This window comes from Pterocles gutturalis, unplaced genomic scaffold (assembly GCF_000699245.1).
Source record: "Pterocles gutturalis isolate BGI_N339 unplaced genomic scaffold, ASM69924v1 scaffold5767, whole genome shotgun sequence".
In the NCBI taxonomy this organism is placed as follows: domain Eukaryota; kingdom Metazoa; phylum Chordata; class Aves; order Pterocliformes; family Pteroclidae; genus Pterocles; species Pterocles gutturalis.
Window position 1 is genome coordinate 44,633 of NW_010107788.1, and position 72,089 is coordinate 116,721.

The 72,089-nt window shown below is 39.5% G+C and overlaps 3 protein-coding genes across 3 annotated transcripts; all 3 read right to left on the reverse strand.

The window, feature by feature from the left end:
- Positions 1–8,588: 8,588 nt before the first annotated feature.
- Positions 8,589–11,820, reverse strand: LOC104472513 (alpha-1-antitrypsin-like). The gene is made up of 4 exons (XM_010088223.1): positions 11,144–11,820; positions 10,384–10,654; positions 9,536–9,683; positions 8,589–8,801 (listed from the first exon to the last, which is right to left on the reverse strand). The coding sequence occupies exons 1-4, from the start codon at positions 11,814–11,816 to the stop codon at positions 8,595–8,597; spliced, it is 1,299 nt and encodes a 432-aa protein (XP_010086525.1). The 5' UTR covers positions 11,817–11,820; the 3' UTR covers positions 8,589–8,594.
- Positions 11,821–27,276: 15,456 nt separating this feature from the next.
- LOC104472514 (serine protease inhibitor 2.1-like) lies at positions 27,277–30,894 on the reverse strand. The gene is made up of 4 exons (XM_010088224.1): positions 30,249–30,894; positions 29,083–29,353; positions 28,298–28,445; positions 27,277–27,471 (listed from the first exon to the last, which is right to left on the reverse strand). The coding sequence occupies exons 1-4, from the start codon at positions 30,892–30,894 to the stop codon at positions 27,277–27,279; spliced, it is 1,260 nt and encodes a 419-aa protein (XP_010086526.1).
- A 13,002-nt stretch (positions 30,895–43,896) lies between these two features.
- On the reverse strand, positions 43,897–52,322 carry LOC104472516 (alpha-1-antiproteinase F-like). The gene is given in 5 exon segments (XM_010088225.1): positions 43,897–44,085; positions 45,262–45,409; positions 48,009–48,279; positions 51,819–52,250; positions 52,253–52,322. Coding segments are annotated over 5 exon segments (1,110 nt in total).
- Positions 52,323–72,089: the final 19,767 nt, after the last annotated feature.

The following is a 72,089-nucleotide window of genomic DNA, read 5'->3' on the forward strand; positions in this document are numbered from 1 at the left end:
GGAAGACTCAGACCAAGTGCTTGCAGACCAGACACAGCCACCCTACTCCGGAAGATCTACAATATCTACATTAAATATCACATATGTGGTACAGACATGAACCACTCTGCATCAGCTGGCCCAAGGCTGTTTTCATGTCCTGTCCACAAAGACAATATACGCATTGCCAAAATTCACCATTGCTGACCCCAGCACCAAACTCGAGCGGAAAGGATGTCATCATTGTAGGGGGCTCTGGAGCAGTAGTCAGTGTTAGGTTGAAGAATCTACCTAGAGTATGTCCTGAAGACACATGATTGCAGTCACATTTTCCCATGAATTTCTATGCTTACAACAGGACTAAAACGTTTGCATGCCCCTGGCCTTCAAGTCAGCAGGGAAGAAGGATGCGTGGAAGATAAGCCACACTAAGCCTGGTGGTGGTTCACGTAAGAGTCTTTCCTGAGTTTCTCTTTCCAAAAACATCTGTTTGGCTCTGTTATCCCATTTGACAGATCCTGCATGCTCATTTATACTGTAGATGGAGATTAATGAGACCTCTAAGTCAGGAGCTTGTTAATCTAATGAGTCTTTAATATAATAATTTGCATAATTTGAGAGGTAGACATATCCATTTCAAACAATGACTACGGAAGTTACAGATGATGTATCGTATTGTCAAATTATCCAGAAGGATCATAGATCTATGATTCTTATTGAATCTAGATCGAACCAGGATTCACACGTCAGTTGAGCAGAATACAGGAAGAGTTCATTTCCTGACTGCCATTGAAATCATGACTTCAGGATAACAAATGTTGTATTTCATAGTTTTAAAATGTAGCCAAAATTTTCTAATAATAGTTACCTATGTAAAAAGCACTCCCAAAAGGAGAAGTGCAGTGAGAAACACAACTCAGTTAGAAAGAGATGTGCAATATGATTTTTACTGTTTTCATATTGCAAAGCCTTGAAGATAATATTTCATTTCTAAAACCTTAGTGAAGAAAGGATATGATCCCATTTTATTTCATTCATTATACCCTCAAAAGTCTTTTGTCCATGCATAGTATTTATTCATTCAGAGAAAAACTGTAAAAGGTATATATTTTGTAGAGTTTTCTGTGTCATATGGAAAGCAAACTTCTTATACCAGAATGGCTGGAAAATGGTTTTCTAAATTCATGTTTTTGAACCAAAACAAAAATGTCTTAATAATCTATACTTCTTGCTTACATTTGGCAGATGCTTGAAAGAAATGTCAAGGTGCTTGATATTTGCTGGCCAAGTCATGTTTTTACCCAGGAGGCCTGCTGTGACTTATTGCAATTTTAAGACTCCAACTTTGAAAACTCTAGTTACACTAGCGGAAAGTTTGTTCGTGGAAAAATCTTGTTGATTCTAAGTAGCTGTTACTTAACCCCTCCTCTAAAAAAAAACTTTTTTTTTTTTGAGAAGTAATGATTGGTTTAAAAGAGACTTCTTGAAAAACAGCAGCCTAAAATATTATGTTAGACATGCAAACACAGGTTCTGGATGCACTAAAATGGATGCACTGGCTTGCTTCATTTTTTTTTCTTTAGCACACTTCCTAAAGAAACAGTTTTGCTCTTAGCTCTAATATAAACACAGTTGGTGTGCAAGATTGCTCTGATCTGATGTGTTTATACTTTCATGGGAGAGAACTGTGTTGATTTTTGTAATTGGTATTGAATAAAACTCTAGCCTCATGTTTTAGCTTGGCTAGGGATGTAAAAATTGGTGAGTTCCTGTGAACAGCTACGCGGTAGCAGTTCAATGAGCCATGCCTAACAAAGTAATAAGGTTTAATTAGCCTAACCTAATCTGACAGCTTGCTGCTGGCACACTATCTGTCAGTACAGCTGGCTAGTGATGCGTGTATGCATATATGCATATAAAATAAAGATCACTCCTTGCAAGTTTTCTTTGCTTTTCAAGTATTGTGTAGTGGAATTCTTGCAATTTCGAGTTGTCTTCTCATACAAACTTTGCTTCCCCCTGTCCAACTTAAAATTATGTCTCAGTTAATAAGATTAACACGTTCATTTTTAGTTTTGATAGAGGCTGTTTTCAAGGTACACATTGGCAATGCCTATACGAAACTCATGTTCTAGTTGTTTGGGTGTGTCAAAAATTTGGATCACCCAGGAAACCACAATCTGTACGGCCAAGTCCTCAAGCCTGTAATATCTCCAACATGTATCATTGTGTCAGAATGCAAAAAGCCCTGAGTACAGTGCAGAGCTTGGCTTCTCAAGGCAGCATTAAGCCTGCACAGAGATAGTCACAGGTTTGTTTACAGCGTCTCTGGAAAGAGACCTAGTGGAGAGCAGAGAACTGGATTTGGAAGAAAGAGTCTGAAGGAGAAGAGAAAGAGTTGTGCTATGCTCCTCTAACAAAACATATGCATCCACTCAATAATAAAATCTTGTTCAAAATCTGTCCAGCCATGTTGTCCAATGGTTTCTTGTAGCAACCTTATCATCAATCAATATGGCAGAGAAATATCAAAACTTGGGTATCATAATCAGACATTAAAACATTATGTTTCTGAAACTGTCCCTCTGTATAACAAACATATTTTACTTTTAAAGAAAATATAGTCCACAAGTGTGCCAGTGTGTTTTCCCCGCAGGTTTTTGCCTCAATCTGTACTATTCACTGAGGTGACCAGTTGGTATGTGGGAGTGAAACCTGGTCACACAGTGGAATTGTTTGCTCACTGTCATTTACAAGACGGTGAGGAATGGAATTGACATCTGAGTAAGAAAGCACCATCTCTCCATAGATTGCCATCAGTGTTTGTTACAGAGGTTAATTTTATGCTAATTCAGATCTATGACTGAACTCAAAGAAAGGCGTGCAAACAATGAGGGAAAAAAAAGGTTTTAATTAATGTCTTTGAACTAGTTTCTAAAGAAAGACTGGAACACCCATTAAATCCACAGAGTGCCAAAAATAATTCCTCGTTGTTACCCACAGAAATGAGATACAAGGCTTAGGTCTCAGTGGTTAGTTCAGTGTTGCCAGACTCCGTGAATACTGAAGTGTTTAGAGGCTGTTTTCCCCTTGAACTTCTCTTGACCTTTCATCATCTTCCCCCACCCAAATTCCACCTCTATCCAAAGCACACATGTCACATCCAACTAGAACATTTTGGAAAGAAAGCTCGATTTCTTGGGGGATCATGGGAAGAACATTGTGGAGATCAATGTCAGTAAAGAAGAGATGAGATAAACATGGTCTTTACTGTTAAGAAATTGAAAGATGGGACATATCAGACCCCTCTTACTACCTCTGAATTAATTTGTTCTTTTAATTTTGATGTGCTGAATTAAATGAAGACTTATATTGTGATGCCTTCCTTTGCACAGCAACACAACTACAGAAAGGATTTTTTTTAAAGAAGCAATCAAACTGCAATTAAAAGTGCATGTGTTTATCCCAACTGTGTTTTTGTCCTCCTCTTTTTCTTTATTTCTTGTTAGTGCAGAAAGTGCATTATTTCTTTAAGGAGCCTCCCCATGTTCTATTATCCAAAAACTGTCCAAAAAGTGAGTCATCTCAGATTGGAATAGGTCTGACTTTTGTTTATGATTCATAGGAATTTATTGAGCTGGATGCAAATGGTCTAAAATAAACAGGGGGTTTAACTCCACTGTACCAGATCTACAAAATCAAAAATAGAGAGGTAACTATCACCTCATCAAGCTTGGCAGGGAGCAGTCTTTGAGTGGATACTAAGGTGTCAATTGCTGGCAGATAGAACAGATATAAATGTGTCTCAGAAGAGAAACTCCATTTGCTGCAGTGCTCTGAAACTGCTACACAGCTTGGTGCAGGGAGAGCCCCACGTACTTCCAGAATAAGGAAGAAATAGCAAGAAGTGATTGTGTCACATCAGCTTCCAGCTCCTGCACATGAGCTTGCCTTGGAGAAAGAAGTTCAAGAAACCTGCCCCAAAGACTCAAAGACATGCAAAAACTAGAGTCAAAAGCTTAAACCCAAAACCTTATATACGCCATGCAGTACATAAATAAAAGACAATGCAAATGAAAGTGTCACGTAAAAATGACACAGGAGGGGAAAGTTAACAGAAGGGCAGAATATTTCTTCTGAACATTTTCAAGTTTTAAAACTTTAATGACTTTATGTGGCCAACATGTGAGGGGAAAACCGCAGCCAAACTTTGTGCTCCAAGGAATGGAGAAGCAACAGTGCAGTTGCACTTGCACGGGTCTGAGCCTGTGCACTGTGACTAGACAAAATCTAACTGATGGAGGTGAAGAGTTCAGTGTTAAATCTTCTCCCCTGCAATAATTTCCTTTGATTCTCTTTCTGTTGGCATCACTTTCTGGCTTATTTATGCCAAAAGCTTTAACATCTGCTAATTATGTTCCAGTCAAGCCTCTTAGAAAGACTGAAAGTCTGCACTGCATGGTGGCCTGCCCAGACAGATGAGCTGATTAGCCCCATACTGCCAGGCTGCTCTCACTTCCCTGCTTCCCTGTCTCATGGCAGCTGCAAGAGGGACCTCAGCGTGTGTCTCTGCCTCTCACAGCACAACACAGATGTACTGGTCTCCTTGGTAATTCCCCTCTTCCTCCCACCTGCTTCCCATAGACTTCTGCTTTCTTTCAGGGAAGAGCAGTGCTCTTCAAGACATGACGTGTTTGCACAGAACCTCCAAGAACATTTCTATTTTCTCACCATTTCACAACAGCAGCTGTTTTCTCAGCCCTTACTTTTCTGAGAGCTGTGATTTCCTTTATCACCAGTGTCAAACCCACCCTTTTACACAGGTAAAGAAACTGTACCATAAGTAACACAAGTAACACAGACTCTAATACTCACATTCACACCATTTGCAAGATGCCTCCTTAGCCAAGCTGCCCTCTTCTTCTCTTTGTTCTATTGCTTGTACTCCACACAGCATAAGGCAACTGGATAAGAAGGTAAAAACAATTCTGGAGGCTGTAGATCAGATTCTGAGGAAACCTTGCTAAATTTTTTTTTTTGGGCAGTAAGTCCTAAGAGTGACATGCAGAAAGAACAGTATCATACAGGACAAGAATGTAATAGGTTTTTCAGCATCAAGACAATGCTAACAAGATGTGACTATTTAGTTGTTATGTATCAGAAAACAAATTAAAAGGTGATTGCTTTGCAAAGGACTTATATTACGGTATGATTCTACAATATCTCCTGTTTGATGAGGATATGATGGCAACAGAACTACATGCCTCAGCTTTGTCACAATTTTTCTCATTAAGCATCCTGTGCCTTCTACCATTGTCAAAATATGGGTTCTTATTTGTGCTTATGTTTAACAGAGCATTAGTAGGTCTTTCCAGCAGAATATGCAATTTGCATTTCAGCCTATGATCTTTAAGACTGTTGCTCATGTTATATGCCTTTAGATTCTTCCTAGCAGATGCTGCACAGCACTCGGAACATTAACAGACCTATGCATTGGTGCTAATAACCACTAGCTGTTTGAAATATGTTATTTTCTTTGATTCACTTCATGCATATTTTTTCCCTCTCTGCCCCCATACCCTTGTACACTTTGCTTCTTTATGTTTGTTCCTTCTTTTATGATCTGTAGCACTACTCAAAATTGCTGCTAGTTTTCTTCCAATGTCTTTTGAACTCCATGTGGTTTGTAGGTAAGAGTTAAATCTGTCTCCACTGTGGATTAGTTCTTGTTTCTTAGACTTTGTTTCATTTCTGTAAGTGACTCCTTCCTAGTTATGACAACAAATACACTGTTTACTGCTGTTCCCACAATGCTTGTTTTCCTTTTCTCCTTATTTCATAGAGCTCCTCAGTGTGTGCTGTTCCAAAGCTTCTGCTGTGCTGGCAATTCTTCTATGGCTGTTAACCTGAAGAAGCCTTTACAGAAGACTATTTTCAGCCATACCATCACAGATTTCTCTTAGGGTCCCCATAGGCAGTGGTGAGGCTGCAGATCCTGCATGTGCGTGGTTGCACGCATTCCCACATCAGAGTTGTGTGAGGCTTCGGTGCAGGCTGGGTTAGAAGATGTCCTTTGCACTTTGTCACTTAGGTGGTTCATCAGGCCAGCTTCATCCTCCAGCAACGTCGCTGCATTGAAGTGGCATACCACAGTACTTGCACACAGCAGCAGAAACTCTTGACTAGCTAGGAGAAAAGTCCTTCCTCTGTTGCACTGAGCCTTCTTGGTCACAAAATTCACAGTCAGCAAGCAAACCAAGAAACAAACAAACAAACAAACAACAACAAAAAAAAAGGCAGCAAAAACCAAGCAGACTGAAAGAAGAAACATTGCCTGAACAAGTCATGCCTGCACTGGATTTGTGACATCCCTAAGGCTGACAATTTTGGAGGTGTGTGTGCAATCCTTCTGTACTCATTATTTATTTACCACACAAATTTGCTCTCTGATGCACATTTCTAGTGAGGGGCATACCCTGATCTTTGTCAAAACAGAAAGAAAATCAAGGTAAGACACATGGATATATGCAGTCATTACTCCCATTTGAAGATGATTCCCTGTCAGTTACAGTTTCTTGATACTTTTTGGTTATCCAGTTCTTAATTCAGCTTGGTTTTTCCCCACCTACTTTCAAATAAGTTAAGCAACAGGCTTACTTCTCAAAGTGAGATCTGATTGGCAAAATATGATTTAGATTTTTTTTCTTTTTTGTACTAACAAACAGAGACTATTGATCTGTGGTCCGTGAGGAACAACAAATATAAAGTCTCTTGGTATTCGCCTACCAAGTTATTTGTCATTGCAAAGCTGGACTTTGGCATAGTGTCCTGAATTAGCCCTGAGATTTGCCAAGAACTTTTAAATTATCTTCTATATAATCAGTTTATCTGTATTACACCAAGACCAGGTCCTTATATGTTTAGTGGCATGAAACCAGCTCTTTGTTACTAAATATTGAGCAGACTAAATACAGTTATGAGTGCGAAAGTTTTGTCATTGGTTTACATGATTTTGAGGAGGGTTTTGAAAGTGAATTTCAAGCACTACATGGCTGTCAGACATAGAAAGGTTCCTATATTCCTTATCAGTATACTTACAGCTACAATTTACTAATATTGATAGCATTAATTTAATCTCAAATAAAATAATGATCGCCATATCAATCAAGCTGATTATACTTTAGAAATATTCACCATAATTTTTAAGTTATATTTTTTACAAACATATTGAGAGACTAAAGTCAAAAAAGTTGCCATTGATATTTTACATTTTTTTCTACCAGTTTCAGATATTCTGTAGCAAAAGGTTTAACCAATCTGTAATTTAAATTATTTTCCTGGCTTTCTATATTTTAATAGGACATGCTAAGGATGTTGATTTTAAAAAATTAAAGAAAAATAATAAAATAACTTAAATATTTACTGGTTTGTTTTTCTTTCCTTTCATAACCATACAGTTGTCTAGTGCAGCTTTTGTGTTAAAATCCTCTCAACTGAGTCAGTATAAAGCAACCCAATAGCAATAAGTTGGACTCATGAAATCTTAAGTGAAAAGGTACAAATGTCAATTCACAGTATGTTTTTGTTCTATAACAGTAATTCACTGTTAACATTTAGAAAGGTGACTTCTCAAAATCACCTGCATTTTGTATGTGTATCTATGATAGCCTAAAGCAAGTTACAACCCCTAGGAAAGCTCTGCTCTTCCTACTGAGGAAATAAAAACTCTCTGGAGTTATCATTTTTTATTCCACCTCTCTTCTGCAACAGTCTGACAAGTCTAGCTGGAAAGTGTGATAGCGAAGGTGGTGTCAGTAGGAGAAAAGAGAAATAGCAGTGACAACAAATCCATAAAAAGGAAACTGGTGTTGTGTCACGAACTGCTCCAACATACTTTTATCTCAGGGCATTGGCAATAATAGCTATATTAGCAAGACAAAACAGAAAGTCTTTTTGCTGGTATGGCTTCCTTCTTTAGTAGAATAAACATTATTTGTAAAGCAAAAAAATCACCTTGTCTTCACTAGGAGGGCTTCCGCTGAAGAGGAGACAGAAGGAGGCAAGCTAAAACAGCTGCACTCATCAAACCTTTACATTGGTGTATCCTCCAGTATCCCAGTCACTGGTCCTGCAGCTTCACACCATACTTGATTAAAAACCGAGGAAATTAATGAAAATTCACTCCAATGTTAAGGGAATCTGCATTTAAGACTAGTTGTCAAAGGTCAGTGGGTTAAACAGGCGTTATACCTCATGCCTGCTTTTCCTTGTTGCCCTTCTGCTCTCCCGTACGCACCAATAGCTACATCATCTGGAGACTTTGAAACATCTCAAATACCCCATGGGAGCATGTCAGGAAGGGCTTTTTATAAGATTGATGAAAAGTGACTTGCATTTCATTAAGTCTACAAGCTATACCTTGTTGTAGACTGGGGGAAATACCACTGACTTTTGGACAAGAAAAAATAATCTTTGTGTTTTAAGGGATTAATAACGTATATAAGGATAATGGTTGAAAGATGAGCACTACTACATAGTGGTATGCACACATAAATGTTTTGAGGGATCACAGGAATTTAGCTGGCAACATGAGTAAGTGCGTGTCCTCTGGTCCATCAGTCATTTTTCAGCGGGTTTACAATTTTCCCTATGAAGAGGACAGTGCGGGTGTATTCATCCAGAATCAACAAGAGAAAGGGCCTGTTGAATCTGACTCGAGGAGGATGAGGAAAATCACCAGATCTCCAGGTAACCTCCTTCACTGTGGCCCCTGCTGCTTCAGTGCCGTTCTCATGAACATCCAGTGTGGCTCTGTGGATCACCTGCAAGGACACAAAGCAAAACAACCTCCAGCTCACAACTCTGCAAGAAGAGAGCAGCCTGCCATTCTCCTCACTCTTGACAAAGAGAGCCTGCATGGGTTGGGACCCAGCACCACCAGCCTCAGGAAGGTCATCACCAGGCACTCCCCTTCCCATCGCAGTGCGATCAGCCATCACACGACTCCTGCTAGCCTCCTGCACTGCGTGTGCAGGGAGTAACCCTCCAACAGTAGACAGCCAAAGAACGCTCAAGATGACTGATGGCAAGAAACTCTGGAGGCAAAGAAACCTGGTAATTTAGCCTGGACCTGGTTTTGCCTTTGGCAACTTCATGTATTATTGTGAATTCACCCTATCATCTATCTGAAAAAAATAACTTTTGAGAGCACCAGAAGGGCAGGAATAACAGCCTTTTGCCCTCTGTAGGCAGAATTAGAGGAAATTTTACCAAAGATAATGTGCTACCTTTAGATAATTTTGTTTAGTAGCCAAAAGAACATTTAATTATATGTATGTCTTTTTCCTCGTCCTTGAACCATGTATGTATAACCCCTCGTAAGCATGTTTGGCTCCAGGTTTAGGAAAGATAGGGCTTGCTTTGCCTCCAGACTGGCAGCCATTGATTATTGAATGGTGCTTCAGAGAGATTGGGATAAGCTTCTCATGTGATATTATTGTCAGGTTCCTGGGAACAGACAAACCCTGTGGTCACTGTGTTTCAAGTTCTGACTTACTTTTGAAACCATCAGTCCAGGCTCCTCAGTAATCCCTGACAGATCAGCTTGTTCAGTGAATAGATCAATCATACCCATTTGTTTGACTATCCTTTTCACATCATAGGTACCAGAAATAGAAAATTTTGGAATGTGCAGATGTATTTTTCTGTAACAAACAACACAAATAGGGAAGAATTGTCACCTAGGTAACACTCTTCAATGGCTTCAGTATGGTGTCACTTCACATTTATTTTTCTAAATGTTAAAAGTCTTCTCTTAGAGTTCAAATGGCACTTCTGACCAGGTTAGCTATCTAACATGGAGGGTTGGAGCAGAATGAGCCCATGTTATCCTTTGGCTCCACTGCAGGGGAGAGCTGCTACTGCTGGGGAGCAGATTTTTTCCAAAAGATCATAGTTAGTTGTCCTATTGTTGTTTGAATATATGACAGGGCCTGGGCCACCACTGAAGTAGCTGCAGTATGAATGGTGAATGAATAAAATTTCTGCTTTTACATTCAATGCCCTCAATACCCTAACAATCGGTACCTCAGAAACGGCTACTCCATTGTAGTTTCACAATGCCCATATGAAGCAAGGGTCTGTTAACTTCATCATGGTGCTAAGCAACTTGTGGTTGAGCCAGAAACTTAACCCAAGATAGGTCCCAAGTTCAATGCCCTATTTGTTCACTACCCACAGTTCTTTTTCATTTGGCAACTAAGAAAAGGGAAGTCCTGCACAGAGAAGGACCATTAAGTGAACAGAGTTCAGTAAAATAACCTGGCCTTCAATGTTTTGTCTTGGTGAGATAAACACTACTAAATCTATAACGTGATTACCTTTCACCTTAGCAAAAAAACTTACCTGTCTTGGAGGAACTTTTCCCATTTAGACACAGTCTTTTTCAAGAGAGCATCTTCCACCTGCTTCATCTTCCCTTCATCAGGCAAAACAAATAACGCTGCAGCATTTCCATTGTAAGGTATCTGAACCAACCAACAGGACAGCTCTTCATCAAAGTAATTTCTGTAGTAACCCTTCCGATACATCATGTCAACTTTTACAGATGTTTTCTGATCCACAAAAAAATCTTCCTGTTTTGTATATAAAGTACTGAAGGGTTTCTCCCAATGACCTTATGACAAAAAGAAAAAACAATTCAGTGGAATACAAACACAAATGGTCATGGTGAATAAAACAGGATCTAGTCCCTAGGATAGCCTTCCTTTGATTAGAACAAGTATCTTTTTCTGTACCCTCGGGTGTTACAGCATTGCAACTCTTTTTTTTTTTTTTTTTCAGGTGTTTGAAGACAATTAAAGACATATAATACTGAAAACATCGTATTTTAGTAGAGCATGAGCCTATCATCACATTAAAGAATTCACCAAATTCAACAAAGATATTTCTTAAAAAAATTCCATCTTTCACTCAACCAGGTGAGGACACAAACATTTAAACTGACAACAAATATACACGTTTCTATAGGAATACTTTCCAGACATTGAACATGGTTCCTTCATTTAAAATATTCAAACTACAGTTTCTTTCTCTTAGGTTTTAATCCCTGTAATAAGCAGCAAGCATATAAGTTACAACCTTCTCACACTTTGATATTTCTTACCTTTAAAGAAGACATAGTTAACAAGAACCACTGCAGTGAGAGGATCAAGGTTTTCCACTAGTTTAACAATTTTCCTGTTTGTCTTTTCCTCAATGTAATTGTTGATCTGATTCTCCGCACCAGAGGAGTTGTTAAAGTCAGTAGAAAAGACTTCAGATTCATAAAAGCTTTTGACATCATCCAAGAACTTCTGTAGTGGTTTTAGTGTCTCTTCTATAAAAAGGGCATTGCCCAGGCTCAGCTGGAGCTCACTGTCTGAATGGTTCAGCATGTGAAGGAGTTGGCAAAAACCTTCATGTATTTCCTGCTCCTGGGTCTTTTTCAGGTTAAAGGCAAGCCCTTCCAGAATCTGTGCCAGTGTCGCTGACTTGGCACCGAGTGCCAGCATTGCAAAGGAAGCAGAGATGCTTATTGGTGAAAAGAAAATATTTTGATCGGTTGCTTCAGATGCGACCAGCTTGTAAAATGAAAATGCAAAATCAGCATTGCTGGGAACTAGTTTGACAAAGGTTTTGTTTTTAACTGGATAAACTTCTTCCCCATGAGACCTACGTCTTGGGTAATATGTCCCTTTAGGATCATCCTGCTTATTGCGGTAACGAGGATGCTGATGACACTGGGCAACAGTATACAAACCAGCCAGCAACAAGCACAAGGAGAAGGTGGGCTTCATTTTCCTTTTAACTGTTTCTGGAAAAGAGATAGACATACAAAACATGGCATGAAAATTAATTTCTTCATTCTGTGTGCTCCAGCCAAGTAAAATGAGACTCTCAGAATGCACCTTTCATTCAACACCTTCACATTCCGGATGCATGCCAGTGATCATCAGAAAGAATATGCCTCCTGATACACTATTTGTATAACCAGGTACTCTCTCAAAAGAGGCAATTTTGTTCATGTTAACTTTTAAAAAATAGGGTAGGACTGAATTTTTTTAAATTTTCAAATAACTGGAAGCTTATGACCTTTTCCCCAGACTAGTAGAAGTTGTTTTTGTACTCAGTACTGCAGGATAGCTACTGCAGCCCTCTTAGTTTTCCTCAATTCATCAACTAATTAGAGAATTAAATCTGTTTTAAATACAAATATGATATAAACACAGATCATACTGTCTAGGACCAAAATTACAAAATACTTTTATAGTTTCTGCAAAGATAAAATCTTGGATCACTGTGGAAGCAAAGTCTATAGGCGTCTCTATTGCTTCCAAAACAAATTTTTCATTTTGTGAAGTATCTTCCTCACTAGCGGCCAGTTCTTGCTGATTTTTGGCACGTTTTGATTTTTTGCATAACAGGTATATCCTTTTTTTTTTTTTTTTCTGCTTTTGTTTATTTGTAAAAAGGTAGCCTTCCCAGGCAACAATATAATCACCCAAAATGAAATACCCAAATGATCCACAGGAAAACTAAAAGGGTACTTACAGTGCTGCAGAAAGGATCTTGCTGCATCCCTCTGGTCCTGTCTGTTCCTTTTTCTCTCCAGTGCCATTGAACAGGATTAAGCAGAGAACCCCTGTTAATCATTAATTAGTTCCAATAAAAATTGCCAGCGAGGATGTACAGCAAGCAGTAATGACGCGAGATATTCTGAACAGCTTGTCCAACCCAGGCACAAGTTAACTATGTTGGGTGGTGGGCCTGAGGATATGAGGGAGCCGAGCAGGGATTGTGTCTCCTGCTGCTTCCATGCTTGCGGATTGACATGAGGAGCCTGCTGCTGTGGGTGCCTGGCAGAAGAGCCGTACCCTTTGTGGCTGGAGCCAAACGCTGTGACTCCCCATGAAGTCACAACCTCCCTGGCAGCCCGTTCTCTTAATTTGACCCTGGGGGACTGACAAATGGAATGGGGATGCTGACAGATTCATAACATCTCTGTCAGGATTTCAAAAGAGGGCAAAGATTTAGAAAGCCTTTATGCCTTGTTGTATGCCTCAGTCACAACCTTTGACACCACATTTAATGGTTTTGGGGCTTTTCTTAAGGGCAGCAGACTGTGTGTGATTGGTAAATGGTCTCTAGGTTTCTTTAGAGAATAACATGTGACATTACCACTCCGGTGATACACTTCCGGTCAGTACAGCTGCTCACCCATTGCTGTTGGCTGTCACCTGTGACTGGGTATTTGGGGAGTTGGTGATGAGTTTTCCCTTGGCTTTTTAGAGAATACACATCAAAAACACCACTGCTAAGAAACAACGCTTGTATTGAACAGTTCCAGAGGCTGATTGCAAAGAGACATGTGGTCAGTGAATATCTTGTTTCCTCAGGTTAGTCTTCTATATCATACGGAACTGAAATAGACCCTGGCAGCACACAAAACAGGCTGCCAATTCACCTTCCAGCCAGTGCTAAGGAAAACATGCTGGCATCACTGAATGATACTCAGGGTTGAGCTTCATATATGAATGGATCACTCAAGGACAAACTAAAGCAGGAAATTATTTTTTTTAACAGATCTAGTTACCCCTGTGAGACTCCTCTGTGTCATGTAGGATGGTTTTGTCACTCCACTTAGCAGTTATACTGTCATTCCCATAATGCAGATGTGAAAAATGCAATCTGCATCCCATTGATTCCACATTGCCAAACACTCCTGAGAGGTTGATGGCAACCACCAGATTTTGAAGTGAGGGTAATAGCCATAATTAATAAATCACTGAACTATTGCCCAGTAACTACAAGGGGATTATGAACTGCCAAAAAGTAGCCAGCAATGCGTGCGGTCACTGGCATATTAGAGCTTATGAAATAGCAAATACGATTTACAAGACAGAAAACAGGAACTTGAGTATTTCCAGTTCAGCAAGCTTTGTAAACTCATATCGATAATCCTAAAGCTTCATTAGTAGAGATCAGCTTGTTTATTAGCAGTGAAGCAGAAGGGAGATAAATGGAGGAATGGCCTGAAGGATGGCTCCTTTTTGACTGGGAATAAATGCAACAGATACCAGTACAGATGTTCTTAGCTCATACTGGCACTGCGATAATGTACAGATTTTCAACCTATGGTCCAAGTTCAGGTCCTCTAAGGTAACTCTGAAAGACAATCAAGAAACACAAGCCACCATGTGCCCCCTTGCACCTATTCCTCCCACCATTACATTTATTCTTGGAGCATCGAAAAAAATGTTCCCTTTGCATGTTGCTGAGTTTCACTGGCATCCACTCAAGCAGGATCTAGAAACTCTGTTAAGCAGTTGACGATGCTTACCTATACCTAAACCTCCATCAAGGGGAAAGACATTGGGGAGGCACCACATCTAACAGGGAGGATGCAAAGCCTGCTGGAAATGCTCCCCTGCCATAACTGAAGCTGCAGGGAAGAAATGGTTGCAGCTCTGAGGATGAAGCAACCATCTTACAAATTGGAGGAAGGGAAGGTGAGTATGAGAGCTGGTGGGTAATTGCCTGGCGAAGGCAATGAGGAGGAAAGAGAAGGCAGATGCTAGCAGAGGACAGAAACAAACGAATCATTAGAATATATCCAGTCCCAGAAGTGAGACAAAAGACCAGGACTTCTGAGTTTCTCTACAGTTGTGTCATTAAATTGCTGGCAAAACACGTCATGCCTATTCCCGTTATTACATCCATTTTTATTACATCAAAACTGGACCATATTAATTCTGGTATTTCCCAAAGACTGAACCTTTGGCCTTACAATCACAGTACTCTACTAATGTCCTTCTTTGGGATATAACAGACAACTTTATACCTTAAGTCTCAGTCTGTTACCAGAACCTCACACTTGCAATGAATGCAGTAGTAAATCTTACCTTTAAAGAAAGACAGATATCCATAACTTCTGCTGAGAATCAAAGTTCTTCCTACTTTGCTCATTACTCCTTGTTATTTTCTCCACTTTCTAACCAAAGGTATGTTTATCAGCCCCAGAGATTCTGGAAGCTGTGTCTGTTTCAAGCTTCCTTCTGATGATGTCTAAAAACACATAAAACAGCAATGAATGTTTATGTTGCCTGCAATAGCAAAAGCACATTGATTGTGGTCTATAGCTTGGACAGTATAATGGGACTATGATTTACAGCTTGATTACATCAGGAGATAGCAATTCTGTGATGCCATGTTGCCCAGAAAGTAGCTAATCCATCCAGAAGACTTATTTTTCCAGGTTCTACTATGCCAAAATCTAGATATACACAAGATAATGCACATAATTCTTTCCTTACCCTCCAAGACAGCCAACGCTTATTATTTTCTGTTTTCTGGGGTTTCTTGCTTTTATAGATTTAAATTTTATTTCTTGTTATATATTTTTCTACTTTGCCAAGAAACTAGAGGGAGAGGGGAAAAAATATTCCCAACTAATTAAAAATTTCAGTGTGCTGCAAAAACAGAGCACACTTTCTCAGCAATGCTAAACTTTGGGTTGCTAATACTGACAATTCATGTACAGCTCCCTAGAATGTCATTAATTGGTCCCGTTGACAGTAGGTTTTCCTAAAGGACCAACCTAGAAGTTGCTTCTTATTTTCCATTAACTCCATTTCAATTAGCATGTCTCTATCAGGGAACCCAGATGTGCTCATTCCTTCATGCAGGTTTTACTTCAACTGTCTTCAAGAAATTAATTCTTCATGTGCAAATCTTCATAACTGAATTTTAAATATAAAAGCTGAGGAAACGTGAAGACAAGATGTATTGTAGTGCAGAAGGATTTAGCCATGTGGATGTGGCCTGCTCACATTTGCTTTGTTACTTACTGACAGGAGAATGTTGCTTGGCAGATGTTTTCATCAAACACAAACTTCAAAAGGAATACAGTGTAAATGATGAAGATACTATTTTTTTTGGACTGTACTGGTGAAGGATTTCATACCATCTTCTCATAAATGAGCATTGGTATAGACCTGTTCCAGGAGGGAGAACTGCTGTACTATATAGTGAAAAGCCATGGCCAGGTTTACACACACGTCCCTCTCTGCACGCTCCCAAGTATCTGGGAACCCCAACCTACGCGAGGTGTCAAAATGCCCCAGGTGAGTTGTTCAACACATCTGAATGGAGCACACTGGTGAGGAGCTGCATTTAGGATTTTGAAGAAAACTCTGGAAGGGACACTGTACCCTCTTCCCCTCAGATTCAAACCAAGGCCCTTGTCCCATGGTTGTCTTGTATGGCTACATAGAACAGCGCAGGGCACACCATTTTCTTTTTAAACTCAGCAGCACTAATCTTTTACTTACTAACCTAGAGACTGCAGCACTTGATCACTTGATCTGGATACAAGACCCTCAAGTCTTACAAACTGTTCAACCTGAAAGAATCAGTCCCAAATCCCCCACTTGGCAGGGGGATAACTCATCTTCAGGCTGCAAGCGGCGGATGAGGAAGTGGAGGGAAAGACAATTCCCAGCCTTCCTTCTGAGCATCTTCTGCTTAAAAAAAAATATATATATATATAAAAACTACTTATGTGGGATAGCATTGTAGATAATTGTCTGTGGATAACTGTGTGCGTGTGAAAAACATAATATCTATGTATATAAATACACACACACCTTTAGGTATTCATAGTACTGGAGAAAGATCAACCAGCATGATGTGTTAACCTAATAATGCAGGCACAAGCCTGGGAGATAGGAAGCAGTTTCCTTCCAAGAACTATTCAAACAGAAGAGGAAACAAAGGCCCTAGGAATCGTTTTTGAATGTGATACTTGATTGCACAAGATGTGCAAGTGTTATTAATTCTATTCATATGAGTAGTGTATGAGTAGTTCCTCTGAAGATAATCATTATCTTTGCTAAATCAGAACCTGTGGCAATAATTAATGTGTTATGATTTGAATTGAAAAAAAACCTGAAGAAATGTTATCTCAAATTCATTGTGATATTTTGATAACAGAACAATAACTTCAAAACACTTTTCCAAGAGCTTTGAAGATTTGCCTGTTTACTAGATTTTATATTCAGAAATTCCCACAATGTTTTAACTCAAGTTTTACTAAAAACAAGTAAAAAATGAGATTTTTTTTCCATCCTTATACAAAGTGATGTAAAAATATTTTAAGTTTGTTTACAAGATTTTGTTGAAAAACCTGAAATTCAACACCAAGTGTAAACGAAAGGGAAAAAACCACAATATATTAAAAGTGAGGCAATGAAATAAGTTGATTAGAGAGTAAATACCCAGGCTGAGAGAAATGAACTCTGTCATCAGAACAGAATATGTCATTGGCTATCACTTAATTTATGATTTTATTTTTAGTTAAATGTAGACTTCTTCCAGCAAGCTGTGGTAACGTAGAAACTGTCTTCACCTGATCTTGAAGTATTATGTATCCAACTCCTCTGTAGGCAAACTATCCTATTATCATTGACTTCAGTAATGTCCAGCTATTAAACTGGTCTGAAAAAATTAAAAATCTGAGTCTATCCATCTGTTCTGGTCTAATGCAGATTAAAAGCACAATGTCAATGCATGGTAATGATTCACATCACACATTAAATTTCATAGTACAAACATTCATGAACTTTTTTCCCCCCAAACTGCACTCCTAGAGAAAAACAAACAAACAAACAAACAAAAACCCAACAAACTTAAAACTGACTCAGAGGAAACACAGTGGCACTCACTATGCTCTGACAGAAACAAGAATGATTAACAAACTGTTCTGTAAGCAGTAGACTTAATAAAGCCTAGTTTCCTAAGGATTTCCAGCTTTCCTTGCCACAGTAGCCACAGCTTTAGTCCACAGACTCCAGGACAACCCACACCAGGCAGGAGAGCAGGGCTGGGGCTGGGGCTCCCTGCCACACACTGCTGGCCTGATGCTGCCAGCAGAAGTTAAAGCAGCTGAGTCCTGCCTGCCTTCCCCAAAGCAGGCACAAACTTGGATTTCATCGGATTTTCACAGAGTAGCATAATGGTTTTTCAATCTCCTACCTCTCTGTTAAGCCTGACTGAAATTTGCAGTGTTATGGAGGGTGGCTAAGAGAAGGCAAGCGGCTACAAACAGAAAAATTTGATGCTGTTTCCTTTGGAGGCCAAGCTGGTTGGTTTTTTGCTTTTGAGGTTATGAGAGTTACACTTTCTGAGTTTTCACAGTTCATGTGATTCCATTTCCCATTAGCTATCGTGAATATTTTCGTCATCTTTACATTTACGTATGAGAAAACCCAGTATTACCCCAATATAAAGGTAATATTATATATTACCTTTTAATAATGATGTATCTCCATTTTAATAATCATTAGCTTTTCTCTTATGTCCTCTCCAGGAAGAGCTTGTAGACAGTTCAACACTCACTGGAGTGATTTAGCAGTACAAGAAGGATGAAGAGTAGGTTTGGTAAACACTAAAACTGTTTTATAACATTTGATAACCAGACTGCATGTTCCAGATAACTATATATTTCAATTGAGATCCCATGTCATTCATTAATAGGTATCATTGGATGCAGAAAACTTTAAAAAACAATTTCTAAAAGCCTAACGTTCCTGAATCCCAGTTTTACTCTAGTTACCTGATAAAACCTACTGAAGAAGTGTGATAAAATTGGTTTAAGTGAATATTCAATTAGCAAATCCATCAAGTCTATGTAAAAGCATGGGATATAAAAGACATTTGCTTAGATCAATAGTGTCTGGGAAGCACCACAATCTAGAATCCACCTTGTTAAAGCAGACAGGCTATAGCTCCATATGTAATCAACCTGGATCAGAGCAGCCCGGCAGTCCTTCAAACATAAATTATTACCTGATTCTAAGTGAGAGACTTTGAGCTTGAAACTAGAGTCCTGCAGAAGCGCTTTGGAAAGATTTTTCCACTTGCGGACAGTGAATTACAGAACTGGAAAATAATGATATTATGCATCTTTGACCTGTTGCTCATTGCATGCTTTGGATTGAAAGTGGTTTGTTTACCAAGGAAATGCAGCTGACCTAAGTTTCCACTGGTTTACACTCAGTACAAAAGCTACAGTTATGGATAGATAGTACTAGGTATTCACTTTGCTCATGTAGAAATACATTTCTAAGATAGAAGGGACCTGTTGATAGGTTCGATTTATCTTGGGGCCAGTGCCTATGTAATGGGAGAAGGACACAACACACTGCTTTCTGCAGCCTGTGATACAGAGTCTGTCCATCAACACCTGGGTAAACACAGGTCTTTTCCAACCTTTCCTACTGTATTAGGTCACATCTTCCCTCAGTAAGAAAAGCCTGAGGTTGCCTGTGCAAGAGATGGTTGAGAGCTCAAGAACTTTTATTCAGTCTCCTTGGGCTGGGGCTGAACACTCTCCCCTGAAAGGACGGTCAGCCCAGGTGTGTTTTGTAGGGGAGCACCAAGAGGAAATGCATGGTGAACAAGTATTGGGCTGGTACAACTTTGGGGTTCTGCTGTGCGCAGAACTACCTCCTTTTATTGGCTTTGAACCCAGCACCTACACATGTTGGGTGGTGGTCTGTAGCTTTGGTGTTAAAAGGATGGTGAACATTCAGTATCCATGAACCCAATCTGTGCCACAAATAATTTTTGTCTCTTTTTTCTGCCATCTAAGTTGTCACTTTTCCATTCTGAAGATCTCTCACCTCAAACAGGAGGTGTTCCAGACCTTTGATTAACCTTATCACCATTTTCTGACAAGTTTTGAGTTCTCATTTATCCTTTTTATTGTTACAGGACCAGAACTACATGCTCTAATCGAGGTGTGGATGATCCAGAGATTTAAACAGTGGCACAATGTTCCTATCTGATTTGCTCTCTTTTTTTTTCACAATAATTTATAGTATTTAATTTGCCTCCTTCCCCACTACTGAGCTGATCTGTACATGAACTACCTACCATAGCACGAAACCCTTACTCCTGAGTGACAGCAGTCAGTTCTGGTATAGCATTTCACCGATCCTGCAGCTAAAACATAACAAGAAAAACAAAATCCCCACTGGCACAACAACAGCAAACCAGAAACCTTTTCTTTCTCTTTTCAAAATGAGACAGAATTTGCAGTATCCATTCCTTGGTTTTACCAGAAGATGGTGGCACAGGGCACCTTTTCCTGTAATCCCCAGAATTTGAGGCTTTCCTGTAATCCCCAGAACAGTTCTACCTGCGGAAAGCAATTTAGCAGGAACACACTAAAAGCTTGGCTTCTCACAAGGATCTTACTACTCAAAACTGGTATACTGAAATTATAACATTTTGCAAACGGAATTTGCCCTGCAGACCTTCTTCACGTGGTATAAAGGGAACTGTTCTTATGCAAACAACTTTTAGAGTGACAAGTTCACCAGAGAATAAAAGTTCTCATTTTGGAATGAAGATGTCTACACAGAGAAACCTCTTGGCATTACTATTTCAATTTAAATTTATGCATTTCATTATTTATCTTTGTGTTGCAGACATAGCTTTAAACAAACACTAAGAAAATACCTCATGTAGATATTTTGGAATTATACTTGAAGTTTTTTCTCCCAAAGCCAGACAGAAAGTATTAGGACTAAGCTTAGCAAAGTGTTATCATTTGTTATTATTTAATAAACTATTTTTGTTGGCTATAGTGAAAAAGCAGAAGGCAGATCAGATAGCCGAATTAATATATTCATTAAAGTGAAGTTTATGATATCATTTCATTGCTCATATCCCTTTTCTTAAACAAGTCTTTGGCACCGGAATCTTTTGGGATGTTTAGGATTCTGACAGGTCACCAAGATAGTTTAATGCAATTCGCTTCCCTATTTCAACAGAGGCAGAAGAAGAGGTTGTGTGGTTGCCCTTAGCCTTTGCAACTGACATTCTGGCAGGTTAGCACAATCCGTTTTCCTTCAATGGCTTGCATTAACATGCCTCCAGAAGACACTGGTATTCAGGCTGTACCTACCTAGGGTTTCTGTCATTGCTGTGCCATCTTTCCCACCCTGCCAAGGTAGAAGCGACTAGAAGGGCTGGAGCATATTTGCTTCTATTTGACGCCTCTTCTCAGTCACCCTTGACACAACTGTGAAAACATCAAGACTTTGACACACAACACAATGATGGGCATAGGAATGAGGTAGTAATCTCTGGCTGGGGCAACTGGAGTGTCATGGTTTAGGCCCAGATGGCACTGCCACCACCACGCAGCCACTCACCACCTCACTACCCGCTAGTGGGATGGGGAGGAGAACCAGAACAAAAGGTAAAACATCGTCAGTTGAGACAAGGACAGGAAGGGATCACTTATGGTCACAGGCAAACAGGCTCGACTTGAGGAAAAAATCAATTTAATTTGTTACCAATCAAATCAGAGTAGGATAATGAGAAACAAACCCAAATCTTAAAAAACACCTTCCCGCCACCCCTCCCTCCTTCCCAGTCTCAACTTCACTCCCACATTCTCTACCTCCTCCCCGGCCACAGCGCAGAGGGACACAGTCCTCCATGAACTTCTCTGACATGAGTCCTTCCCACCGGCTGCAGTTATTCATGAACTGCTCCGGTGTGGGTCCTTTCCATGGACTGCTCTAGTGTAGGCTTCAAATGGAGTCACAGCCTCCTTCAGGTGCAGCCACCTGCTCTAGTGTGGGGTCCACCACGAGCTGCTGGTGGATATCTGCTCCACTGTTACCCTCTGTGGGCTGTAGGTGGATCTCTGCTCCATCACTACTCTCCATGGCTGCGGGGAACAGCCTGCCATCTCACCACAGGCTGCAGGGCAATCTCTGCTCCAGTGCCTGGAGCGCCTCCTCCCCTTCCTTCTTCACTGACCTTGGTGTCTGCAGAGTTGTTTCTCTCACATCCCACTCCTCTCTCCCCTGCCAGATCCCAGGAGGTTTTTTTCTCCTCTTAAATATGTTATCACAAAGGTGCCACCACTGTTTACCGATGTGCTACCATTGGCTCGGCCTTGGCCAGAGACGGGGTCCAACTTGGAGCCAGGGAAGCTTCCAGCAGTTTCTCACAGGAGCCATCACTGTAGCCTCTCACCTTGCTACCAAAACCCCACCACACAGACCCAATACATGGGGCCCAAGATGCCTTGGAATTTCATCCACAAGATTTATCAGAGGAATAGAGCTCAGACTTGAAAGACAGAAGATACAGGAACAGAAGATAAATTCAAGTTGTTCAATCCAGTATCTGTCCCTTGACTATGTGAGATACGTTATGGGGTTTTTTGTTGGCTAGATAATCTGCATCTATGTGAACAGCAAATCTAAATGAGGTCTAGGCTTATGCTCTATTTTGCATTCATTTGTAGTTTAGGACCTGCTTTTTGTTGTATATTTCATCTCCTCTGTGCACAGATGTTTTCTCTTGCTCCGAGTTTCTTTCCTGGCTGCAACCAAAGTTCTTATGACAACTACAACACTTAGTGAATTACCTTATTCTATGTTGTTTTTTCCTTTCAAATATTTTCCTTCAGCAGAGCGTCTTCCACATGGTCTGTGTTTCCTACATGAGACATAGTAAACAATGCAGCAACTTTTCCTTAAGATATTTGCACAAGTCAGGCAAAGGCTTCTTCAGACCTTCCATATGAGCATCACATTGATGTTAACAGAAGTTTTCCAACCAGAAAGGATACTTTCTTGTTTAGTAAAGTAATAAATTATCTTTTGTTTCCAGGTGGCTTATGGAAAAGAAACTGTAATGTAAGACAAATAAAGACTCATTTGTGTAAATTGGGGTAATCCACTTGTAACAAATTCATCTCCAGGGGTAGGATTGAACTGAAAAGCTACCTTCATCATGGAAGTTCTCTTTTACAAGAAGCCAGTAAAGTCAACTGCAGCAACATTGGTGCTGAGCTGAGGTTGTGTAACCAAGGTATTAATCATACTCAAGGACATCAACATGAAATTAATGAATTATATTGTTTTCTTCAAAACTGTTAGTCTGAAGACAGCACAATTACCAAGTTATTTAAAAATTCATTCTCTGTTAAACCTGGGACTGGGAACTTACAAAGGGTATTTCCAGGTCAGTCTTTGCTGGCTAACAGTTTACAGGGAATGGATGATACCACCATTGCATATGTGTGCTCAGTTTAAATCTAATGAAAGCAGCCTCCTGTGGGCAAGGGCAGAAGTGCACTGCCACACAGGGAATGATTACGGGTATGATTAGAAGGATGTGTCACAGGACTCAGAGATACATAGCCCATGGTGGTCTTCAGGCTACTTACTTTCCCTCCTGAGAATTTGCACTCATCCTAGCTCCCACTGCAGGGAATACTTGGAGTTTTCATTGAAATATTTTCATTTAAAAATGTTTGTATTTCTCTTGCACTGTTTCCTACTGGGAAACTCTAGTGCCTCTGTGCTTTGGAGACAAGACTTGAATGCTGGATTAGGGAGTAACACTGCTGTGAGGTTTGGTTCGTTTTTTTTTAATACCTCCAAAAGCTACTTAGAGTCATGTGAAAGATGAGCTGGGTTGTGAGGCACTGGGGCTGCCGTGTAGCTGCCGTACAGGTACTCCTAGTTCTCAGAATCTACAGTATAAACCCATCCTTCCTAAAGAACTGGTTTTTAAGAGCTTAGTGAATCTCTGCTTGAAATGAGTGTGAGTGCTGGGAAAAAGCCTGCTGCTTTTGTTGTCCTGAATCCACTGAAACAATTAGAATAGGGTTGGCTTACATGTGGATGAATTCCCATTTCCTTGAAATAGCAGCAGCGATCAAGGGCTGAACAGATGACATAGCTGTGGGGAGAGGGCTGGTGTGCCCATTCAAGGGTGAGTTCTCCGAATATCAGGGTTGGGGCTCAAATCATATAACTGGGAATAAGAAAGGAAAGTCCAAAGTACTGGTAGCATCTGAATAGCAGGGTTTATGTGAGCAACTGGTGTTTCTGTGATTATCTCATTGCTTTGTGCCTTTTGGCATTGAGTCAGCTCCTTTCCTTACTGACAAAAGGTAACATGCATTGACCACATACTGCATTAGCCCCAAAATCCCACTGCTTCATGGACTGTGACAACATACTGCATGGACTCTGCCATGGGGCAAGGCAAACAGAGCTTTACTGACAGAAGCTATCCCATCAGCAAACAGAGTCCCAGTGGACCATAAACAAGGTCAGCCAGAACAAACTTACTGTCTCCCACATGGCTCAGAAGCTGTAAGGGAAGTCTGTCACTCAGATCTGCTGGGGCACAGATAGGCTGTCCTTCAGGGACTTGTCCCAGTCAGTCCATCTTCCCTTGCAGGGATTCTCATCTGAGATATGCTCTCTTTAGGTAAGTCCTTTTCCTCAAAGCTTCCTGTAAGTATGTCAGGTCAAGGCTAACAGACTCACAGCAGGTCATTTGACTTGGATAGTTATGATAGGGGATCACATACTCTAGTGTAAGCTGTATTGTTTCCTCCTGTTGGCTGTTGCTGTAGGAAGCCGAGTGGACAACACTTTACAGGGTGTAAAGAAGCTGTTGTTCTCTTTCAAGACTTAGTTTGGATCCAGCTGTCCCGTAGACTGAGAGAATGCATGTGTGGAATTAACCTGTCCTAACCAGATCTGGTTTTGTTGTAGTGGAAGATTGAGGGGTGTTAATAAAATCAGCTACGGATGAATGAAAGACACTATGAAATACATGTTTACCACAGACAAAATGAATACGCAGTATATAAATGAAATTTTTAGCTTTTTTAATCTGTCAGAATCCTTCCTTTCCTTCTCTACCATTAATACACTAGATAGCGTGAAGAGGAATATTTCCTGTCACACACTAAACCATACAAAAGCAACGTGGACAAATGATGAAAGGCAGACTAACACCATTTTCCTGAAATTAGGATAAAATGTCCGTCTCCACAAAAACTTTACAGAGTTGTCCAGTTCTTAAAGAACGTAATCAGGAATATCCTGAGAGTAGTATCAGCCAAGTATATTTAGCCCCCTGTTCTATGGATCTCTATACTGTGAACTATAAGCATTTTTATGCCTTCCACAAATGTATAGCACAAGGCTAGGTTTTTTTCTTGTTCTCTCCACATTCTCTCCTTCCAGAGAGATTTGGGATGACCCATCTTCTCACTTCAGGTCCCTGCCACAGCTCAGGCAAACCTGCTTGTCTGGAGCATGAATTTCCTCAAATGGAGGACAACTGTGGTGATGCCCCACATTCTGGTAGATACCTGCCAAGCCCATCCAGCATTCAAAGGTGCCCTGTTTGATACTTTTGCCAGTAGCACTCACTCCTTATGCTTCAGTGTGAAAACTCTCAGTGCAGCTCTCTTCCTGCAGTTCCTTGCCTCCAATCTCAAAAGCAAAGCCCTGGGAGGTAGATGGGGCAGGAAGTTGCTCCATATATTATTTCCCAAAGCTTCTGCTCTGTCCTAGCAACTATGAGATTTTTTCTAACCTTTTCCCTTTAGCAATAGAAGGGAAAGAACCTGTTTTTCTGCCACCCCACTCTGATAAATATCTCACCATCCTACCTTCTAATCAGTACCGGTGCACTAATTTATCAGGGTGAGATCTCACTGAAGCTGCTCCCAGCTCTTGTTCAGTTCATACAGCCACCTCAGAGCAGGCTGCCTCACACCACAGCAAGTTATCATTGATCTCAGCTCTGTAAAAGCCGCTGCTTTGCACAGAGGCGCAGTATCTTCCAGTCCACTGAGCGATGGTATCTTGCCCCAGCAGAAGCAATTGCTCAGGGCTTCCACTGAGTTCTTGCTGTTGGACCAAGGGGACTCATGCAAGGCAGCAGTCTCCAAGCCTCCGTGGTGTCAGAAGCATAACCCCCACTGTATGCTATACCCATGCTACAAGCACTGTTGGGTCTCAATAAAGCACCTCTGTGTGAGGTGGACCAAGTTTGGGAGAACAGGTCAGAGGACCAGAGAGGTGTCAGAGGTAGGGAGCTTGTTTGTTGATTTGGGGCTTGCATTGCCTTCGCAGTGCTCACAGCACATAGCCAGGACCACTGTAGAAATGAGCAATGTACATTCAGGAACATCATCTTCCCAGTGACAGGGACTAAACTCTACTTCCAAAAAGTTTATCCAGAGTCAATGCACAATGGCACGAGTCAAAGCAGTGCAGTGGGAAAGCAGCTGTCAAAGCAGGAGCCAGTCTCAACTTGAGGCAGCAGCTGCATGGTAAAGGGTTTGCCATAGACTTCAGCAAGGCTGAGCAGTGAGCTCCAGTCCTCCACTGCAGCAAGAGTGGGTGGTCTGCAGACCCACAACAGCAAAAGAGTGTTTACACGTTACTTGAAAACAAGTAGGGACATACGGAGAGAATGTAAAGAATTGCTATCTCCATGTGAGAAAAGATGGACTCATTTAACAGCCTTTAAAATATATTTTACAGACACCTTGCCATGTTAATAAGAGTGATCGAAAGTTTTCGTTGATTTTGGAAGATTTCTAACAGGATAGGAAGAGACTGAAGACACTGATAATCAGTCCTTAAATGATGGATTTAAATGACAGTGCTTATTTCGTTCATCAGCCATAGCAATAATTTGTGGATCACATTGTAGCAGGACAACTCTTTGACAGTTTATGCTTAGTGTCACTGTCTCTCAAAGTTTTTTACTGACCCTGTGGACTGCAAAAAGACACTTACTATGAGTGCTACAGCAGAATAAGTCTACTGTCTCAGAGATTTTGTCTTTTTTGTCAATGTTTTTTAAGACGTCCTAGGCAAAGAGTTGGAACATGTGAGAAAGAACAGGTTGGTTGAGGGTAAAGAACAGCTACCTAGGCAGTAAAGAGCTGTGTAGGATCTGACTCAGCTGGACATTGATCATCAGCAATTCCTGGAGAAGAAATACTAGAATTGCAGAGGACATGTTACCCGTTCAGATAAAGCTTTTGGTGAGTAACCCAGAACTGAAAGCAGTCTGGACAAAACCACTTAACAGAGAGCATGCACATGTAAAAATAACAGCAGACTTTACAAAAAAAACCAAAGAAAAGTAAACAAAAAAGGAAAATTTGGAAAATGTGTTAATAACTTGAATTACTCATCTGGGGAAAATGTTATATTTTAAAACTGGCAGTTGCTTGGTGTTTTTTTACAATTTTTTGCTTATTAGTTTGATGGAGAAATTCCTCATTTACTTCTGAATATTCCTCAATCAGAGAGTAGTTAGTAGCACTAACTAGCCCACATATGTGAACACTGTAGCCATTGTAACTCATGTCGAAAACTGGCATGCCCAGTAACTGAGAAATTACTTCCTAGTAGGATCAACAATTTTCCCCATGAAAAGTGTGGTGCCAGTTGCTTTGTCAGAAATCAATATAATGAAGGGCCTGTTGAATCTGATGGTAACAGAAGGATGGAGAACTCTGGTAAGGATTATGGCTGTGGCTCCTGCAGCCTCAGTTCCAGCCTCGTCAACTTCCAGGAGGGCCTTGTGAATTGCCTGCAGGGAAAAGGAGCAAACACTGCAGTTTATATAAGGGACAGCAAGCAGGGGGTGAAGATACACACTCTTCTTATGGAATATTTAGGAGAGGAAAGGAGCGATAAAATCCAGTGGACCAAAATTTATTTTATGGTAAATCTACAACAGCCAGCAACAGGAGTGTTGTCCATGTTAGGACTGAACAGGGAGGGCCAAAAATAAAAATTGACACACTTTAGATGCAGCCTCACCAGTGCTGCATAGAGGGGGACAAGAACAGTCCATGCACTAGCTGGTTTATTTTCTTAGATGGTTTGGACTTCCAATAGCAACACTTTCTCTGTTATTCCAAGGTTAATGGAAGATTGCTGTTCAAATGCTAATACAGGGGCAATATTTGGCATCTTTGCCACATTAAATCGTAGCTTAAATGACATGGTGAAATTCTGGCACTGCAAACTGAAAGTCTCCTGGAAACTTTGAGAATATTAAACCATTAGGTACTAATCAGCACAAATATCATAATATACTTTTCATTTATAATTTGACAGGATCACATGTAAACAATCATATTCCAGTATGAAGAAATAGTTTTAAATCCTGTCCAGGTTTTCCATGTACTTAATATCCAGCCTTCCAATAGCGGTATTAGAATAGTAAAAGGGTGGGACAGAAGACTCTCTGTAGAAAAGCACAGTTACTAAGCAAGACCCGATGTGTCATTGTGAGTTTTACTTACAACTTCAGTAGGACAAGGAGGGAAAGCAAGTTTTTAAATACCCCAGGTATAACTGATCAGAGCAATCAACCACCACACCATCACCAGCTCTGTCTGTTCACTTACTTGTGAAACCTGAAGATCACGGCTGCCACTAATCCCAGACAGATCAGCATTACTAGAGAATACTTCAGTAATACCCATTTCCTTGAACAGGGACTTAACATCGTAAGACCCACTAATAGAAATCTTTGGTAACTGCAGATCTAATCTCCTGTTGAACAAAGAAAATGAAACAGCAGTGAAGCATTGCAGCCTTGTTTCAGACAACAGGCTGGATAGTATGCAATTCAGTGACGCTTGAAAGCATTCTTTTGATTGCTGATTTGTTTGATGGTATCATTTGTATTTCCTGAGAAATCTGGCATCCAGAGAGAAATGTCATTTTCTTGTACCTACATTCTCTCTTTGATTTTGGAAAAAGAAACTAATTTCTTCATTGACACTACAGTGCCACATAAACAGCTGGCAGAGTTTTGTGGCTAGAGGGCTACAGAGACTAAGCAGACCAACTGTGGAAAGACTAAAAGAAAGGAAAAGGAGGATAAAATCTTAGACACAGTGAAGCAAATTAATTATGATAGCACCATGAATGAAGATGTATGGTAGCCGAAAGGTAGCCAAGCAAGTCTTGAGGCAGTTGTTACAATGTTGTGTCCCCTTTTGTCAGGTCAGAGAGCCTGCAGTTGCTTATCAGTTATGCTCTGCTCTGACTCATCTTGGGAATTGCTTAAAATTCTGCCTTATGAAATCAGGACATTATACCCAGGAGGACGTGATCTGAAATTAATGCTTTCTCTTAAAAATAATGATGTGTCCTCAAATATAGTAATCCATCTACCTAGAGTTACCTGCTTGCAAGTTTGTTATCCCATTTACAAATTGTTTCCTGGGAGAGAGCATCTTCCACTTGCTTCATCTTTCCATCATCAGGCAGAATGAACAATGCTCGTGCAGTGCCCTGATAAGGCAGTTCTACCACCTCGCAAGAGAGATCCTGGTCGTAGTAACTGTCATAACTACTGTCACGCTGCATCATGTGGACTCTAACAGATGTATTTGTGTTCACAAAAAAATCATCCTCAAGTGTTCGCAAAGGATCAAAAGACTTTTCCCAGGCAGCTAATGGGGGAAAGGAGATGTTGCACTCAAACATGTGAAGATCATAGAAAATGGCAGATATAAATCAGACTAACTTAAACATTAGGATGCTGGGGGGCTGTTTATGGGGGAAGAGGATCACTAAGTCACTTCAACCTCCTGCATCACACACAATAAAGCATTTTAGCTGTGCAGTAATTTCAGCATAGTTAGTGTGACTAACAGTCCTGTCTTGCTGAAAAACAACCAAAGGTTGATGAGGTCCAATTGAGAAAATCCTGCTTCTGTTGAAGCCATAAGTTTCCATCACTTGTGCCTTTTATGTAATTTAAATTCAACCACTTAAACATTCAGCCACAGAGTCTTGTTATGCCTTTCCTGTTAGGCTGTACTCGATGCAAGCTGACTGCACTCAGCCTGGTGAGGAATTCATTGGCAGAGTAAAGGATCCTAACATTCAGGCAGGGCTCTAGAAGCACAGTCCTCAAAATGCTATGTCCCAAGTTTTCATGCAGCATACCTAGTAGATCTGCCATCATACCCTGGAATTGCAAGGATGCCAGTCCACTAAGTTTGACTGGCACATACAGTCAGCATAGAGATCTTGGAAGCATCTTTAGTCATTATGCCCTCAGACCAGCGAGACTACATGCAGTGTGTCCCTGATTGTGAGGCAGTCCACTAGAGTGTGACTTCTCTGTCCACACCATTCAGGCAAACTGGGCCAAAATCAAGCAATCAGTATTTCTCAACAATCAGATACCTGCTTTTAGCCAGCTCTAATCTTTCCTTTGAAGGTCCCACACAGTTTAGCTCTTTCCTCAATAGCCACTCTGCTAATAAATCACCAAGAATTTCCTACACATTTTGTTTTGCATCAAAATCATCTGCTGGAGTATTATGTTAAATATCTTACCTTTAAAAAAAATGTAGTTAACAAGAACCAATACAGTATTTGGATCAAGATGACCAATTAATTCAGGAATTTTCCCCTTGGTTTTCTCCTCTATGTATTTATTGATTTGCTTCTTAGCTTCTTCTGTTTCATGGAAATTGCTAGAAAAAAAATCTGCATCATAATATTGTTTGGTATTTTGTAAAAATGTCTCCTGTGGTTCGTAACCAATAGCTGTAAAAAGGGCATTCCCTATGTTTAATGTGATGTTAACATCAGTACAGTTCAGTACTGCTAAAACTTCATGAAAACTTTCATGTATATCATGTATACGAGTCTCACTCAGATTGTCAAAGCCCAGTCCTTCAAAAATCTGAGACAGGGTGGTTGATTTAGCACCGACAGCCAGCATGGCAAAGGCAGTGGAAATGCTCATGGGAGAAAAGAAAACATTTTTATCAGCTTCTTGTGATATAACTTGCTTGTAAAATCTAAATACAAAATCTGCATAGTTAGAACCTTTCTTGTCACAGTTATGTGTTAATAAATTTTCTGATCCATCGTGCAGATTAGTAGTATTGACTTCATGGCAAATGCCTCCATGGTGGCAGTGGGTTACGGCACAAAGAACAGCAAGGAGTAAGCACAGGCACAGGAGATACTTCATCTTCTTTTCAAATTATTCTGTCACAAAATAAAGAGTCATTAGATGAGCAGATGGTAATGATGAGCTTGGCAGTAAAATAATAATGAATAATTTGTTAGCATAAATATTATATATATTACAATTGTAAAGATCTAACGTACATAGGATATTTAAAGTGCCCATGGACACAATGTTAAATGTAATTAATAAATTCAACCAAATTATAAATTTAAATGTCAGGCATAATAAACCCATAATATTCCATTATAACTGCCATTAAAAGACAGTGCTCTTCTTCATTGGCAATGAGAGTACAGAGCCAAAGTCCACAATAATCTGTATTAACAATGACATTATCTTCCCTGGATGATTGTCTCCTATAGGGTACATCTAATCAAACAAGTTATCGTGAGGTAAGACACAGTGTGGGTTTCAAACACATCGAGTACTCCACGGTGCCTGCCCAAATGCCATTTGTAAATGTGAGGAAATGTGAGGCAGCTCACTTCTCATTGGAAGTGGGATAAATTCCCTCACTTTCATCAGGGCAACAGCACACAGGCAGATGGCTCTCACGGACTATCTGGTGCTTGTTAAATTCACATCCTTGTTTAGTTCATTGTTTCCTACTCACATGGCCAGTCATTGGCCACAGCTGATGTGTGACGGATGAAAGTCATCTACATAAATCTCAAGGCAAAATTCAAGGCAAAAGCCTGGAGCATCCTGTGCTATGTCAGCAGGGTACTCAGAGAAGGGCATAAAGACACATGGGAAACAGCAGGTTTGCACCAGATAATGAGGTGCGTGTTTGAAATGAAGGGACCCTCCTTTCGAGGGGCTGCAACAAGCATTTGTAACTTGTTAAATGGTGGTTTCCCCCTCACCATCGCTTAACCTGTGTGGGATTTGTGGTTCCTTCTAGACACGGGGAAGGCCTGGGTCCAAGAGGAAGAGAGGAGCACAGATCACATTTGTAACTCAAAGGACACTCAGATTAACCCCCTTGTAGATGACAAGTTTCTTCGTTATGCATGTTCTTCTGATGCTGACATGATGTACTTCACGTGAACCTCCTGCCCTCCACAGGAGCTGGAACAAGTCTCCACTTAATTTAGTTCCCTGCTGTTCTGGGAAGGCATCTTAGATAAACCCTCTTCAGAAATGCAACAAACTATCTATAAAAATAATCTTTTTGCCCTTTCAGCTTCTATGTGTAAACATATCTAGAACTTTTCTACTGTTATGGCTCCTCTTCTGGTTTCCAGCCAACACAGCCTGTTTGCATCCTTCTCTTCCAGGAATGCATTTTCCCATATCCTGCCAACGTGAAGTTCTCTTGGTCATTCTCAGATGTGAAAGATGACTGTATCTACTATCTAAACAAGATTTAGGTAGAGTTTCCAAGGGCATCCCAAGTTCCCGGATTCTTGGTGATTAACCAGTTGTTTTATTTTTTTATTGATATGGAGATCTTTAATGTTTTTATAGAAAATGTATACACTAGCTGTGTGTTCTCATTTTTGTTAGGATCTGAGCATGCTGAGTATGTCTGAGAGCAGACAGTGACCACTGCAATGACCTGCACTAAGTGGTAATGCTAAATTTTAATTTCCTTAAAGTGAAAGATGGAGTATGGCCCTATATGAGAATATTATTTGACTATTTGCATCTCTTCTAAGAAGAGCTCTCCCTCTTCCTCCCAGCCAAAAAAAAATCCTTTATGTACAGCAGACAAATGAAGCAATCATGTAGTACAGGGAGCGTTTCAAAAGTACTTGCTGTTTAACATTTCATAGACAGTTTTTCTGTAGTTGAGACATTGCACACTTAAGTGAAAAAGAGGATAATTTTAGTCTGTCCATGAACACTTCCTGTGTCTAAACAGAGTTTAGCCTACATTTCAAAGAATTTCTGAAGCAAAGAATATGTTTTTATCTGCAGCGAGTTTGTATTAGGTATGCCTCTGTTTTTAACTTCTGCTATAATAGATCAGTTAAAAAAAATTTTCTCAGTATCACAGCTCTCTAGAGAAATATGAGTGCTTCTACCAGAAGCTTCAAAACACTGAATATTGTCATCAAGTTTTCCCCACATAGTTTTCCCTTTAGAGATGTCAATCACATTAATTTCAACATTTTGAAATTAGAAAATTTCAGCCACAAATATTTTTTGTTACCATTTCAAAGCTGAAGAAACTGGAAAGGCTTTATTAAACCTGGGCTGTATTTTTAATATGCAAATTGGAAATTCAGAAAATAGTTCTCTGACTAACCACAGATTAGTTTGTCTATGGGAATAAAAGGGTTAATTAAATTTAAATTGTGGCCTTCCACCCACCCCCTATGTTTACCCCAATCCTAATTAGAGAGCCTGGCTTTAGCAATTTCGATGGTTGTTTTTTACAGTAAATCACAAGAAGAGTTTATAAATCAGACCTGGTTGTTCAGTCATTAGTGGGATTATGCTAATTCCGAGTCACTGTGAAGCTGTTTCCAACCTAAAAGGTGATTTCATCAGTATTCAGCTTTAACAACTAAGTCCCCATGACTTCAAAGGTTATTTTATTCTAATTTCAGGCTAAGCATATTCCCCCAGAACATCAGGTCCCACTGGTCCCTTGCATGTTTGCTTGATTAGTATTTCATAACAACATCCGCACACAATCAAGTCACAAGCAGACGAATGAAATTAACCTAACATGAAAATTCCACCAACTGCAGAAAGCATAATTTGCAAGTCTCTAAGAAAAATACATGTGCAGTACTTACAAAATCAGAAGCCCCGCTGCATTCGGTTGACCGTGCTGTTCTCCACACTGTTACTTATACTGCTGCATCATCTCTAATTTCCACTGTTAAATATTAAACAGATCTGACATAAATTAGAGCCAAACAAAAAAAAATGAGGAAGCAGAACAAATAATGATGAAATCAGGTTTCTGAGGATCTTCTCCACAATTCATCCAATGGAGCTGACAATCTTCAGCCATCTGAATAGCAGCTGTGACTTTCTGTCTGCTGTCTCTGACCATGTGGAGGATCTGAGCACAAACATTGTGCTAAAGACAATTAGGACCCTACTGGAAACTAGGAGGTTGTGCCTGGAAACACTGGAAACAGGTGCTAACTCTTGGTGTCAGAAGTCAGACTTTCTGTGCCTTGCTGAAGCCCCATGGAGCTGACAGCCACACATCACGGCAACTTGACTCTCTTCCAGTCTGACCAGAGACAAATCTTCCTCCTGATCCTCAGCCTGAATATGGACTCTGAACTAATTGCCTGTACCCTCTCAATCTGACCCTAATGGCATGCCATTGAAAGTATAAGTAGCAGACGTGTTTCTCTGATGGGTTTCCTACTCTGGCTGATGTAGTCCCTTCATATATCTCAGTTCTCTGTGCATCTGTTACTGCCCCGGGCAAGTGGTGGGAAGACAAGTAGCAAGCTGTTTTCTCTACTCCCACACATGCAGTATGTGTGCACCCACTTCTCCTTCTCGTTTCCCCTCTTGCACAAAATGAAATTGTTGGAATGAAAAAAAAATACTGCTTGTTTCTCTTAACTTCTTTTTCCAAGAGGAATAAAAGGCTGGTGAACCAAACTGGCCAATTTTTTCTGGTTAATAACAAAGACCATGACTGACCAGTGACATTAAATACACTTCCCCATTGGTGATGACTCTTTTCCCCTTGTACTTGTTTACCCACATGTGTAATGTCGTCGTTATAAACATAGAAAAACATGGGACAAATTGTCCCCTCCCCTGTCTTGACACTCCCCTTCTTTGTTTTCCTCTTTGTTTCTTTTTCCCCTTTCCTTTTTACCTTTCTTTCTAATTCTAGCTGTAAAAGGTCACAAACACTGAGATTGTTTTACTCATCAAAGCCTAGGTGAATGACAGGTCATGGTGGTCAAGGACAAACTGTGGTACAAAATGGTTATAAGCCTCTTGTTTTCTTTTTCATTTGTGAGGCATTGTAATTATTGTTTTGTTTTTAATAATGTTAAGCTACACTTTAACAAGGCATTTCCCAGCATTTCATTATAGCAGCAGCAATAAGGTGCTACACCAGCTTTAAACTAAAGCGATGAACAGATACACACGTGCCAGGTGCACCATGCATTGCCACAAGCCATTTGCAGCCCCACAGCTCTATTGACCACAATTTCAACCCAAACTGTGTTAGGAAACCACGTTAACCAGATTCATACTGGTCATTCATCTACTGAACTAGATCTTGCTTCTCTACTACTTATTTTTAACAGGCATAAAAATCCAGAATATTGAAATAACCAAACAGAAGTGGTTTATTGCTTCTGATAATCAAGACCGCAGTCAGCCAGTGACAAAGTCTACATTACCCAAATTTGTGTTACTGCTGTGTACTTCATGTAGGTCAGTATCTATTCCACATCCCAACTCCTATTTTGACTTCTTTATAAGAAATAAAGCCATATAGTATTTCATGCATTTACCAACATCTTGCGAACAGCTTCCTGCCAGTTTGGTTTGCTTTGAACAAATCATTCTGAAACAGCTTTAAACACATCTTAGTTAACCAGTAGCTGGTATTTTCAACAACAACAGAACCCTTCTTCTTGTCCAGTTTTTCTGTTATGCTTCTACACCTTACATCAGAAAATTATAGTTTTTGTGTCAATTTAACAATAATAACTGTACTGGGATTATGGCTCACACACAGGTTGCTTCAAATATTAAAAAAATCTTTATCCCTAGAGATCTATTGTATCATGAGTAACACAAGGCTTTGTAAGTGTAAAGTATATAGACCACAAGTATATTGACATAGCAGCAATAGGAAGGAAACAGAGTGTGGAATTAGGAAGGAATTAGACATTACCTCTCCTTTCCTTCCCCCTAATAGTTTTGAGTTATTTAGTAGTCTTTGGGAAGGATCAGGCAGTCAGAGTGCGGGGAAAATTGTTAATATTTCAGGTGTATGCATGTCTGGTGAACTGTGATTATTCTAGTCTGGATGAGGAATACAACAAAGAAAAAAGGCCCAAACTGCACACAGTGGTCATGCCATGCTTTCAATTCTTGGAAAATCCACTGTCCTGCCAGGAAGCCAAAATTCATTAGTTTAGAAAGGGAATGTGAAATGTCTGTATATGATGATGAGAACATTCACAAGGAGGAGGAAGTTCTACTCACAGAACCATTTTTTATTTGAGTTAGCATCACTAATACGTAGGAACTAAGTAGAGAACAGGGACTAAAACTGAAAAAAAATATATACTATACCAATGGCAGTGGCCAATAATTAACACTCATCACCATTTTTTGGTTGGAAAACCAGCACCAGTTACAAATCACCTACTGAAATGTAGCAGGTGTGTTACATGTGTGGTGCACCAATAACAACTAAACTGTATTGTTCAGGATACTAGAATGACTTCAGGATGGGACAGACTGCCTGATGAGAGAACCACTGGGTTGAAAATTCAGGATATATTGCTCTCTGTTGAGCAACCCAGATTTGAGCTTGGAAACATTACTAACACTGTCTTTTGGGCTTCACTTTTCTCATCTGTAAGATAAAAATAACACATTTAACGAGCTTAATGAAGGGTGAATAATTTTTTACCTCTTTGATACCACGGCACCTCCCTCGGTAACAGTTGGACACAATTTGAAATCTTGTGGTCTGAAGGATGCAACTTTATAGAGCTTCAAAGTGAAATTGGAAATGTTCCTCAGTTACAAACATACATAGAAAGTCCTCTGGACTTGCGCATTCAAGAGGTGCTAGCTACTTAGGTACATTACAGCATGGGAAGAGGTGATTAAGCACATATAAATTGTGTGTATTAGTGATCTGCATGCACCACATGACACTGCTAAGCCAACACTTTTACCAGAATTTTTTTCTTTCATGACCAGAAAATGCAAACATCTGTTGCCAGTACCTACTACACAAGAATCTTGCACAGGAAAACAAAGAAGGGTAAGATCTTTGTGCTCACTAAATGTTCCTTTTCACCTTCCAGTTTGACACAGCACCATGCCAGCAGGGATCATTTCACCTGAACGCTTCATCTACTGCCAGTCTAGTGTTGTGCTTTTAAAATCACACTTTTTGCCTATGGTAAGGCACCTGAATCCAGCTCTGACTGTTTAAACAAAGAAAGGAAGGATGATCATCTTCATTCAATAGCTATAAGCAGACAGGAACCGAAGTTTATACAAAGCGAACCTGTGACTGAGCTGGGAAGGGAAGCAGAAACTCCCAAGCCCCAGCCCAATGCTGTGTAACTACTGGCCCATCCTTCTTTCCTAATAATGTTCTTGCGTTAAAGAAAGAAAGAATTAATCAATTAATTATGGGTTTCGAAGAGCAATACAGTACTTAAAATTGTAATAAATGTGTGTCTATATAACATGAAAATACAGTTAACAAGAACCATCCCAATGAGTAATTCAAGACTTAAGCAATTACCATTATTTTGAAAGCCTTCATTAAAAAGTTCTTCTTCACCATCCCATTTGGTCCACTGACCCTGCTATCTGTGACCATCTCTTCTGAACTGCTTCCTTTACCTCCTCTGTACTCCTGAGTGATACCGAATTGAGCACCTACCTTTAATCACGCAGCTGATCAAAGTGGATTGAAGTAAACACTATTCTGTGACTCAGAAGCTCAGCTACCCAAGCACACGATATGGATTTTGGCTAATGCTCAAAGGACCCAGAAAGTGGTCTTGCAAGCCAGAGAGGCAATTTAGTTTATTACTCCTTGTCAGCCTCTCTGCTTTAACGGAATAGCTCTGTTGAAAATGAGGGTACAAACACAGGAGTCCACCATGGAACAAATGCAGAAGGGAGGCAAGTTTGAATTTTATTTTGAATGGATATAGTGTAGATTAAGCTTTGCTCTGGACACTGTTTTCAGCTATGTTGGGAGAAGATTTAGGGCAACGCCACATAGCTTTAAAAATCCTCCTGTAGATCAATACACAGACAAGTTAAAAAAGACATTTTTCCGTGTAATCAGCCATTACACAATGTCCTGGTTTCAGCTGAAACAGAGTAAAACTACAACACACAAGCACTTGAAATCTGTTAGTTTTAACAGAAAGTTGTTGTAATTGTGACTATTTCAGAGCAGACCAAAGTTTTCCTACCCCAACTAAGTCAATACTCTGTCTGGTGTTGGCTCCTACATATTGATATATGCTCTAACATTCTTTTTCTGCCTTTCTTCACATCACTCTGGTCACTTGCAGACCACTCTCATCTCCTTAGCACACCATGCCTTTGCCCCCTGCTCCCTCCATCAGCTTGGAGAGCAATGGCCAATAGGGCCTGTTGAAGAACCACGGAGGAAGGCATTCCCAAAAGAGTCACAGCAAGATCCTTCATCAAAAATCAACCTTTGGGGACTAGGGAAAGTCCAGACTGATTTTCACAGAATACCCAGATGTCTTCTTCCAAGGGCAGCAGAGCATTATGGCACTCCTAGGGCTGGGGTCAGAAAGAATGGGGCCCAGCCGTAGAGAGCAAAAGGTTAATCAGGTCACAAGAACTTCTAGGTGACAATGTCCTGCTCTCAGGTTCATTGATCAGCCAGTGAGAGTATTTTTTTTTCCTTGATGATGCAATGTTTTTAAATTAATATCTTTGGTAGAACTTAGGTGGGTGGGGATTATGAAAACCAGTTTGAACTAGTCTCCAGCCTTTGTGAATGCTCCAGCTCTCCTACTAATGATGATTGAATTAATCTCTTAACAAACACGTTTGTTTTTCTAATTCGCCTCCACACTCATAATTACTATAACTCCAAACCCAACACCCAAATATTACAGCACAGATGATACTTAGCATCCCCTGCTCTTCGGAGATCTCCGAACTATTGAGATCCCTTCTGAAGGTAATTTGTGAAGTGCAATGACTAGGATCTCCCCACCAGAAACAGAATCTGGCAAGCCAGGACTAAGCCTGTCCCCAAAAGAGGCATTTTTTTTACTAGCACATTCTAAACACACTTCCCTTCATAGTGTACTGTAAAACCAGTTATTTGTACTACTGCTCCATGGGCACTCAGTGCACATCCAAAGCTAAAAAGTCCATCAATCCTTTGAGCTGGGGGTCCCACTCCATCCCATATCATCTTTGATGGTAGTAAGCTTATAACTGAGCTACGACTTCAGTGTTGTATTGCTTACAACCTACTTCACAAACGTTTACTTCAACTTTATTCTGCATCTGCAAAACGTCCCTAGATTTTGCAAGTACCCAGGTTCTTCCTGTAGACCTTATTGTCCCTCTTGAAAATCCTTTCTCAGAAAAACTTCTTGGAAGTTTTCTGAGGGAGCAATTTCCATGTAAGAGAACAAAGTCAGAATAATCAGAACATTTTCAGGAATGTGTTGGCTTTGTCAACATTTTCAAACAGAAATTATGAAAAAGTCCCACAATAACATTTATTTTATAAACTGCTATAAGGTGATAAGCTTTTCTACCCTTTGAAGAAAATTTCAAAACCATTTTCAGGAAAATTGCTGAGATTTTAATTCTTTGTCACAGCTTTGGAAAATTCAACATCTTGAAATTTCTCTTGGGAGAGATATGTCATTTATTGGATGTGAAGATAATATCAATATGGGACTATGGACATTACCTAAAGGCTATTGTAGAAAAAGACTGACTGGAAAGAAAATAATTGTTTACAATAAAGTTTAGATCAAGCACTTATTTCTTCAAGTCAGGATGGAAAAAACTTCTGCATCAGTTGTAGGGGACCTGAACAATGAGAAAGTCATTATTTTGCCACTCAAACGTTTATTCTTATTTGCCTTTTTTCATGGACTAAAAATAGATTTGTCATATACTGTAAGGTCATAGATGTAGAGGAAAAATAGTTGTTAACTGGTATAATGAGAGCTCATTCACATTAAAAAAATAAATTTTAAGCAGGAAAGTTTGATATGAGTCTGATGGGAAAAACAGGCTAGTAATGAGATATTCCCATTTAAAAAAAAAAATATATATATATATACATGATAAAGAAATAAAAGAAAAATCCCCAAAACATTAAATAAGAGATATGATAGATCTGGCTAGAGACTTTTTGAAGACACACTGGTAAATAACGAGGTATTCATGTAATTGTAAAAGGTATGATCAATGATTGCAAAAAGACCACAACTGCAAATAAGCATACAGACATAAATTCACCTACTTCAGTCATTCAAAAAAGCAATAAAAAGACCCTTGTAAACTACTCAAAAAATGCACTTTTTTTTTTTGTAATGAGTTCTCCTAAACTACTGAGTCATGTAAGTCAGCTTGGATGTCCTAGTGAACCACTGAGCTGATAGAGGTGCAGCTGTTAATTGAGGAAATAAAAATGCTCTTAACTGATAGCCCCGTACTGTTGTCTCAGACACCCTTGGGCATAGCAAAAGGAAGTAAACACTTGGGCTTTGGTTCTGAGTTGAGCCCATAGATACACAGTATATGCACAGATAACATTATGCTATAAGCCATGTAAATGGCCATGCTTACCTTAGACTAAAGGTTCATCTAGTTCAGCATCCAGCACTGCATATAGTGTTTATGGTGTGGGCATACCATAGCACAGTGGCACACTGATGTTTCCTTTCTCTCAGCTTGGTTTCCTTTTTGAACAGCACTGTGCATGGAGATGACATGTTCAGTGGCCTATCCAGCATCACTGTGAAATCTCTACCCTGAGTGGCAATGCCTAACTTAAGAGACAACCACACTACATATGAAACAAGGGCTTCTTTCCTTGTACTCTCTGCTTTATATTTATTGGCAGTGATTTTCCTCTGCCATTTTATCAACCAGTCAGTTAGTACTGTGAGACCCTCACCCATGAACAAGGTGGGACCACCAGCAAAATTTGTCACCTCACAATTCATTAAATTTCCACATGATGTCTGACTTCTCTGAACAACACACGCCTTAACTTATTGCTTATAAATGAGCATCCCTTTGCTGCTAGCTTATGTTTTTTTAGGATCCTTTGTTGAGGAATCATATTTTTTCTGAACTGTGTGACATATATAAATCAAACCATTGTAATCCACACACATCAACTCTTTCAAAGAATTCTTCAGTAAAGCCTTGTTAGTTCTTCAATATTTCATCATAATTATCCATATGACTACAAATTCTACCATTTCAAAACTACCAAGGTTGGACTAACTAATCTGCAATCTCTGCATGCTCACTTGCATCTTCTTCTAAAAACTTAAATCACATTTGTCACTTTTTATTACTCTGGTACAGACACCAGTCAAACTGGTGGATAAGTGGATAGCTTAACATTTTCTTCTTGAGACAGTTAGCTCTTGCGTGAATTCTAAACAGTCCTGGCAATTTGTTGTTACTTGCTCTTTGATTTTTTTCCAAAAATTCATCTATTGTTCAACTTGAAATAGCTGCTCAGGCTCAGCCACTGCAAAGGAAGAACATGTGCAATGGATTGCCCTTTTTTGTTTTGCCGTTACCCATTGTGCACTTCTTTTACACTTTGAACATCTACTGGTCCCTCAGGATCTCTGGCAGGTTTCTAATGGCTTTGGAAAATAATGTGTTACTATATGCTATGATTTCTGCAAGTTGTTTTTCTCAAAGCTGCCCTTATCCTTTCTTATTACAGTTTTAGATTTAATGTTGTGGGCTTGTTCTTTCTGGTAGTGAGTGTTTCCTGATTTGATCATTACTTCAGTTTTCTGAAGTTTTTCTTCATAATTCTAATTCACTTTGCCATGTAAATATGCCTTTTTTTTTTCCCCTTTCAGGTTAGGTCATTTTGGATTTACATCCAAGTACATTGTTATACATTTTTACAGCAAAGCAAGATGCAAGATCTGGTTATGTCAGAAAACTGTGACCTATCAAGATCTGCAGTGCCTCTAGATCATATAAAGTACAAAGATGTTTGTAGAAAAGTACCTTCTGTCTAGATTTGCTGTGGATCCAGTGATGTAGTCAAAGACAAAGGAAAACAAATTGAGTACATCTAGTTTTTTATTTGGGATATACTAAATTTATTCTTCCTTATTGCCCCATTTGAATGCCACGCATGAAGTTTTTTTCACTGTGACTTTAATTTGGAAGTGGGTTCCTCTACAAAAAAACTGATAGCTTCTAAACATTTTTCTTGTTTTCCTATTGTAATCTATTTTTAAAAAGTATGATCTAGATTTCCCATATTTTGTTTATGGAATAACAGGAACCACAGCTCAAAACACATAGCAGGAGTGGTAACATAGCTATTAGGAGGAGTCAGGAGAGAGCTTTTTAGGAGAGAGATGATGAGTAGAAACAGCATGCTGTCTGTAGTCTTTGAAATTAACATCTCTGCATCCAAGAAAAGCCCAACCTTCCCAAAATGTTCTCCTCCTAACCTACTATGTGCTGAACATGGATTTACTTCTTGGGCCAAAGAAAGAGGGCTTCTGAAGCTCATTACTGGCATTACTGTGCTGATCTAATGTATATGAGCAGTATATTAATAACTGTTCATTGACACTGGTCAAAAAAAAAAACCTGCTTGAACCATAATTAAGTCTTAACTTGAATTATAGAAATAAAATAGCAAAATTAGAAACTTTTTAATGTCATGTTTATTCATTGTCATTCTTCTACTGTAGTACATTTGTCTGCATATTTCAAGGCTGTACAAAGTCTGGTGTTAATGCTTAATACCTATTAACAGACTAACCCATTTTAGTCAATAATTTACCCCTCCTGCAACCAGAGAGCAGATATATACCATGAACAGGAGCAAAGAAACAAAATACTGATAGATGTTGTGAAAAATAGAAGAAAATATAGATAGGAAAGTAAACAAGAAAAAATAAATAAGCATGTGCATTATGAATATGACCTTAAGTATTGTGTATCTTGATAGAGAAACCAGTTATTTATAGTATTGTGCCTATACTAATCATGAAGCGGAAAAGAAATAACCGTACCAATGTTGTACTACTGGACAGATTGGGAACAGAAGGGGTTATTTCAAGAGACACGGTAAGTGTCACTGCTGGGGTTATAGGTGTTACTGGTAGGGTGCTTGATCCTACAAACAACACTGGAATAGTGCATACTACCATGGGTAACCTCCCAGGACTAAATGGTAATGGTACAGGAACTGGCACCAAGGGGAGATGGCTTGTGTTTCCTGCTGCTTGGGAGCTTCTAGAAGCTGTTTTAGGTGCAGGTATAGGCTAGAAGAGCAGGCATAGGTTCAGAGCAGTCTTCTGGCTGCTCTGAGCTGTGTATCTGATTTATAAAGGTCCAGGGCACTGAACTGCAGAGATCTGATCTGCCTCTTCTTTTCTCAGACCCAATTCTTAGACCCTCTAATGTTTGCCCTGGAATGAGTCTGGATTGTAAACTTTCACAGAACCTTGGGCAGGCCAGTATTTATCTGCAGGGAAAAAACACACCTTCCTTGGGACCTCTTTGCAGCAGCCTAGCTGGGACAGCAGCTGAAAGGCAAGGATGTAATAGACTCACTGTACAACAATGGTACTATGCAAGGTAATAAGCATTATGGACGTTAGGATCTATGCTAGATACGAACTTCATGTTGGTAGGAAAATGGGCACAAGTAGTAAAGTGCCATAACTTGTACCCATTTGTCAGTCAATGCAAAAAAAAAAAAAAAAAAAAAACCATGAGGGAAGAAGCAGTCTCACACAACCCTCTCTAGCCACGTGCTCCTCATCTTCCCTGCTAGAAGATGTACCTATGCTGTCAGCATCACACAGGCTTATTTTGTCCCAGATCTAATGACAGTTCTGCGTGAGTGCAACATTCCAAAAAAAAAAGAAAATTAAAAAAACCAAGGCCCAAACAAACATGCAACTATGGCAACTTAAATTGATGAAGATTATTATCTACAAAAAACAGTAAACATTAGTTAAGAGGTGGAGAGCCCTCTATAGCCATGCCATACTCATCAGGTCAAACACTTGATGAACATGTTAGGTACATGATGATCACCACTGCTAAATCAACTTAATCCTTCCTCAGAGGGTTCATAATTTTTCCCATGAAGAGCATACTGTTTTCTCTAGTTATGACCATTATGAAGGGCCTGTTGAATGTAATGGTAATCGGAACAGACATAGGCACTATTTCCATGCCTGTGGCAGCTGCTGCTTCGGTGCCAGTCTCATCCACATTTACCACAGCCTTATGAATAGCCTGTGAAGAAACAGACATGTTACAAGTCAAAGGGGTCCAAAACTAGTCACCTAAATAAGAACTTGAGCTAAAAAGTGCCTGAAGAAGTTATTGATAAGAAGCAAGCATCAGATGGATGTGAGTCCACTGCACAAAGATGGCAAAGTTGGAAAAAAAACACAGCAAGCTACAGGCAGCATAGCTTTCTTAGCCCCAGAGAGGAAAAGCCCATCCCTAGTCTACGGGCATGTCCCTGCCAGTGAAAACATTTGCCTTGTTTCTTTTCTTATTCCCTGCTTCACCTCATGCAAATCTGTGAAGCTGGGCTAAAGGTTAAGAGAGCAAGATCATATATAACTGTCTACTACAAGTTCATATAGTTGAAGAATTAACATGCAGATTAGAACAATGAAATGTATCCTGAAATTCTGTTTGTCATGTCTCTTAATATCTTGGAAAAAATGGGAGCAATGGAGAAGGGCCAGAAATGGAGGGCTGGAGCAGAGAAACACGTAAGCTTTAGCTTGTAAAATCAAGATATTCACAGACCCTAATTCACCAACTTCCACCTGAGGTCATGGAGGCAGTTGTTCTGGTCATGTTAGACAATGAAATAGGCACTGCTTGCAGTTTAAACTCTACTTTTATTGAAGTATGACTTATCGGTAGCTTTTGCCTGGGCCTGGAACTAGTGAGACTCATTGCTCATAGGCTTTAAAGCCAAATGTTTTTAATACGTTCATTTTCCTTTCTCACAAACAGTTTAAAAGCAGGCATTGTTTTTCCTCTCCCCTCCATAACACACAAGTAATGATACATCCCACAGCTCCCTGCTTGCCCACAGGCAGACTAAAGAAGGTAGACATAAACAGAAGCAATGTAATAAGTGTAACAAGATGCCACAGGAGGGTACCAAGGTGTGGAGAGACAATGATTTGGTTACGTCTGTTTTATAAAGTCGCCCCATACAGATCAAAAAGGCCGCCTAGATTAAAAAATTACAGATTTGCCACCTGCTCCAACTCAATTGCACTGACAGTGCAAGTAACATTGATGAAATACTCTGTATGCCAACAGCTGCCTTTTCATGTGAAGCAAAGCCTCTTTACATGAGTTTCGCACTATGGAGAGTTGTAAAGAAAGTGGTGTAAGTATCAGTAGCCACAAGCCCATAAAACAAAAAGCAATATGACTTACCTGGGAAACTCTGTGCTGGGGCTGCCCAGTGATCCCCGACAGGTCAGCCTTATCAGTAAATAAATCTATGATGCCCATTTTATATAACACATTTTTTAGGTTATATGTCCCATAAAGAGTGAATTTCGGAAGATACAAATTTGCTGAGCTGCCAGAAAAGAAGTGCAAGAATATGGTGAAACTTTTGATCGTATATCACAGTATAACACAGGCTCCTGAGCGACAAACTGATTTGCTTTGAAGAAAAGAAGGCTTATAATGATGTTGGAAGGCTGGTTGAGAGGCTAGGTTTGTAGGTTGCTGGCTTACAGTTTGCAGTGAGCCAACACATGAACAGTAAGATTGACACAGCAATTATTGAGCACAATAGTAAAGCTGTACCTCCCTAATGATCTCCATCTGACATTTTCAGAAGTTAGTGGTATTTTATGTATTCTGCTGGAAGTACCCTAATCATGCCCCATTACTGAGGATGCACAGGATTCACCTTGTGAAAAAGTGATTCTTTTAGGTGCTGCAGGATGGGCACAAAAAAGACCAACTCAGACAACGTCACTTTACTTCTGAAAAAAAAAAATGTTGACCTTGTCTGTTTATCATATAAATCAGGATAGAGAAGACAAAAAGATATATCAAAGGAGCAGGACAATATGTGGTGGTGATTGCATAGATGGCAAAGTGAAAAAGAAAAACACACTGACAGAATCTTCTTACTCAACAGATAATTCTTTTTCTATGTCAAGTTCAATGTCTGATTGATTCAATATTTTTTTGAAAGGAAATAGCTTGCTGCTTTCCACAAATTAAACAAAGCTCTGTATTTCTGCCTCATTTCTTCCTTGCTCTTTCAGTTAGGATCCAACAATTCAAAGGTTAAAACCAAAATTTACAGCTAGAAGCAGCATAATGAGTCAGAGGTTAGTGATAATGCTGACAGAAGGTGCTGTTTTCTGGCGAGAAACTAGGACAACTGTCCAGGGTTCCAGGTCAGTGAGATATGGAGCACTTAATGAAGCTGGCCAAAGAACAAGTCATCCAGTGGACAAGTGGGAAGGAAAGGGCCCATACCTCCAGCCTAGCACAGCATCTAATGCCAAGTCTGGCTGGTACCCACAAATGAGAGTGCTAGTGGCTTGATAACAGGTTGCTGATTTCTTACTTCTGCCTAACTTCTGACTGTGCTGATTACTGTCTCAAGTGAGGATGCAACTGTCATTGAATCATCCATCTTGCTATTGCATAAAGAGACTCATTCACAAGCCCCCACTTGCTTTCAACATGCAGGAAAGGGAAAGACGTAGGCAGACAGCAACAATGCGACCAGGCAGGAAGCACTGGGGTACACTTTCTAGAAGAGAAAGTGATGTTTTCTCATTCCATATCCTACATCAAACCCATTTATGAAAACCTCCCAGAGAGTCCAAATAATAGAAAAGGCAAGCAGTTGCTTTGAAAACTAGAGGGAAAAGGAGGAGTTTCTGTCATTATTTTGCAGGAGAGAACTGTCATGATGAAAAATGGGGAGCTGAATGAAACAAGCTCATCTTTGACAGTGATGCCTTTTTACATTAACTGTTTTACATCTCCCATTCATAGCTTTTAGGTAGATTACTCCATTTTGGGAAGGGGGAAAGGGATGGGGAGAGGAAATAAAAATCCCTTCAATTGTATTTAGTGTCTTTCTTGATGTTTTTAAAGGCAATGGTGTTTCTTTGAAAAAAATGATTCATAAGTATCTTGATTCACTATCTTATTTGTCCTATAGTGATTTTAATCACCAAACACATAGCTGTTCCCAGAAGTTTCAAAACTGTGAAGATGCACAGAGAATTACATACTTTTTTCTGTCTTTTTTTTTTTTTTTGGATGGAAAAAGTTTTAGAGTCTTTTGATAAGATTTAACAGTGAATCAGAGTTAAGAGCATGACATTAGTTTTGGTTTTCTGTATTAGATGTCACTTTTGTCTTGACTATGGATTACCTAAACCATGATTTTCATATGGGTATGCATGAAGGTCTCTAACATGACACATCAGATTCATGAATGAACACAAGGGCTTGATGCTGTAAAGACATGTATTTTGTCCCATCAAAGGCTACTAATACACACGATACTGAATGGAAGGACTCTAAAGTTGTTTTTAGAAAGCTTATCACCTTTCTGCCTTCTAGTCTCTAAGTTACCTCGAAGCAAGTGTAGCTTATTCCAATTTTGCCTTCTTAAGTCTTCAGAGGGCCTGAATATAGTGGCTCTGCATTGGGCCAGCTGCTCTATACCCTCATCATTGAGCTTTGTCATCACAATGGCCAAATAAAAGTCATTGTTTCAGCATTAAACGTACAATTACTGGTAACCATAATAGGCAGCAAGGAAGTAAGAGACAAGAAAAAAGGCTGAAGGAAAGTGGTAGGAATTTACTTGTGAATAGGAGAAGGCAGAAGACCTCTCCAAGAAAAGTCAGAAGAGGTCTTAAGACAGAATACTGGGGGCTATGGAGAGTTGAAAATGAGAAACAAAATGTAGAAATGGCAGAAGTCCTAAAGCTGTGAAGGTTTTCACTTCACGTAGTACTGAATGTGAAAACACAGGGACACCAGAGAGCCAGATTTCACCTTTGATCAGTGGGTATCCTTCTGTAGATTAAAACAGAAGTAAAAATAGTATCCTGATTTGGTGTCTTAGCCCAGCAGATTGAAACTGATGTGTCTCCTTGCCTACCATCTGACCAAGAACTGCATAATTTTACCTTTTTGAGACTAGTGTCCTCCACCTTGACAAATGTTCACAAGAGAATCTTTCCTCCAGCTTCTTCATTTTTCCTTGATCAGGCAGAATAAAAAATGCCGACGCACCTCCTTTGTAATCCATTTGCACCACAGTGGAAGACAGCTGTTCATCATAGCCATGCTTGAATAGGCCCATTCCAAACATCATCGGGACTTCAACAGCCTTGTTCCCCTCCACAAAGAATTTGCCCTTTTTAGTGTATTTTGGATCAAAGGGTTTTTCCCATTCAGCTTGAAATATAAGAGACAGAGTTATAGGATATTTTGAGGACATGAAACCATAGGACACATTCATAGAGGACAGAAATTGGTACAGTTGTATCAGCTTCAATGACAAACCAGCTTGCAATGAGCACTCGATCTTCCTGAATATTCAGAATAATTTAATAGCAACACACAGTAGGTAGCATGTGATGTAAAAAACTCCCTCAGATCTTACAGCAAGGCTGCAATATCCTTCATTCAGATGAGACACCAAGTGTCCTAGTTTTCCTCCATGACAACAGTTTTAAGGAGCCTATAAAGTGCTCACATGCTACAGCCTTTAAATGAGAGCTCAGAAGAAGAAAGATTCTCTCCTTTCCTTATTTCGACACCAAAACAGACCTGTGAAAGGTGACATGTGGGATGAATTCTCCAGAGAAATGAAGAGATTCAGGTTACTTGAAGAGAGAAGGATTTTATATGTCACTTCAGTTGACAGCCAATAAAGTAATGAAGAAGTTAATGCTACCAGACTGCTGGGTTAAAAAACAAAACAACAACGGAAACTTTTTTTTACTGTCATACTCACAATATTGAATTTCCAAAGGCTCCTCGCTTAGTCATAGTGAAACAAATGGTCTGCATTGAAACTCTGAAAGATTCTTATCCTCAGTGGAGAGGAATTTCTAAGCCAAATTCCAGCTACCCACCTCATCCATTTCAGAGGCTGAGCAGATTTTAGAAAGGTGAAAACTGGGGGAGTAGAGACGGATGTTTTGGTTTGGTATTTTTAAAGAAAGAGGTGTTGCTCTGTAGTAAACTTTGCCTTCTAGAACAAAACTAAATTTTTATCAAATTTAGTGGGCAAAAAGACACAATGATAAGTAAAATAAGTGCCACCAAGAAAACCATGAAACAAAATGCAGCCCCTTTTGACTTCTGACTTCTATTTGAACAATGATTACTAGGCAGCTTGTTACAAATAAAATAATTATCGTTTGCTGCTTCCACCATCTGTGAAATAGACATAAACAGTACTTATTTAGTATTAAAAAAGCCTTAGTTAGTGCATGTCTTGGGCTCTGAAAATATAGATTGACAACTGCCTATACTCTGAAGATGGGAAAAGTTGCTACTTTTACGTTTCTTCATTAACAGTGACTTCTTCTATCATCAGTTGTACAACAGGCAGGACTTCTACCTTGATATGCTTAAGGAAAAAAAAAAAAAAAATCACAGAAACGTGAACAACACAAGTCCAGAAACACTCAAACAACCTTTATCTAGTGCTCAGCCCAGGGTAAACAGACATGGATTTCAGGAAGAGCTTTGCTTGATTAAAAACTGCGTAGGATGTTAGGATTTAGCACACAGATGAGACAGATGATATTCATAAATCCTTTCCTCCTGTTCCAGAGGAACTCTTATTCTTATGCTCTCCACTCTCTTAGGAGGCTGCCTTCTAGGGATGGAACCTTTCTCAAATGCTTCACAGCGTTCAAGTGGAAAAATTACCTCAAAGTATGATACTTTGTGGTGATCAGCTTGTCTAGGGCATAAGGGACTGGTGCACTGTAGCAGAATAGCATGACTCCTGGCTCAGAGCCAGGAAAGAATTGACAGACTTTTGTCCTTAGGGAAGGACTCCTACACTACACCACAAAAACCAGGTAGGAGAGTCAACAGTACTCTGCACAGAACGTTGTAAAGCACAGAGAGTGAACAAGAGCCTAGAAGTATAGACAGGTTATAGAGGTACCTGAGCTTTAGAGATCCTCTCCAGATTAATCCCAGCCTCTAGATCAACTAGCATTAATTTACTTTCAATTTAAAGATAAAAATCCTTACTATTACTATTAATTTTATTCTTTAATCTATTTTATTTAAAATTGAAGAGCTAAAACAATCTCCACCAACTTTGGAGGACCTGGGAAATCATTTCTGTAATAAGAACAAACACCTAATTTTAAACAAAACTTCCTTTTAGAACGTGTAAAAGTTATCTGTAATACAAAGTTACCTTTAATACAAGGTTTCTCAGGCTTTTGTCCCCATTGTGCTACTAAATCTATTGCTCCTTCTTCAAACATATTTCCGTAAAAGAGAAATCAACAGCTTTTTGGCCTGTTTTAAAAGATTTGCCTGATGCTAAATGGAAGCCTATCTTGAAATCATTATTATTTGAGAAAAACAAGTATGTGTTCAAGAGAATTAAGAAACATCAATCATCTGTATCCCAAACAGCTCCATTTAGCTGTGGCCAGATCTTCAGAGGTTAACATAGCGAGCAGAGGCACAGATGAAAAGTAAACCAGAAGAAAACTATGGTTTTGAATTATTTTCAGGGGATGACTTATACTTGGGAGGAGAGTGGAAGCATCCAGGTTAATAGCTTTAAAAGAATAGTATTTTCAAGGCCAGGCTGGATGAGGCTTTGAGCAACCTGGTCTAGTAGAAAGTGTCCCTGCCCATGGCAGGAAGGTTGTAACTCAATGATCCTGAAGGTCCTTTCCAACCCAAACCATTCTATGATTCTATTTCTTTCAAAAGAATAGCATTTATAATATGTCTTATCTGTTTCAATTAAAAAACTTAATGATATTTTTATCAGATAAATTACAGAATATTATTTTTCTGAGTACAATTGCTTTGTTTTCAGAATATAGTAAAATGAGTAAGAGAGAGAAGGTTTGAAAGAAGACGCAGTATCTGTTTTCAGACACTGATTGAGCCTTACAGCTTGCTCCTCTTCTTCTCATTAGATCAGTAGTCTGAAAAGCTCTGGGAAGATCTGTGGACTGTATCTAAGCAGACTGCATAAGTTAGTTAAGAAAAACAAGCTTATTGTCATTGGGCTTGTATTTGATACAGGTGGGTCCATCTCTTCACTGGAAAATATTAGAATCTGCAAATCAGAAAAAAAGGTTGAAAACCTATGCCTCTAAAGACAGCAGGACTACAGCCATACTGTCAGTAAAATCATAGTTAGTAAAAAAAAAAAAAGGAGAATATGACTGTGAAACTAAAGCTACTGTTACATGTTTATCTGTGGACACAGGAACATACTGAGTAGCAGCAAAACTATTGAGTAAACATATTTCCTTTTGGGTAAGATGCTAAGTTTAACTTCAACAGTGTTCTTTGAATTTAACTGCAAACTTGCTAAACAAAAAAAAAATGCTGAAGTGGATTTCAAATTAATTCCTAGCCAACAAAGCATTTAAGAAAGTGCTAAAACCTGACGAGATTATATAGGACTAGATGCATTACTGAATAGAGGTGCCTTCTTCAAGATATATTTTACTTAATCTTCAGCAGGAAGCAGGAAAGAACTATATATATAATAGAAAATAGAGGAAAAGTCACTATGAATTTTGCTAGAAATTATCATCAATGTCAACCAGAACATAATTTCCAATAGATTTGTTTACAATTAAGTGTGAGGACCAAAACCAAAACAAGATATGAGTTCATCTGCAAAACCATATTGCAAAAAGAAGGTGGTGAAGTCCAAGACTGACCTGAGGAAATAATGTATGAAGCAGAAAAATACATGTATATCTTACCTTTAAAGTAAATATAGCTAACAAGGAGAATTTCAGTAAGTGGATCAAGATTATTTATGAGGTCCTTGATTTTCCCATTGGTTCTTTCTGCTACATATTTGTTGATCTTTATCTGGGCTTGATCAGACCTCTTGAAGTTCATAGGATAAGCTTCTCCTTCATAGAAGTTTCTGAGAGTACTTAAAAATTTATCTTGTGGCTTCAGTCGGTCAAGCACAAACAGGACATTTCCCATATTCAGCTGTAACCCCTCATTCTTTCTGTTTACCGTTTGCATGAGTTGCCGATAACCTTCATGTATTTCATTTTCAGAAATCTCACGTGGGTTAAAGCTAAGGACCCTAAGAATCTGTGCCTGAGTGTCTGATCTGGCACCCAGAGTCAGCATTGCAAAGGCAGTAGAGATGCTCAAAGGAGAGAAGAAAACATTACATGAGAAGAAATCTCTTTGTAGAAACAACATGCAAACTGACAAACACTGTTCCCTACGGTCTGCTGCGGCATGTTTTGGTTTGCTGGGCCTCTTGGATTTTGGTTTCTTACACCTTGGTGATCAGGCTCATAGCAATCACTGCTGGAATTAATTCCAACAAATAAAAGACACAGGAAAAATAATATCTTCATGTTTCTATAAGTCTGTAAAAGAAAAAAGAAAAAAAAAGAAAAATGACATTTGGTTTACAAATCTTTTTTACTTTGTGCTCAACAGTAAATTAGTCCCTTCACTGTACAGAGCTGGCTTGGTATGAGTGATTTCAAGCCATTTAAATTCAGGGTTACCAGATTTCTATTTCAAGGAAAGAGACTCCAGAAAATTACTCAATCTACTGAAGAAGTTATGAAAGGATAAAAACTAAAGTTAAAGAAGGGTGAAGTAATACCACAGATGTCCTCATTAAGGTTAGGCTACAATTGCTTTGAAACTGTTTTGTTTCCAGTGTTCTGTTTTTGATGTGGCTTTAAGTGACAAAAAGCTGTAAGTCAAAAGTATAGGCCTATAGAGCAGAAAGTAAGGCTAGTAAGTCAAGGCTAGTCAGTTAAATTTATCAAGATGAAAAATCAAAGCACAAAAAAGGCATCATATTCTTCCCTTGTGAGAATTAAAATATTATAAATTTTTAATGCATTGCATGTAAACATATTGGCAGGCACCAGAGAGAAAGCAAATGCACTTAGTAATGAAGAAGGTGATGAACATTTACAGTGATTCCATAAAGCTTGAATGATTGAGCATCCTTTTTAAAAAAAAAACCTTCCACATAACTAACAAAAGAAAGAAATATGCTTTGAGCAATTAGGAAGTTATTAAGACCCTGGAAATACAATGTTACTCTACTAAGAAAAGGAAAATGAGTATGTACATGGAACAGCAAATGGAAACAAGTTTGTCTGCTGCATGCAAAGGCATGTCCAGCCCAGTGACTGAACCAAATTACCTAAAAATAATTTAAAAAAAATAAGAAAACTCTAGAACAATCATGATGTTTATCATCAGAAAGATAGGAAACTGTGATTTTGGCAGAGAAGGCTTCAATGGTAAAACGTGAAGATGAATCAGTGAAATCTGGAGGAAAAAAAGATACTAAAAGATACCGGTAGGACAGGAAAGCCTTTTCCAGAGCATCATGAAAACCATCGATTCCACGTCTGTGGCAATACTTTTAACTCTAGAAATTAATGCTAACTGTACCACTCTTGATTCTGAAAAATCTGAAAATCCAGAATATCCTCCTGTGGTATACAATAACTTTACTGACAGAACCCTTTATAAAACAAAGAATTATCTAGAGGAAAATGCAGGGATTTTCAAAGGGGAAAAGTATCTTCGATTTCTGGCTTGCTATGAGGAATAGTATTCAGACTCTCATGCCTTGTAAAATCATTGAATCCTTATCAGCTCCCACCACGACCCTGCATGTTTTCTCCACTTTCCAGCATCTTGGTTCTCCCAAATTCAGTGAACTCAGAATGCTGATCTCTGCTTTAATAATATATGCTACAAGTATTGCTTCCTTAACAACCTTTGAATATCATGGTTACAGCAATATTACTATCACTAGGAAGGGCCTGAGCCCCATGACAAGCCACTTTCAGACAGTTCACTTCCATATCTAGAATATATTTAAATTTTAACTCTCTGATTTGTTTGTGACTTGCTCCACAATTGCACTAATTCTTTTAGCCTTTACCTCTATCCACACTTCCTTTTATTCCAAACACTCTAGAAGCTTTAGAGAGTGATCCTTAAGTCCCCAGATCCATTTCATTTCATGCCCTACATCTGTTATTGTCATCCATTTATTTTATTTAACTCTCCAAAACATTTAGAGATACAATTTTCCTGAAGAGACTTATGACATATAAATGTGCCTACCTCACAGAGGACTTATCCTCACTATTTGAAAAAACAAAAACATAATAAAACAATACAAAAAGCTTTAAATTGTAACTTGAATATGAACATGATAATTTCTCAACTGATTATTCAGAAACTGTCATCCTGCATATAACATTTGACAATTTTTCCTCAGAAGAAAAATGCATTACTTACAGTACAGTCAAAAGGGTCCTGTTGTATTCACCAGGTCTGCACAGGTCCTTGCTCAGTTGTTTGTGCTGCTGAACACAAAGCAGGGTATCCTCTAGTAAAGGTTAAGATCATCTAAGGGCTGTGACTCACACATTATAATTTTAGAGATTAGGTAGTGTAAACAATGTCAAAACTAGTTTTACTGGACACCTAACTTTGCTGAATATATATTTCACACGTGACTTTTTATTATTCATGACTATCTGATAGCCCTGGTTAGATTCACAACAATTTTCCTCAAACAGAACCTACTGCTTCTTAATATCAAACATTCATACACATCCCAGTTACCCAAATCTACTATTTTATGAACAAGAGAGTCATCAGAAGTAGTAACTACAAAAGAATAGCTTGAACATAGCTTCCAGTGACTATGGCATTGCTGATACTAAGGCAGGAGGACAAAGCTCGATGCACTGGGACAATATGAATTTTTGTGACCTAGCCTGCTTGCCTCCTGCATATCTATGCCTGCGCTTCATTGCCACCAGGTGAAGCCAGTGATGATTCTAATAGGTGCAGGGCTTAAAACATTGTTTTGCTACATTAGCAAATGCTGCTGCGAATGTGCCTGACTATCCACTCCCACAAGGGGAATCCGCTGGCAGCAAGAGCTGTGATAGCAACTCCTGGGATGCTCACACAGCCCTGAGCCCCGGGAAGAATGAAAGCGGCTGGGATGTCATTGCACACAGGTGATCCCTGTTACAAGCATGGCCTGGGGACAGGGGACAGAAGCCTGGGAACGTGGGTGTTAAATAGAGCAAATCTTTAGACCAGCTTACTATCTTGTGATCTGGGATGTGGGGAGCAAGCCCCTCTGACCGTGTGCCAAGTTCATCTGGGTCAGATCAGACAGCCTGGTGTCTTGTGCTCAGCTCTGCTCACTACAACGAACACCTGCAACTGCTGGGGCAAGCTGGTGGGTGCTGAATGACAGAAGCATTGAAGAAGGGAACTCTGGAGACCAAGTAGTCCAACTCCTTGCTCAAAGCAGGGTCAGATACGGCAAGTTGCTCAGGACAGTGTCCAGTGGGGTTTTGACTTTGTCCAATGATGGAGACTCCACAATCTCTCAGGGCAACTTGTTTCAGTGTTTGATGATACTGAAACAGGTTTTCTCTACACTTAAATGGAATTTCTTGTATTTTAATTTGTGCTCGTTGCCCTTTGTCCTGTCACTGGATGCCACTGAGAAGAGCCTCTCTCTTTCTTTACTCTTATCATCAAAAATCAGGTATTTATACACATTGGTAAGTTCCCCACAGGCCTTTTCTTCTCTGGGCTAAACAGTTCCAACTCTCTCAGCCTCTCCTCATACGTTCCCTCAGTCACCTTTGTGTCACTTTACAGGAGTCACTCCAGTATGCCCACATCCTTCTTGCACTGGGGAGCCCAGCACTGGACGCAGCACTCCAGATGCATACACCAGGGATGAGTAGAGAGGAAGGATCACTTGCCTTGACCTGTTCCTGATGCTCTTCTTAATTCAGCTTAAGATGTTGTTGGCTGCCTCTCCTGGAAGAGCTTATTGCTGGTTCACGGTCAACTTTGTGTTCACCAGAAGCCTCAGACCCTGAAGCACAGCATCTCATGTCTCCAGTTCTAAAAGAAAGATAATATATTCCCCCCTTTTCCCTTCAAAATGCAAGCATTTTCAGGGAGTGACCAACCCTTACAACACAAAATAGATGGAGTGCTGATCTTGGTGCTGTTTCTAAGCACAATTGAAATACTAACCATAGCAATAACTCAGCAATATTTTCTGGGAAGCAAAGATGCAAGCAGTGAAAGTTGTTGATGGTTACAAACTACCAAGCAACTCAGACTGTCAAAAAATTCTTAAACCAGTTGCTTCTAAACTAAAGCTTGAGAAATAGAAGGTAGTATACTGGACTCACACACAATGTGTTCTTCAAGCATAGCACTCGTCTGAAAGAGTACTTGAGACACAATTTTTACTGCTTCTTGTATAAATAAGAGCCAAGAATCTCACTTAGAGCTAACTTTTAATAATGGGCTGCAGTTCTCATGGTGTATAAAACCTGATTTCTGATGAAGGACAGAAGGAAGCCCGATTAAATACAGACGCCATGCTAATGACAAGGTGACAGATGAATGACTAAGCTAGATTTGAACACACCTAGACCACACCTCAGGACACTTGCAGGAGAAAGCTTGCTACTGAACATGGAAAAGCCTGTCCTGTGATTGGAAAGAAAGCAGAGAAAATCAGTACAGGATCAATTTATGTGAATAATATGAATCTCTGGACACTAGTATTAAAGAAAGTCCAAATTTGTCTTCCATGTCTTTCCAGTGTCAAGCCTTGAGAGGAAGGAAGGCAAAGGAAAATGTAGCAGTTCCTGACCCAACTGCATAATTTCTGTATTTGATGAAAAACCTTCAACAACTATAAACAATTATTTGTATCATAACTATAAGCAGAATACTGATTTACAAATAATTCAGCCATTTCCTTCAATTTGTAAGACTGAGATATTCCAGAGTAACATTGCATGTGTTGAAGATATGATATGAATAGTGAACATGAAATTCCCTCACCTACACTAGGGACTTTCCTAAAAGTTCCCAAGGCTCAGCTAGCACTGAATTGTTCATATGTGCTTAAAGCCTCAGCTGGCAAAATTTAGTGTAAATACATCTGCTTTGAGCAGAGGTTGAAAGAGGTTTGTTTAGGCAAGGTTCCTCTTTGCTATACCCAGTAACCACCGGTGGCACAAGTAGGGAATTTTACTGCATAAACAAGGCCCCAGAGCCTCTCCTTATTCTGTTCTAGACCACAGATAGCAGGTGCGCATATAACTTCAAAGAGATAGAAGAATTTCTTAATTTGTTGTCCCATTGAAACTAAAGCACTTCCTCATAACCATAATTAAAAAGGGAGGCAACAGGGACAGGAAAACAAATTTATATTAAGTTGTACTTTTCCAGAGCTGGCAGCACTTTCTCCCGAAAATATAATAGGGGAGAGCGTACAACCTATGTAACCTGTAAGGTATGATCCATCTGACTTAGGACACCTGTTTCCAAAAAAAAACCTTTTATAAATGGTTCAGGTCTTGAAGAATTTCTCAAAAATTACTGCTCAGTAGGTAGACCACTGTTAGAGATGACCTATAGAGACAGAAAGCACTCCAAGGCATCTCTGTTTAGTTACGGGACTTTTCACAATCCTTTTAGTCCCAGGACTTCCTACCAGTAAATCCGTCACACTACACAAGAAGCAGATTGAAGAATTCACCAAACTGTCAGTGACTGGGATAGCTTGGAGTGGGCTGGCACTTTCAGAAAGCATACAGCTATACAGTTTCTGGTCCCAAAACTATCTGAAGCTTTTCTCCACGTGGGAGCTTCACCCTGACAGCATCATTTGGGCTAGAGCCTCACCAGCATGTAGTGTTTGAGTTCAGTAGAATAGATTTGCCAATATTAAGCACCCTTAAAAAAACTGTATGGAAACAAAAAACCAAGAAATTGACAAACACCACCCCCCAAAAGCTGAAGTGTTCTCTTCCTTCAATGTCTAATTTTTATTTCCAAAGAACTTTCTTAATCTCTCAGTCCTCTCTCTCATCACTCAATGGAGCAGACAGCAGCCCACACATCTTACGTCCCCAGCATCCTGGTCAGTAATTTCCTTAACTTTCAGTCTGCTTCTCTAGAGTCCCCATATTCAAAGTCACACTTTGCCTGCATTCACTGTTCAAGGACCTGTGCTTAGTCACAAGCAAATAAACACACTTTAGTCTTCAACATTTCCTAGATACACTTAGTGATACATTACCTGTCACTGGAAATGCATGGCTGTATGTAAAGACACGCAACTCTCTCGCAACATCACTAAAAGCTTTTCTTGAATTAGGTCACTATTCTCAAACCCAGCAATGTTTTGTCAGAAATGAGAACACCTTTCAGGAAAAGGGCAGAAATGGCTCTGGGTTGTCAGCAATTCTCCCTCCTGCCCAGCTCCCCACCTCTAGTAGGTAAGGATCCCACCCAACTTCTCCTGACACAGCTTCTTCTTCAGAGGATTCAACAGAGCCATATAGCACCCCTGAGTCCTCGGTCCCCTCTTGGCTCTTCTTACTTTCCTAGCTAGAAGTAGGGGCACCAGGAAAGGAGGCAGGAGGAGTAAAGAAGCAATGATAGGATAGGCCTCCTCTGTACAATACCTCTCTTATCAAGTCAGAGACCAAATCTTACTCCCTCACAAACAGCCCTCCCCTGAAATTCAGTGTCCTTCCAGCCCTCTATTCTCGTGTCCCTTTAAATCCCTACACAGTACCACAAGCCCTCTGAGCACCAACGCCATTCCAGTCACCACCTACTCAAATGACTCACTGCCAAGTCCCCTTCAGCTCCACTGACACCTTTTGTCCTCACCTCCAGCATCTCCTTTAGCCTCAGTGTTACACAAAGGGAAGAGGGAGAGGTGAGGACAAGAAGTAGATAGCAGTTTGCCTCAACAATGCTGAAGAACCATCACACTGAAGAACTGGTCTTGTTTTACTGCTCTTGGCTTCTCCTCAAAGCCAGGGAATTGCTTCTTCCATGAAGTTAGCTCCCTTCCTCCTCAGCATGTCTTTCAGTTAAATACGGATTTTTTTGCTGCAAAAGCAATCTGTGAATCACTGTCCCATTCTTCATATCTGCTGCAATTTTAATGGCGGGACCTTGCAAATTTTCTTTTATCTGTCTTTGGTGAAATTTTACAGCTTTTAAGATTCTGTCTGCTGAGAAAATACGCATAATACTGTTTTCCTCTTAGTTTCAACAGTCTCATTGTTCCAAAACACTAACACTTTGATAACAGATACCAAGGTTATGGCTTTCTACTGTCAGTCCTTATCACCAGCTCTTGACATTTTAAATTAACAAGGAGGCAAAAACACTACAGAGAAGAAAATCCCCCCCATATCCAAAATGAGATTTACAGCTGACCACAAAGAGAAAATTCTCAACATTCAGTCAAAAAACCATACAAAGACAACCATCACAAGAATATCTTCATTATTTTTTCTTACATCTTCTCTCCAGATCTGGCTTCCCTTCTGAATGCCTTTCTCACAATAAACAAAACTAAGGAATGTTGTGTCCTGAGCAGATAGTCATACTGGCGGCATGGCAGCAATCCCAAACTATAGTACTCTTCCATAACACTAGCAACATGCACCTGAAAAAAAAAATGTGTTTACTCAGGACACTAGCACATTTTTCATCAATAAATCTCAAGGTGCTTCATGTCATCAAAGACACATCAACAGCTGTTTTGTAGAGACCACGGAAGGGTATGACAGTCATCATACAATATCCTAAGATATATATATATATATTTATTTTTTTTTTTGGCCAAGATGAAGTTCTGATGCATTTGGTTAAATGCTGAGTTGTCTGAATACTGATGAGTACAAATTATCTAAATACTGTGGAAACAGGTGTAAGAATTTAGTTACCAACTGTGGCTCATTCGGTGTATTTGGAGTTGTTTGATCCATTAGCGCTTCTCATGAGGGCAGGGGGGAAACAAGGCAGATTAACCTAAACTGCAGCATAATACTTTCTCAAACCACTGCTGGAAATGCAGTGAGACCTGAGATTACAAACTGAGGAGGGGAAGTAAGAAGTTGTGTCTCAGAAAGAAAGAAGTACTGTTCTCCATGTAGGACTGAAACATGGAATGGAGACAGCTTTTCTAATTTTGAATCACTGTGGGATCAAAGGGAAAATACAACTAGAAAAGAGCTATGAGAAAGTGGTGCTGGAAAGCAAACTTTTCCATTTTGATAGATAGCCCTAGAGATTGTTATGCTGTGCAACAGGTCACTTGTTGGTCCCAGAACTGAAAGCAAGACAACTGAAGCAGTGACATAATGCTGAAACTGTGCAGGCCTCTAGACATCAGGCTAATTATGCTGATGTGGCTGTGCTACTGGCCAAATGTGACAACTGAGCTCTGCACGGCATGTTGCTTGCCATACATTCACACCAGCTTATTCAGAACAAACTTAGGTGTCTAATATGACATCACATTGAACAAATTGAACATTAACACCAACCCTCTCATCCAAAACATCCTTCTGAATGGAGGTTAACACACAGAAAAGCTCAGAGAGAGGCTTCTGAAATGAACTGAGAATTAGCCCTAGGTAGCAGTTCCTACATTACCATAAGGGAAGTTGTGTGGTTCAGAAATAATCCTGTAGACAGGGTCTTGCATGCTCTATCTCAGACATGCATGAGAATCCAGAGTACTACCAAAATGGGAACTCCAATCTGAAAGACACAATTTGTATCAGAATGCCACACTGCATGACTCCACTGTTTCTGATACTTGACATAGCTCATCCAGGGCTCCCTTAAATATCTCCGCAAACAGCTGCTTTGCACAGAGTAGACATACCCTGGGAAGCAGGCAAATCCGGCAAGATTAGCCATGATGCCTCCTGTGACAATCAGCCCAAGGCAATATAGCTATTACAATATGAAAAAAAGAAGAAAAAATGTAATTGATTATACAACTTTGGAAGAATTTACAAGCCACAGCAGTTGTATAGCATAGTAAGGTCTTTGTCCTTTCTGACTACTAGCTCAAAGGAATTTTTCACAGAAGCACTAGGCAAGATTGCACCAGGAGATGAATTACTGATAATTAGAAAACAGAGAGGTCATTGATCATTGTATATTGGATCCTGGTGCATAGGCCCATGTGATGATTAAAACTCAAAAATTGTGACTAAATAAAAACTTTGGGTAGTGGAAATCACACAAGTGAAATTCAAAGTCTGCAACAACAAGGTGACGCACACTGAGGAAATGTGTGAATTAGAAGTATGGATAAATAAATGGAGGGGAAAAAAAGTGTACTCCTTCCTGAAAGCAGGGTCTGTAAAAATATATTATCCCCTTGCTCTCTGGTGTCAGGGCAACGAACTCACCGGAAAGGGAAATAAGGCAAAACAACTGAGAAAAAACTTCAGCATGATTTGTCCTTGAGCAAAGCAGTTCCTGGAATGCCAGTTACATTTGAGAGGTGATCTCTCAATGGGACATACTTTGGACTTAAATGAACATACTTCTTAACAGGGCACACTTCATGCTTCAGCAAGAAGCAACTTCTTTCCTTCTGGAAAGTTGCACGTGAAGATTCACCTGGTTGGAAAAATAATATGTATTTTTTTCAAACTATTGTTTTCACTCATGTGAAATAACTTTAGAGTGAAATATTACAGCTACACATGTAGTTGTTGTACTGGTCCATTGCACCAATCCATTGTTCAGGAGACACGCTGTTTCCAGCTATACTGTTGCAACTATTTACAGTTGTATTCAGGAGGCTAAACTCCATATCTCAACTCTGACAGGCTGAAAAGTTAAATTCTGATCTAGACTTTGTACTGTTTAGCAACAAGCAAACAAATGAGCAAAATGGAATTTGTGATGTGCAGATATTTAATTTAGCAGAAAACAAACAATCTGGTTGCCTTTTATGTCTTTAAGCTACACACAAGCGAACTGTAGGCCTGAACAATTTTAATGAAATGAAATTGTTTATTTGGGATGCATCCATCACTGCATGATCTTGATAAAAATCACACTTATAAAAGAAATTAATGATCATAACAAGCACATGGTCTATGGAGATCATCATCCAGGGACAGACATATATGATGAGGATTAAACAACACCTCCAAATTCTAAAAGAAAGACAAGGGAAGCAGGATTTGCTGTTCTTCCTGAAAAGGCTTCTGTTAGGCAACATTGACAACGGCCCAAAGAAAATTATCTCTAGGACAATAAGCAATGGGAACTCATAGTAATGATATCGATATCCAGAAGGTGAAGGACCTTGGGGATGTACTGAACTTGGTTAGTCAGGGTAACTAGTAAACTGGTTCTGGGTGACTGGAAATGTTTACCATGTCATTGCATGGCTAATGTCTGAGGTGGGGACAAAAGGTCTAGTGATGAAAATTGTATTTATAATGGTTTAACTCAGTGGACACAGAAAATGTGGGGTGTATCACTGAGGAAGCAGCATGAGTTACAACTGCAGCACTAAATGAAAAGAGAATTGCCTTCATCATAATTGCCATGTAACACACACTAGATGATGTATGCCCCAAATGATTCAGCTCAATTGTTCCACCAATGCTTTTTTTTGGCAGCAATCTATGAAAATCTTCAAGACCTAAATATGCCTTTAAAACTCTTTGGAAGCAGAGAGATAATAACTGCATCGATACTGGGCATGGAAAGTTGGTTGGCTTAAGACGCTCTGTAGAGACGTGATGGCAGATCAGTGGCACAGCACAGCTGCTGTGCTTCCCAATTCACTGCTGGAAGGAGGATTCGGTATCCTTACTCTGGGCATATCCATTACTCCACAAACAGCATGCCCCTTTTTGGATCCTGCACACATAGGCACCACCTCATTATGCTGGGCACCTTTTTCTGTCACCTCCTCTATCTGCCAGGCATGTGCCTAAGCAGCCCAGCAAGCAATCTCTCTAATGCAGCAGCACTTGGGACAGACTTTCTCTCCACAGAAAAGACTAACACATGTGGATACCAGAAATGTGAATTTGCTAGGAAAAATTCCAAAGCATCTCAAGGGGAGATTGAAATACATTATAGAGAAACAAAACAAAATCAAGTAACTTCATTTTCCTCAGGCCATAACAAGGCCGAAACCTCCCACAGACATGTGTCCCATCTACTTCTTCAATCAATGTACAAGCCAGCCATTGAAGGATGTATATATTATAGATCTATGTATGTATGTATTTTAAAAGTTGCTTAATAATGGGCTGTGGCATGAAAGGAAAGAAAAAAGCAACAGTTGCCCAAGAGCTGTTAAGTGAAGAGACACTGCAGCAGCTACTAAATAAAGCAGGAGGAGGTTTGGCAAATGCAGGACAGAAAAAATATAAAGGAACTCACATTTTTGATTCATCTGATGGTAGCTCCCTGGAGAGGGCCTCATCCAAGAAAGCTAATGACACCAGGAGCCCTCCCCCTGATTTCAGCAGGGTCTGGATCAGGTCCCTGCTGCAGCACCTGCCACGCTCCACTGGGCCCCCCAACCATCTGCAGGGCAGACTGCAGACGCACAAACGGTTCATGCAATGGCAAAATGATGTTGAGACTGTACATTTTGCCTCAGCTTCTCACAGACTGGTGCAATCTCAAAACAGTATCTCTGAACCCCTACAAGATTGCAGCAGCCTACTTTTGCTGCTGAAGGACAAATAATGGGGCCTAATCCAAACCCAACTGAAGTCAGCAAAGAAAATGCCAACTCTTGGTGCATTTTCAAGGGACTCAAATTTCAATCTCTTGGAGTTTTCCTCCATATATGACAAATTTTGTTTTAAACTTTGCCTATTGCAATAGTTTCCTGAATCTATGGGAATTAGAACAGGTTACTGCAAGATAAGCAAGGCTGGGAGGTTGTAGTTGCCAGACACTTTCTGCTAAGTCCCTACATGAATGCTCATATCTTGCAGTAAAAATACACTAATCTACTTTTCCTTCATGTAGGAGCAGGTTACCTTTCATTTACTGCAGGGAAACAGCGGTCACTCAAGCAAATATATCTAGGACAGCATCCAACAAGGCAGCTCTTGTACTCCAGTGCAAACAATACAACACAGGAAAAAAAAGTAGACAGCAGCTCCTGCTTTTGTTGCGAGATCAGTTCCAGGATTACTGGCTTAATTTTTACCGGCTCCTTGAAAAAATGGGCTGTGTATTACACATAAAAACCTATGGCAGTGCTATTTTTCACAGCAAGCCATGATTAATTTATGTTTCTAAATAACTCAGTGCATTAAAAGACCCATTTTGTTCTTCATTCCTGCCAGTTTTCAGGTACTTATCCAATGGCATTCCCTTTGTAGTTCTTATAAAAATACCATTACGATTTTTGCACTTTCCTAAAAGAAAACTGTGCTTGACAAAATACACATTCTCCAGATAGAGCAACCATTGTCAGCAGTCTCTTCATCTTAGCTCAATGTGATAAACGTTGATGGGAAGGCATAAGGTAATATTTTCAGAAATGTCGTAATGTTTTCAGAGCCTGTGTCCAGTTTTTAAAAGTGAAAGAAGTTCTAAGGAGTCAGATTTTCAAAGGAATTCAGCATACAAAGAAATTTGAGTTTTCATCAACATATACACAGGCTTCTAATCAATTTGAGAACTTTAGAAGCAAAGGGCAGTTATTTTTATGTGCATGAACACTTTCAAAAATCCATTCCTTGAAAGCTATGACTCCAATGCACTAATGAATTGGATTCTCAAATATTAAAATACTTTTGCTGAGATTTTGAGGTATGTTTCAGAAGTAAAGAAGAAGAAATAAAAAGAGAAAGGAAATCTGAAATTACAAATACAGTTCTAGTAATTAGATACCCACAGAGCACAGGGTTTAATAATTAACCCATAAGTACAAATATTTCAGCGCTGACAACTATAGTTTGAATTTTTTAAATTACGACATATAATTTCAGTTCTCCTGTTTGATGACCCAAACAACATAGGTCAAGTGGTATAAAAACATTTTAAGTGAAAATGAAGTGGAATCACTGAAAAGGTGAGTGTCAGCAAGTTAGAGTGAATAACAGAAAAACAAGAAAAAAATTAGAAGAAGGGGAGAAAAAGAGGAGACAAGGGGCTTCTGAAAATGAGGTTAAATATGTCAGCCACACTTCATACAGTCAGTTTTATATCTATACAAAATAACATCAAACTATTCATAGTCCTGTTATTTTCTTTTTTAAAAATCCGATGAAGAACTTTGTAAAAGATTAAAAAAAATCACTCTCTGGTTTAGAGGCAGAAGTCCCTCCAAATCTCTCATTAATGCATAAAGTATAATATTAACTATGGTCTTTGTCTTCCTGCAATAATTCAAGAAATCAATATCTCTAATTTATGTGTAGAAAAACCTTCCAGTAAAAAGTCAACATATGCGGTTTGACTAAAAATCTCTTCCCAAAATACTCCCGGTGGACATTTTGCCCTACAAAGGAGTTTCACAATAACAAATACAAATACACTACACAGAAATACAAATACACTTTGCCTCTTCCTAAGATGATGCTGAGTACGGGGTTGCAAGTAATACCCTGCTACGCTCTCTTTCTGTTTGTGTACAATCTTTTGCTATGGTAAATGTATACCACGCAAACAAGTTGCTAAGAGATAACACAGATTGTGAAATTACGGTACATTAGCAGCAACTGCTCGGATGCCCATGTAATCTTACCCCCATTGAGTGTAAAGTAGTTTGCGCCTCAACAGATGGGTGGCAAAGGCCTTACATGTACCACAAAGAGAAGCCGTTGGGTGGAGTAGGTAACATGCTGTAAATACACACCCAAACTTACCTCATGGTAATTTGTCCGTGCAGGTATCCCTCAGGTTGCCTGGAGATGGATATTCTTTCCCTCTTCAAAGAAAACAAGGAAACTGTACCTGATGAAAGACAAAATGAAATGTTTATAGAAAATACAAGATACTTCACTGTTGCAAATAACTGAGAAGTTAGAAGCCATATGTAAAAAATTTAAGCAGTGAGTTATTTGAAACAATATATTATCTTCTGTTCTGTTAAAATTGAAAACTGCTTTTAAATTCTTCTAATAGAACTTCATAATCTGATTTTCCAACATAAGTGTTTGATTTTGAGATCTTTGTGAACTTGGAAGTCCCCTAGCATGACAAAGAGCTGAGATGAGCAAGGACCATGGTACTAACCCCTGAAAAATTAAAAAAAGTTATATCCTGAATGACCTAGCACTATCCTCTGTAGTAAACTCAAGTTATGACTCTGGAACTCTTTTAACTGAACAAACCATGTAATTTTTCATTTTTCTTATGACTTGTTCATATATGTCATCACATAAATGAACCAAAGACAAAGCACTGAAATGGTATTTTTTTATTTGCTTGGGATTTGGGGTTTTGTTTTTTACTAAGCTTTGTGAATCTGAAAAAGGCTCTGTTTTTCAAACATAGTTGTATTTTTAAGTGAAGCATTACAAAATCAACACTGTCATTCACAAAAATGAGCATGTTTATCAGTATGTATGTTCATTTATCTGTGTACTAAACTCACATTGCAGTTGAACTTACCTGCAGACATGTTTTGCTGACACAAGTTTTATTAAGTTGGTATTTAGTTTTAAAAGCATCACTCTTTTTCCCATTAAAGATCAAAATCCTGTGGCCAGTCTTTTGACAGTGCGTAGTTCCTCTAGACAGTTTCTACCCTTGAGACAGCAACTACTTCAGTTAACGAAATGTTGCAGAAATAATCTTAAATTTTAAAAGACATTTTTAGGTAGAAAAGAGAGTAGAACCACCAGGTAGAAAACCAAATGGCTTTGGGATGATGTGTTACTATGTTTTATCCACACTTCTTACTCAATATATAGCTCAGATCAAAGACATACCCTGTATGGTATTACACCAACTAGTAGCTAACTGCAGAAGGACGGCAGGAGAAAAAAAAGTAAGAGGGAGCAGAGAGGGATTAGCAGAAGAGTAAAAGAGTGTTTATTTGAATGTCTGAATCTTCCAGCCCACACAGTCTTAAACTGGCTGACAAACTACATCCCTGCCTTCACTTGCTAACTTGACTTTTTTTCCGTGTGGATTAGTTTTGTATGTTCCAAGAACTCTCTCTTTTTGAGCTGGAATTTTGTGGCTTGAAAAGCAAACAAATGTCTGGTCATTCAGGAAACTTCATGATGCAACAACGCTCAACACAATAACCACTTTGAACTACATGGAGATCTGTAGTATGGAAGGCCAAAGAGAACAAAACCTGCCATGACCTCAACAAAGCTACAATCATCTGCTTTGTTTCAATACAAGGGCATAAAGCAACAAGCACAGTGCCAAGTTCAAGCTCTACAGTTAGAAAGGCAATCCCCATGTATAGACGAAGGGCTCAGCTATAACTCCCTCCTGATGCAGGAGTGACAGGCACACCCACATCAATGACTGGAGAGAGATTTACTTAAGTGAGGCATGCAGGGCCAGTACAGCAGGATAAGTGCAACAGCACAGTACGCATCCCGCCAGGCAAAACTCCATAGCTATTTGAAGAAGTTCCTATTAAACTTGCTTCATCCTCAGTACCACCCTGAAGGAAGGAATGTGTTTATGGCATAAGCTAACAGGCCTGCCCACACCCTTGTCATGGGGGAAGGCACAGCCCAAGGAGCATGAAAAGAGGTCAAGCCACAAGGTAAAGCCCCCAACAGAAACAAATGGCAAAAATAGATGCCAATGTCAAGTTCAAACTAGGTAAAGCAATGTAAGGCACAAACAACAACAGGCCAGAAGATAGCACTGGATGCAGCAAATGCCCATAAGTTGGCTGTTGGCATTATGGTAACAGCAGAAGTATGTTACATGCTTCCTCACACACAAAGGAACACAGGGCTGCCTGGTTCTCATGAGAGATAACTTCAGAACAATAGGACTCTGGTGGAGACCGATATACATCAGGAGAGACAGGGGTGCTACTCCAAAAGCACAGAAAGCAAGACTTTTCAGGTCAGCTTGCAACAAGCAAACAGCTGGGGAAGCAGTGCTCCCTCTTCCTGTATATCCGAATCTCCACCTGCTTTTATAGCTTGGTCTTTGCTGATCTCCATCATACACTTCCTCGTCACTTCCCTTTTACCACATGCAACTTCTCACTCTCCCTCGGATTATTCCCTCACACGAGCTTGCTTTGGCCACTCCCATGATAAAAACACCCCACCATGAGCCAACTTGTTTCATTGATATCACTCAATCTTCTTTTCATTCTGAAGCTCTTTGAACACAACCTTTATGGTTTCTACCTGGGGCTTCTCTCTTTGTGTGTTTCCTTCACTTTGCAACTGAACCTGGTTTTACCAGGATATTTAACAACGCTTCTGTAGCCAAGAGGCACATCGGTAACCTGTGATTTATGGGGAAGGGGTGGGGGGATGAGAAGAATCTGTGTACAATTTATACATTCTAGTTGATGTTATACAGTTGTTATGAAACTCTTGAAACATGGAAGGCCTCATTACAGGGGGAATCCACCACTTGTTTATAAAGGTCGCATCACATCCCTCACAGACAAAGCACAATAATGGGTTGTTATAACTTTAATGATAACCTATTCAAAGAGCTGTGCCACAATTAGTTGGGTAAACTCTAAAGAAACCAGCTAACTACTCTGCATGAAATGCAGAGCAGAACAAAGGAAACCAGGCCTTCAAGGAAGGAAATCAGAATCAGAGGCTGGATAGAATAACATTAGTAATGAACAGGAAACTTGGGCAGGAGTGATGGGTTTTGCATAGCTGCAGGAACTTAGCCCTAAATTAGCATATCCTAAGCAAAATGTGAGGGACAGAGCATCCAAAGGCTTGAGGGCAAAAGACAGTTCTATTCTCTTTGTATTTCTAATATTTCCTCTGGTTCTTTTCTTAACTCCTTAACTATTCTTTCAGTATGTCCCTCAAATATGACATCCTGCTAACAAAGTCTAGCTAAATATCTGCTTTTGGGCTACTCACCAAACACATAGCTGAAGTCACAGACACTTGGTCTTTGGCTGAACAAATCTTTAACGCATCTAGTCAATGCATCACCCTTCAGTTTTGGGTCTTCAGGCAAACTTGTGCAATGCAGGTCATCCCCACAGTTCATTAGCCTGTCCCAAACGTACATGCCTTTAAAATTGTACTGTGACTTAAGGATACTATTTTCCAAACTCTGAGGGGTTGTACAAGCATTTGTGTTTACAGTAGAACTCCAAAGACACTAAATAAACAAGATAGAAGTGTTTTACTGAGCTCTTGCACAACATTGTATTGCTTAACAGGCAAAACCCAGAGGTTACTAATCCTAAGAAAAACTTCCTAAATAGAATACCTCTTCTGCTAATTCTCGCTTTCTTTGGGAAACCCAGAGAGTCCATCTGTGCTCAGGAAATCTGTTTCATTCTTCTGCAGTGAGGAACTGAGCAGTTCCTCCCCTAATAAGAACTTGTGAAAAAACAAAGAAAGCAAACAGCTCCATTTTTTTCTTAAATTCTATTTTCTTTATGTTATCCTTGAATTTGCTTTCTCTTAAGAACAGGTAACTGACATCTCGTAAGGTCAAAGGCAACTCACTATTCTGTGTCTATGATGAGCATCGGTTCTTTAGGGATACAATATAAGAATGAGGTCACTGAAGTCTGACACTTCCCTTCCACCTTGTGGCAATCAGTATTTCAGGGATTTCCTGAGCCAGAGGCTGACGAGCCCTTGACAGAAGAAAAGCATACGAATTTTTTCAAACAGGTTCTGAACCCATTTATACTTTTGGCATCCTGTCACAAGGAGTTTCACTATTTAATTCTGTACTGCATGATAAACTATTTCCTCTTGGTTGTTGTAAACCTGTCACCTAGTAATTTACTTGGGCTCCCCTCAGTTCCTGCAGTAGAGAAGATAAAAAGGGACAGAGATTGTGAGAAATATGGGTTGAGTAGAGGGAATGGGATGGCTTTAAACTACACTTTAAACTACACTTCTGCCTGCTCTCCTACTTCTGCCTACTGAAATCTCCACCCTCCTCCTGTAAGAGATTATACATGAAAAGCCTGAACCACAAAGGACACTGTCCATACCTCTTTACTCATAACAGACTGAAGAAATTGAGTGTCTTTATTGAGAGATTCTGTCACATAATTTTTAGAAGTGGAAGTAGAGTATGTCAACCAGATCTATTAGTCTGTGAAACATGATTCACTTAGAAATAAACTATGCTGATTCTTCCACCATACATCATAATTATTCCTATGTCCACTAATTTTATCCTTTATTATAGTTCCTAATAACTTGCTTGGTATAAAATTTGTACTTGGTGGAGCACACTACCCTGGCTCCTCCCCTACCCAAAACCCTTTAAAGAAGACTAGGATCACATTTGGATGAAGGTGTGGTGATGTTCCCATTTATTTTCCCCATTTGTTCTACAACATCTTACAGATGACTCAGTGTTCTAAAATGTTTTCCTACAGCATGTGTAAGTAAATTTTTTTCAAGGAGATTGCCCTCTTGAGAAACCAATTCTCCTTCAGAGGATCTGTTTCACTGTACAGGATGTGTGTTAATATTAGCTCTGTCTAACCATCCCCTGTTACTGTGTTTGTGCCATCATTCTTAAGAACTTCAGCCCCAGAGAAACCCAGGGAAACCATAGGAAGATCATCGTCACCATTAAGCTAAAAATAAAGCTTGTAACCTCAGATATAAATATAGAGAGTTTATGACATAAAGAAAATACCTTATCTTGAAGAACCTGTCTGTGACCTTACATTATCACTCTTCTAATTTCTGATGGGGATTTTATAGAATACTGGGTTTGGTTTTCCTTCTCTTCTGTGCCTCATCCTGGAATACTTCATCTACAAACAAAGGCAACTACACTATTACTGAATCTCAGGTCTGCCCCTTTTAGTGAAGCTGAAATGTTAACCTGTCTCTCTGTCATTTCTTCATTGTCTAGACTCCGTGTCGAGCTCAGTGTAGCAAAATAAAAACTCTTAAATATTCCTCAAAAGGAATTTTCACTATTGCCAACCATGCACATATCAGAACAGCAGCAGCTATAGTCTGAAATGTCTACACAGCCACGTGGACATGATGCTACTGGGAGACATGGAAGCACACACCACAACTGCTAAGATTAACTCAGAGATTAAAACTGTCCTAGTCTTTCCTGACAGGAAATATATGCCTGGACACCATTACAATCTCGTTTGCTTGAAAGACGCATAACCTGCTTCTTTTCCTCAGATCTGCTTAAGGTTTTCACAAGCAGTTTAGTTTAAGTCCTGCACGTATTTTTCTTTAACATGACTATATATTGCCATTGCTGTCCATGCGCACAGTAAAAATTTTATCAAAGTATACCACCAAGTCCTTTCCTGTGCCTGATAAATGTACTCCTGCAAGTATTTTTTAAAAATGTCACACTGTCCTTCCCCATGCATCTCTCCACTCTCTTTTCCTTTTAATTATATCAAATGTGAACTCTATCTTGTTTTCAGAGCCTTTTCTAGTCTTTTCACTCCCTAAATCTCTCATTCAGCATCAAATGACAACTCTTGCCCCTTATGCCACTCCCCGTCATTCCCATATTACATTTTCAAACAAGCACTTTCATATGTTCTCCCATCTTGACACTAATGTTTTGAGGTAGCTCCCTATAATTATTGACACAGCCATTTAGTTGTTCTTTTTTAAAATCTTCCTTATACTTACCTTCTTACGGTGCTTGTATGGTAGAGAAGAGCAATTACACTGTTCATATGGTTGTGCTGTTCATTCAGTGAGAACACCACCAATCACACCAGTCAGTAGGGTCTCATTGCTGCCACTGCTGCTCATCAGGCTGCCTAGGTTAATCTTTCCTCTCTTGTCTAATTAAACTGGAAGTTCCTAGGCACAGTCTTTTGTGTGTATGTATTTGTGATTAGCAAAGTCAAAACCACAATAGGGATGAGATACCACTACACAGCACAAGATGCAGGGCCCGAGGAGGAACTAATTTGAGCAAGTATGCTAAATACATATGGCACAAGAACCATGTCTGATTTCACTGAAGATAGA

Excerpts from the sequence above, each read along its gene's own strand:
- LOC104472513 (XM_010088223.1), bottom strand. The coding sequence starts at position 11,816 with ATGAAGCCCACCTTCTCCTTGTGCTTGTTGCTGGCTGGTTTGTATACT. Across the intron at positions 10,655-11,143 it reads TAACTATGTCTTCTTTAAAG|GTCATTGGGAGAAACCCTTC; the intron begins GTAAGAAATATC and ends TTTTGTCATAAG. Across the intron at positions 8,802-9,535 it reads CTGGACTGATGGTTTCAAAA|GTGATCCACAGAGCCACACT; the intron begins GTAAGTCAGAAC and ends GTGTCCTTGCAG.
- LOC104472514 (XM_010088224.1), bottom strand. The coding sequence starts at position 30,894 with ATGAAGTATCTCCTGTGCCTGTGCTTACTCCTTGCTGTTCTTTGTGCC. Across the intron at positions 29,354-30,248 it reads TAACTACATTTTTTTTAAAG|CTGCCTGGGAAAAGTCTTTT; the intron begins GTAAGATATTTA and ends TTCCCCCATTAG. Across the intron at positions 27,472-28,297 it reads GTGATCTTCAGGTTTCACAA|GCAATTCACAAGGCCCTCCT; the intron begins GTAAGTGAACAG and ends TTTTCCCTGCAG.